The sequence below is a fragment of the Epinephelus fuscoguttatus genome, linkage group LG3, assembly GCF_011397635.1.
Source record: "Epinephelus fuscoguttatus linkage group LG3, E.fuscoguttatus.final_Chr_v1".
NCBI lineage: Eukaryota > Metazoa > Chordata > Actinopteri > Perciformes > Serranidae > Epinephelus > Epinephelus fuscoguttatus.
The window spans coordinates 48,170,324-48,242,412 of NC_064754.1; the positions used below are offsets into that span (position 1 = coordinate 48,170,324).

General features: G+C 42.0%; 3 protein-coding genes across 6 annotated transcripts; all 3 read left to right on the plus strand.

Annotated features, from left to right (window-relative positions):
- The first annotated feature begins 14,044 nt into the window (after positions 1-14,044).
- Positions 14,045-21,239, plus strand: LOC125886587 (uncharacterized). The gene is made up of 7 exons (XM_049572914.1): positions 14,045-14,140; positions 14,242-14,340; positions 17,628-17,678; positions 18,161-18,328; positions 18,772-18,979; positions 19,888-20,047; positions 21,113-21,239. The coding sequence occupies exons 1-6, from the start codon at positions 14,095-14,097 to the stop codon at positions 19,934-19,936; spliced, it is 621 nt and encodes a 206-aa protein (XP_049428871.1). The 5' UTR covers positions 14,045-14,094; the 3' UTR covers positions 19,937-20,047; positions 21,113-21,239.
- A 667-nt stretch (positions 21,240-21,906) lies between these two features.
- Positions 21,907-41,739, plus strand: LOC125886588 (uncharacterized). Of its 2 annotated transcripts, none has more exons than XM_049572915.1 (4): positions 21,907-22,224; positions 22,386-22,778; positions 24,211-24,286; positions 41,588-41,739. In XM_049572915.1, the coding sequence occupies exons 1-3, from the start codon at positions 22,058-22,060 to the stop codon at positions 24,251-24,253; spliced, it is 603 nt and encodes a 200-aa protein (XP_049428872.1). In that variant the 5' UTR covers positions 21,907-22,057; the 3' UTR covers positions 24,254-24,286; positions 41,588-41,739. The 2 variants fall into 2 exon arrangements, with proteins under 2 accessions (XP_049428872.1, XP_049428873.1); XM_049572916.1 differs by having other exon boundaries at positions 22,386-22,613.
- Positions 26,848-35,121, plus strand: LOC125886568 (uncharacterized). Of its 3 annotated transcripts, XM_049572877.1 has the most exons (8): positions 26,849-27,244; positions 28,101-28,208; positions 28,579-28,816; positions 29,217-29,277; positions 31,706-32,671; positions 32,860-33,027; positions 33,284-33,379; positions 33,686-35,121. In XM_049572877.1, exons 4-8 carry the CDS (start codon positions 29,275-29,277, stop codon positions 34,007-34,009), a joined length of 1,557 nt encoding a protein of 518 aa, XP_049428834.1. In that variant the 5' UTR covers positions 26,849-27,244; positions 28,101-28,208; positions 28,579-28,816; positions 29,217-29,274; the 3' UTR covers positions 34,010-35,121. The 3 variants fall into 3 exon arrangements, with proteins under 3 accessions (XP_049428833.1, XP_049428834.1, XP_049428835.1); XM_049572876.1 differs by lacking the exon at positions 29,217-29,277 and having other exon boundaries at positions 26,848-27,244; XM_049572878.1 differs by lacking the exons at positions 29,217-29,277; positions 33,284-33,379.
- Positions 41,740-72,089: the final 30,350 nt, after the last annotated feature.

Sequence of the window (72,089 nt, forward strand, 5' to 3'; positions counted from 1 at the left end):
TGTTGGATTTAGGTCAAAGGTGCGAGTGCGTGATTTGTAGGTCTTGATGAGACAAACACGGCTGTTTTGGTTTGATCTTCCTACGACGTTCCTACTGGCTGCAGCGGCCATTTTAGTGGTCTAGACTGATAGGTGGCGCTAGAGAGCCCATTTTGGCACTTTTCAGATTAATTTTTTCATTTTATAAAATTTTTCGCCAGTCCTGACATGCGTGCCAATTTTGCTGAGTTTTTGAGCATGTTCAGGGGGTAAAATTCCAGTTTAAAGTGGCGGCGGATGAAAGAAAGAATAATAATAAACGCACCAAAAACAATAGGGTCCTCGACCTTCAGCCGAGGTCCCTAATAATAATAATAATTAAAGCTGCAAGCAGCGTTTGGCGGGACCTCGCACTCGCGCCCGTTTCCGCCCCCAGCTTATGTCGTCACTGTGAATTATTTAGAAATATCAAACATATTGCCACAAACATCAGAAAATCCTTACAGAGCTGAACGTTATGATGTTTGAATGCTTTCTGTAGCTGTAGGTATGTACAAGTGATGTCACATTATGCAAATTAGATGAGCGAATTTCTTCCCATCAGATTCCTCTTCCTTTATTTTGAGGAAGAGACGACAAAAACAACACAAAACAAAATAAATCTACTGTGTAAATGTTGGTCCAAACTGTTGGTCCAATCATGAAAATAATGTGATGATGAGAGAGATAAAGTTATACAGAAGATCTGTTTAGTAGCAGTTGAGCTGGCATGTGTGCATCTTTAAAACTGATAAAATAAACGGTGTAGGAGGAAATGTGTTTTCTTGAGACCACGTTTGAGGCGAAATCTTACTTTGAAAGGACAAATAGCTCACTTCCTGTTGGAATCAGGTCATGGGTGTCAATGCGTGATTTGTAAGTCAAACACACCAGTTTTGGTTTGATCTTGATACGACATTCCTATGGGCTGTAGTGGCCATTTTAGTGCGTCTAGGTGGCGCTAGAGAGCCCATTTTGGCACTGTAGGGGTTAATAATGTGTATTTGCTGTTTCAAATGAAGTTTCTGCTGCTGTAATCTGTCCTTTAAAGATTGACAGACAGAGAGCCCTGTGGCTGTGTCTGTGTGTGCAGCCGTTGTCATGGCGATTAATGACTTGCCTCAGCGCCTGTGGCACACACAGACAGCTAAGGAGAGCAGCTCACCAAAGGCTGTTTATAATGGGTTTGAACTCCTCAAACAAGTCCTTCCCATACCCAAACCGTTGGTCCAATCAAGAAAATAAAGTGATTGTGAGAGACAGCCACTTCTCGTGAACGCACGTGTCGCGTTTTATATTTCTACAGTCAAAAATGTGGTCAGAGGAGCGAGTTTAATATGTGTTGCACCTAAGCTGTTTCCAGAAATTTCTCCTCTGAGTTTACATGGGAGTGAATGAGAAAAAAAATCGGTGCTCCCTTCGCTTTGGAGCCACTCAGCAAAAATGTGTACGTGTGAGAGATTCCATGTCAACATATCTGCGAGCAGGACAAATTTTCCTACGTTTTGTGGTATAAATTGTGTCTGTACAGTGAAAATTGTGGCCATGGCAGCGAGTTAAAGACAAAAGTTTTAGACGATTTGTAGAGCCCCCTCCACTCTAGCTCACAGCATTCCATGCAATACACACCCATTGTAAACTGAGAATTTCTCCACTTTTGCTCATGGTACTTTGAGAGGCACAGATCAAAATCGGTAAAAGATATGAAAAAGATGAAAACATGAGTGAATAGATGAGACCTGTGGCAACATTTGAGAGTTGGAATGGAGTCTGTAGCACAAAGTATGGAGACGCTGTAAATGCTAGAAAAAGCCCTAAGATAGGTCTCTTTCTCCCTCCTGCTGCCATTCATTTCCTATGGGACAGCTTTGGAAGATCGTCAGGACGTTTTTCTGACATCTCACCTTATGGAGGCCACAAAATCCAAACGAAGCGAGTAATGAAAAAGTTACGCACAACTTTTGATTAGAAGGAGTTGATCTGTAATCTGTGCAAGTTTGAAGTCGATAGGATAAACGCTGTATGAGAAGATGATTTTTTTTAGGAAAGGCAGTTTTAAGGCAAAATCTTACTTTGAAAGGGCAAATACGTCACTTCCTGTTGGATTTAGGTCAGGGGTGTCAGCGCGTGATTTTTAGGTCTTGATGAGACGAACACGCCACTTTTGGTTTCATGTTTCTACGACGTTCCTACAGGCCGTGGCGGCCATTTTTGTGTGCCTAGGTGGCGCTACAGAGCCCATTTTGGCATTTTAGGGGTTAATGTCACCATTTTATAAAATTTTTCACCGGTTCTGATGTGCGTGCCAATTTTGGTGAGTTTTTGACCATGTTTAGGGGGTTAAATTCCAGTTCAAAGAGGCGGCGGAAGAAAGAATAAAGAATAAAGAATAATAATAATAATAATAATGATAAACACAGCAAAAACAATAGTGTCCTCGCCTTCGGCGAGGACTGGTCAGTGAGAAAAAATGTGGCCAAAACCATGGCGAGGACTTCTTTGTGAGTAGTCCACTACTGTTGGGCCAGGTCACTTATAAACGCACGCAGCAAAAACAAGAGGGTCCTCGCCTTTGGCGAGGACTGCTCCTTGAGCAGTCCTCTGCCTCTAGGCTCGGTCCCTAATAATAATAATAAACACTACAAGAACAAGAGGGTCCTCGCCCTTTCAGGCCGAGGTCCCTAATAATAAGAATAATAAACACTACAAGAACAATAGGGTCCTCGCCCTTTCAGGGACCGAGGTCCCTAATAATAAACCTTACAAGAACAATAGGGTCCTCGCCCTTCAGCCGAGGTCCCTAATTAAAGCTGCAAGCAGCGTTGGGAGGGACCTCGGCCCCCCGCCGTCGTCCCCCAGCTCAAGTTGCAGACCTAAGCCATGTGACCTAATGAAACTTTGACATGTGCGATGATCAAACAACACACACACACAAACACACACAGGCCTGTGTCTGTCAGAGTGAAGCCATTGTTATGCTAATTGATGACCACGTACTTAGGTGACAGCACAGGCACTTCAAGTTCAGTTTGACTAATGACTAATGATAACAGAATCAGCAGGACGCATTTGACACCACAGCAGCAACACAACCACACACACCACACTATCCAGGCACCGCTGTGATAGAAGTTAACCTGCAAGACAGTGGAACACAAAGGCTCTGGAGAAGAGGCCGAGTTACTGATATGCAGTACGGCAGTTAGTGACGAGCAGAGAGAGGAGAGAAGGGAGAGAGAGGAGAGAGGGGGAGAAAGAGAGACAGAGAAAGAGAGGGGAGAGGGAGTGGAGTGTGTGTGTGTGTGTGAGTGTTATTGTGTCGCTAAAATTTGCAAATTATGAGCTGCAGGTTGCTCTAAGGTTACATTATTTTTTTTCTCCATGTCTCTCTCTCTCTCTCTCTCTCTCTGTCTCTCTCTCTCTGTCTATCTCTCTCTCCCTGTCTTTCTCTCATACATACACCCACAATGAATATTTGGTATGTATACTACTGACATGCAGGACGGCAGAGTTAGTGACATCCAGAGAGGGAGAGAAGGGAGAGAGAGGGGAGAGGGGGGAGAAAGAGAGACAGAGAGAGAGAGAGAGAGAGAGAGAGAGAGAGAGAGAGAGGGGACAGGGAGTGGAGTGTGTGTGTGTGTGTGTGTGTGTGTGTGTGAGTGTAATTGTGTCGCTAAAATTTGCAAATTATGAACTGCAGGTTGCTTTCAGGTTACATTATTTTTTTTCTCCATGTCTCTCTCTCTCTCTCTCTACATATATATATATATATATATATATATATATATATATATAGGAGTTAAAAATAAAAAAAAAATAGGAGTTAAAAATAATAAAAAAAAATTAATATTTTTATGGTTGTTTTTCAACAAAGACAAAAAAAAGTCCTGAAGGGGAACAGTGTCTATTTTTTTGAAAAATAGAAACTGCCCCTAAAAATGATAATGTATCAAAATTGGTGTTGTTATTTATCATTCACATATCACAGACTGTGATAAATAAAATAAAAGAAGTCCATCCAACATTTATTATATAGTTAATCTTAATTCATGTTTTTTTCATTAAAGTAACAGTGACTTCATGCAAATAAAATGGCAAATATATTGTGAAAATCCTCAAAAGGAATGAATATTAGATATGCATAATCTGAGAACAAGTTGCTTCAAAGATTTAAGCAAAAAAATGTAGATAAATATGTTAATATTTAATATTTTTCTGTTGTTCACACCGTTCCGAAGGGGACAGGTGTGATTTTTTATAAGGGGGCCCGCAGGGTTAAAAATGCAAGGTTCTCATGAAGGTGGTGTGAGCTTATACTTTGAAACTTGCAGACACAAGCCATGTGACCTAATGACACTTTGACATGTGTGACACATCCATATTCATTTGCAATCATGTGACCTAGTGAAAGCTTGAGTGATGTGTACCGGCTGCTTTGAGGATCTAAGTGCAGCAAACAGACACAAATATATACTAAGACCTACAAATGTTGAATTAAAATCTGATTGTATACATATGTGACACTAATCATATGTGTATAATAACACTAGAAGTATGACACACACAGACAGACAGACATAGACGGCCGAGTTCTCAACATGCAGAGAGGGAGAGACGAGAGAAAGAGGACAGAGGGGAGAGAGAGAGAGAGAGAGAGAGAGAGAGGGGGGATAGGGAGTGGAGTGTGTGTGTGTGTGTGTGTGTGTGTGTGTGTGTCCGTGTCTGTCTGTGTGTGCCATACTTCGCCTGTTATTACACACATATGATTATTGTCATATGTATACCATCAGATATTAATATATATTTCCCACATGTTGTACCACAATAGCCAGAATCATAAGTCAAACTCAATTTTAAAAACTGTAAAGGGTTCTTATGAAGGTGGTGTGAGCGTATATTTTGAAAGTTGAAGACATAAGCCATGTGACCTAATGAAACTTAGACATGTGTGATGATCAAATCACACCTCTGTTGTTTTTATATTCATTTGTTTTAATAACACTGTGCACAAGGATCAGACTGGCAATCTTTCAGAGTAGCTCCAAAATGTTTATTGCACATAATGTAGCTTACAACAACATTAATAAAGGTAATAATATGATAATTATAATTCTGGCAATTATAGTACAGTATGTTGAATTAATATCTGATTGTATACATATGTGACACTAATCATATGTGTATAATAACAGCAGAAGTATGAGAAACACAGACAGACAGACATAGACGGCCGAGTCCTCAACATGCAGAGAGGGAGAGAAGGGAGAAAGAGGACAGAGGGGGGAGAGAGAGGGGGGGGGGGGATAGGGACTGGTGTGTGTGTGTGTGTGTGTGTGTGTGTGTGTCTGTGTGTGTGTCTGTGTCTGTGTGTGTGTGTGTGTGTGTGTGTGTGTGTGTCCGTTTCTGTCTGTGTGTGCCATACTTCTCCTGTTATTACACATATATGATTATTGTCACATATGTATACTATCAGATATTAATATATACTTCCCACATGTTGTACCACAATAGCCAGAATCATAAGTCAAACTCAATTTTAAAAACTGTAAAGGGTTCTTATGAAGGTGGTGTGAGCGTATATTTTGCAATTTGTAGACACAAGCCATGTGACCTAATGAAACTTTGACAGTTTGTGATAGAAGTTAACCTGCAAGACAGTGGAGCACAAAGGCTCTGAAGAAGAGGCCGAGTTACTGACATGCAGTAACAGGACACGAGAGAGAGAGAGAGAGAGAGAGAGAGAGAGAGAGAGATGGGGGGACAGGGAGGGAGAGAGAGAGAGAGTTTGCTGACATATTGACATATCTCACATGTTCACATACTTCCTGTTTGTGGCAGACAAAGTTACAGATTGCACGAAGTATACATAATGTTGTATGCATCAAAAACACAGCATTTAATTTTTCTGTCAATTACATCAAAAGAAAGGTGTTTGATGAGACTACTGTGTTGTTGAATGTAACATTTCCTCAAAGATGTATATTCTTTCCTGATGTTTGTAACACTGTTACTGACTTGTACTTGAAATGAGGTGATTTACTGCAATCCTCCAGGTCAGTCTCTTGGGTTCAGAGACATAAAATTGATAAAATACATGGAAATACTTTTAAGGTCATTTTTAAAGTAATTTAAAACCTCATGTGTGTGTGACCACACACATACACACTTCACTCTGACACACAGACTGTCAGAGTGAAGCCTTTGTTATGCTAATTAAGGACTGCATGCAGCTCAGACACAGAGCAGAATGGCTTGAAACTTTCTCAAACAAATCCTTCCAGATGCCAAACCGTGGGTCCCATCTTCAATCTGAAAGCATCACCAGATAGATAAACTTGTTCTGAACGCAGAAATATAAAGGTTGTATATCTATGGACTAAAAAATGTCACCTTAATCACAAGTTTACAGTGTGTTGGCCCTCATCTTTTCTTCCAGAGATCATCATGAGGAGTTGTGTCCTGCACCTTCTAACGCTTCTAAAATCAAAACCGTTCAAGTTATGACAAAGTCCTTCACAAGTAATGTTCAGCAGGGGTAGAGTTGTAATTTGTGTAAGTTTGAAGCAGTTATGATAAACGGTGTAGGAGCAAATAATTTTTGATCGACAGAATTTGTGAAAAACGCCATCTTACATTCAAAGACCGACAGCGCACTTCCTGTTGGAGTTAGGTCAGGGGTTGCAGCGCGACATTTGTAGATCTTTAAGAGACGAACGAGACAGTTTTGGTTTGGTCTTTCTAAGTGGTTCCTACCCGTAGCACCGGGCATTTTAGTGTGTCTAGGGGGCACAACAAATCCTCAGGAGGTTTTGGCACACATCACCTGAAACGCGCCATAACATCCAAACCATTCTAGTAATGGAAAAGTTACGCACAATAATTGATAAGGACACGGTGAACAATAATCTGTGCGAGTTTGAAGCCGATACGATAAACGGTGTAGGAGGAGATGTTTTTTAAAGGAATTTCTTTTTTTTAGGAAAAATCTTACTTTGAAAGGAAATAGCTCACTTCCTGTTGGATTTAGGTCAAAGGTGCGAGTGCGTGATTTGTAGGTCTTGATGAGACGAACACGGCTGTTTTGGTTTGATCTTCCTACGACGTTCCTACTGGCTGCAGCGGCCATTTTAGTGGTCTGAACAGTTAGGTGGCGCTAGAGAGCCCATTTTGGCACTTTTCAGATTAATTTTTTCATTTTATAAAATTTTTCGCCAGTCCTGACATGCGTGCCAATTTTGGTGAGTTTTGGAGAATGTTTAGGGGGTCAAATTCCAGTTTAAAGTCGCGTCGGATGAAATAAACAATAATAATAATAAAAAACGCTACAAAAACAATAGGGTCCTCGCCCTTTCAGGCCGAGGTCCCTAATAATAATAATAATAATAATAATAAACACTACAAGAACAAGAGGGTCCTCGCCCTTTCAGGCCGAGGTCCCTAATAATAAACACTACAAGAACAAGAGGGTCCTCGCCCTTTCAGGCCGAGGTCCCTAATAATAAACCTTACAAGAACAAGAGGGTCCTCGCCCTTCAGCCGAGGTCCCTAATAATAATAAACACTACAAGAACAAGATGGTCCTCACCCTTCAGCCGAGGTCCCTAATGACGGTGCGTAGGCTACATGCGTTGGCTACGTAGGGAGTCCTCCTACATGGTAGCATATCGGCTATTAGCCATTAGCCAGTGGTGGCCGGCGGGCGGTGCTCTGCACAACATGGCCGATCCATGTGCACGAATCTAACACTGTCTATAATGCTAGCGGCATCAGCAACGAACAAACTAACACCTCACCTCATAGCCATATCCATGCACGTTCTTCAAAAGTGAAATAAATTCTAAAAATAGAAATACTTACCGAGGAGTGTCCACTTGTTGTAGTTGAAAAGTTTGTTTCCTGTTCTTCAGTGAGGCTGGCGGAAGTGAGGTGAGGCTAAAGGGGGCGTGATTTGTAGAGGCGGACCCTTACAAAAGGGATAAAATTGTGTTACATGTTGATGAATTTATCTCTTCAGTGAAACTATTAATACATTTTATGTTACACCTCTTAGATATACTTACATATGCTTGGAAATAGATATATTCAAGGAAAGCAAATTATATAAAAATGTGTCCAATTTAAGAAGGGCAAGACTTAGCTTTTTGAGTGTATCCTCCTATTGATAATGTTGTATAGGCTAAATGAATGGGATTTAACATGGCTATATCTGTAACATAAACAATTTCCCCTCGGGGATCAATAAAGTATTTCTGATTCTGATCCAGATTCTGATTAGCATCACAGCTATCAGTCAGTTAAATTTTCTTTATTTAGCACCTTTCAAACAAATCAAACGCAATTCAAAGTGCTTTACAGTTTGATTGAAAAACAAAAACAACATAGGAAATAAAGTAAAAATGTAACTGGCAACTAATGCACACTGAGCAATAAAATATGAGTAGATAAAATAATGCAAGATAAAGAATAAAAGATAAAAGCTCAATAAAAGTGATAAAAAGAAATAATAAAATACGGTGCCAGATGTGGTGGAAAAAATGCAACAAACTGAGATGAAACAAAGGAAATTGTTTTTTGGTGATATATTTAAAATATAGAATTAAGAATCAAAAGTTAAGAGCTTAATGCAATGAAGATGACAAAATTTCTGTAGCACCAGATATGCTTCTTGGATCTTTAATTTCTACTTAAGTCTAATTTTTATTTTTTAGAGAAAGTACAGGAGAGAAATTGCCCAAACCAATATTTTAAGTTCAGTTGGTTATGCTAATGAATTTCTACACTGTAATCTTCAGGTTTGTTTGTGTTATTCTATGATAGATCTGTCATAATTTCTAAGCATGTAAGAGATTATTTCATAGATAAGTTATAGCCATAGACTGCACATCTTTTAAATCAGAGAGGAATAAACATAGAAGCGATCTGGGTGTATGTACAAAATGCTAGGTACAACTGTAGAAAATGACACATCTCCAAAGCATGAAAATGATTTCAAGAAAAGAGTGGGAACCCTGTATATACATACAGATATACATATATATGTCTTCAGAAAATATTATTTAGCAAAACTGTGAGAATAGTTTATATATTATCTGTGTGTGTGTGTCTGCTGTCAGCTGGAGAACTAGTTAGATGTCATGATAGTAGGCAGGCTGTAGCATCACCTTGCAGGCTCCTATTATCCAGAAAACAACAACAAATACTTTCGCGGTCAGACTCACGCCAGTAAAGCAAGGCAAAAATGCGCTTGCGCTTTATGTCTTTAATCTTCCGTGGTGAACACACTGTAAGTGATATGGCACGGCGTGGATTCATCATCTTTTCTTTCATGCCCCTATAAATGCACAATTTATAGCTTGTTCGGATTGATTATGAATTAAAATGAATGAATGCTATTGAATATGACTTTTTTGTCCTTTAAAAACGAACCTTAAAATGATGGGTAAAATAGATTATGACAGGATTTTTATGAACCTGTCACTCAAATTGACAGAACGAAAAAATCTATTGCAACCCCTGGTGCAGACTAAGTAGATCATACTGTGCATGTTTTTGTTAAAGCTACAAAATGCACATTTTCAGGAATGTATTGCCATACAGTTTTGCCCGTTAATAATGTGAAGCCTGCAAAGCTAGTTAAGCTGCACCCATCCTGATCAGCTGATCAGTCACATGTTCTCCTCATCCAAATAGGGTGAGTTATTTAAACCCCCCAGCTTACCTGCTTTTCCCTGGCTATGCTGCTGCTGCTGCTATCATCACCTCTGCTCTGCTGCTGCCCTTGCTGCTGCTACTGCTTGCATCTTGTTGCTGCTGCTGCTTCTGCTGCCCATGAGGTTTTGCAAACCCACCACCTCCCCAGCATCCACCTGTGGGCTCTGTCTCTATGATCTCTTGCGGGGGTCTGCTTTCATTCCCTATAATGTCTGGCAAAGCAGATCATTATTCAAGGAATGAATAACGGAGACAGAGCCTAACTTCAAACCTGCTGCAGCTATGTTCAAGAGCACCTGTGCTGTGCTTCAGCTTGCCATGCTTACACTCTTCACACTATTTGTTCTTATCTCAGAGTTGTCTGACTGAACTGCAGTTAACTGTTTGTGTAATTGTACTGACATTTCACTTGATATGAATAATGTACTTACCTGCATCTTTTGTGTTCTCTCTTTACAGTGTAAACAGCATGGATATCACATCAGAATTGATACACTGCAAAAACTCAAAATCTTACCAAGAATATTTATCTTATTTCTAGTCAAAATGTCTCATTTCTAGTCAAAAAATCTCATTACACTTAAAATAAGACTCATCACCTAAAAAGTTACTTGTTTTTAGGCAATTTTCACTTGTTTCAAGTAAATTTTCACTTGAAATAAGTAGAAAAATCTGTCAGTGGAGCAAGTTTTTTTTGCTTGTAATAAGAAAAAAAAACTTGCTCCACTGACAGATTTTTCTACTTTTTAAGTGATGAGTCTTATTTTAAGTGTAATGAGATTTTTTTTGACTAGAAATGAGACATTTTGACTAGAAATAAGACAAATATTCTTGGTAAGATTTTGAGTTTTTGCAGTGTAGGCCTTTTTTAAATTTTTTTCTTTTTTTTCTTCTCTTTTTTTTCTGGGGTGTGTTGTGTTTAGAATATAGGAAAGTTGTGATGTCAGATAAAACATATTCAGCCAGCTGGAAAAGAGCTAAAAGATTGGAAGAAAAATGTTCACATGACCAAATAGCAGCATCAGGGCTTGTACAGAAGAACATTCCTCTTCAGTGTCATTCACTGACATATCAACACCACAAACACATAGGGGAGGGGACTTCTGCGGAGCAGAATTACGCAGATGATAGAGGTTTTGAGGATTTACTCCCTGAGAGCAGTAATAGCAGCAGTATGGAAACACACCCCCCAATCAGACATTCCATTGCACAGTGAGCAACTGAATATCAGATAAAACACAATGCAGTTGATGCTTTGTTAAAGATTTTGAGAGAGCATGGACACTCAGAGTTGCCAAAGACAGCAAAAACACTGCTGAATTTGAGTAGAAATCAGGAATGCAGTATGTTTACCTTGGCTGCAAAGACCAGCTCCAGAAACATTTGAAAATGTATCCTCAACAGGTGATCTCTGAATTAGATTTCATTGACATCTCCCTCAATATCGATGGCTTGCCACTTTTCAAAAGCAGCAAAGACACACTGTGGCCAGTACTTTGCCAACTGAATTTATCTCCCCCCACAGTTTTTCCACTGGCACTCTGTTTTGGTTTGTCAAATCCAGCTAACCTTGACTTTCCTGAGGATGTTTTTTGTGACCTTCACAGTGTTACGGAAAATGGACTCGAGGCAGACAGTTCTTTGATTTCAGTCAAGCTATGTTGTATTACATGTGATGCCCCAGTCAAGGCTCTGGTGAAGTCCATCAAGCTATGTACAGGTTATTATGGATGTGACAAATGTACACAAAAAGGACTGTGGGATGGCCGTCGTGTGATCTATCCTGAAATCACCAATCTAACATTGAGGACTGATAAATCATTCCGAGATCAGTCACAGGAGGAGCATCACCTGCAGTCTGTGGTGTCACCATTTTGCCAGCTCCCGATAAATATGACTGAGCACCTCCCCATAGATTATATGCACCAGTGTTGTCTCGGGGTCACACGCAAACTAATCCTTTTGTGGCTAAGGGGACCACAGGGAGTCAGACTGTCATCAGGGCATGTTAAGGAGGTCAGCTCTAAACTTCTGGAGCTTAGAGCGTCCATTCCTAATGTGTTTGCAAGGAAACCAAGAGGTTTGGAAGACATTGACAGATAGAAGGCCACGGAATTGAGACAGTTTGCCCTCTATACTGGAAAAATTGTGCTGAGGGGCATCATTTCCAAGCAGCTGTATGAGCACTTCCTGGTTTTTAGTGTGGCATTATCTATCCTCGTTTGTCCAAGACTGACAAAACAATACAGTCACAATGCAGAAGAGATGTTGGTGTACTTCACTGGCCAGGTAAGGAAGTTGTATGGGGATCAGTTCCTTGTCTACAATGTTCACAGTTTGGCACACCTGGCACTGATGCTAAGCTTTATGGCAGTCTTGAGTGCAGTGCTTTCTCTTTTGAGAATTACTTGCATCAGATGAAAAGACTTGTCCGTTCTGGGCGAAATCCTCTCTCACAGATTGTGAAGCGTCTTGGGGAAGCAGACAAAGTGAGAAAGATACATGTTAAACCAAAAAAGTCTGTAGAAATGAAACAACCCAACAACGTATTCACTCTTAGTGACATAGAGTGCTGTGAAGTTGTTGCACTGTCTGATGAGATGCCTGGGGAAAGGATGTTCCTCTGCCGTGTCTATTATCGACTTGAGCCTTCATGCAGCCTTGTGACTCAAGATTGATTGGTGTTTACATCGCCAAAGACACTCACACTCAAACGAAAATACTATCTGAAAGGCATTTGGGCAGGCAGGCATTTATGACTGAGGCTGATAATGGTTTGAGGATTGTGGTTACAATACTCCATTCATTCTAAGTAGTTGACAGACCTCATCTAGTTGTACATAGTAGTAACATAGTTCTTTATGTATCATTCAGCTATTTTCTTTCCCCAAGCAAAGGCTGTTTTTTTAAAATATAGATTGGCTATCATTTTTGTCCGAAACGTCATGAGTGTATGTCAAATTGGGATCACAGTGTTCTGCTGCCTTGTTAGAAAAATTAAAACTTGAATTCAAAAATTTGTCATGAGAAAGGCTTTATTACAAAACGGTGTGTCACTATCACCAACACAGACAAAACGGTGGCCAAATGAAGATGAAATTTTTGTCCAAAAGGACAAAAATGTCCTTGATGATGTGTGTTATATGTGTATTTACATTTTACTGCCTTTTTTAAAACTATTTAATCATGTGAAGCACTTGGATTTTGCTCTGTGAAAGGTGCTATATAAATAAACTTACCTTACTTACTTACTTAACCTAACTTATTTACATTCTTTTTGTTTTTATGTTTTCTGCAGGGTCTGTATTGTCACTGGCCAAAACCAGACAAGAATGTTACAGCGAAAGTCAAGAAGAGAGAAATCCCAGACCAAGCACGCTGCACAAAAGACAAAGTCAGGATTTTAAAATTCACAGGTTAGGTATTGTCTTGCGCTGTTCAATCTTCAGAAATAAGACAACAAACACATCTTTAAAAAATCCCTCATGCTCCTATAGAAATCAGATTTATGTGATGAAGCAGTGAAGCAATCAGTTTGAGTGTAAAACATTCTGCACTCTGAATCATATTTTCATGTGATTTCATGTGACACACACAGATTTTGTTATCAACCTTTTTAAAATCAAACACTGGTTTCTCACCTATTGATGACTTAACCATTACTTTGGATTGGACAGGTCAGCTAGCAGACACTTTGTCTACCAACTTAATTTTACCTCTTGAGGGAGGCTAACAATACTTGTTGCAGCCTGTGTATTACAAGTGTCTCCCTGTGGTGTTAAGACGATAATGCAAGGATTACACCCAGTGACAAGATATTCTGAAAAGCTGTAGGCTTGATAAAGTCCATTATGGAAACAGACTTTAATCTTTCAAATCAATACATTAAGATATATTTATGAATACGAATATGAATAACGAATACAAATAACTTTATTCATCCCCAAGGGGAAACTCAATAATCTTTAGCTCGAGTTTCATCAGGAAGATATCTGTTTTACATGCCTGCAGCATGGTTGCGCACAGAGGATACATACTAGCATGTAAGGACTAAGGTTACATTTTGCTATGGTACAAGTTGGGTAGTGGATGAATTTCGAACAGTCAGCATACTTGTGCCGACCTACATATGCCTTAAACGTTTTTGTTGCACAGCTCTCAGCCAATCAGAGAAGAAGATTTGTAAAGACCATGGTGTAAATGTACTTATGTATAAATGTGTATTTCTATATAAAAAGTTCATCTGGGTATCATCCTCTTTACTCTGATCTCCACCTATATTTTATAGACACATACGCAGAGGCCAGAGAAAAGGTCAAAGAGGCAATAGTCACATCTAATTTGGAGAGTGACCAGGAAGAGGAAATGTCTCGCAGGAAGGTTGTTGCTCCTGCATGGTACCAAGATTCTGGTAAGACTGCTCGATTGCACCATTCCACCCCAAAATAAAATATCTATCACTAGTTACATCATTGTATATTCACACCTGACTCATGAATATCTCTCCTTTAGATACTGAAATAGATGAGCCTGTGGTCAAAAGAAAGAAAAGGACTGCAACTAACATGAAGGACAGTACCTCAGTGCCACAGATGCCTACAATGCCCTCTTGTAAGTAAATGGTACTGGCTACCATTAGGGCTAGACTGTCAATCTTCCTCTATAATCCCGTTTGAAGTGTTTATTTTAATTATTTTCATCTTTTTTTTTTAATCTAGCCTATTACCTAAAACTATCAGGAGGTCAGGGCTGGACAACTTAACTTTTTGACCTACTTGTCCCATTGGACAAGTAAAATTTTCTTTTTCTTTCTATTGTCTGGGCACAGTAATCACCTGTTCTGACAAAAATTGTTATTTATTATATTATAAAAAAAAAAGTTTGGAAACGTTTCAGTCAATCATATCTCCACTGTAATAGTACCAACTGGTGTTGTGTTTTATATCATTTGAAAGCCTGATTAGTCACCTTTACAATGAGGTACAACATGAAAGGATTGTGCATTCGTGGAATGAGCAACACAGCTAAATGTGTGTGTAGCACCCCCAAAAAATTTGCCAAAATCCCCTGCAATATTCTCCTGCTTGTGTTTAGTCTTGTTCTGAGTTTCTTGGTGCATGATTACACTTTCCCACAGTAATATGGAAAAAAAACACATATTGGCCATTTTTTCACTTTCATTTTACACTGTCAGGAACCTCATGTGGAAGATCCATGTGCAGCCACAGTTTGGCATCTCCTCCTCATGCTGGTCACCAGCCTGGTCACATTTAGCTGTGGAATGGCATCCCATTAACCAGCCAGGAGTTGCTAAAGGTCAACCAGCATGGTTGTGTTGGTCACTTGAGCGTGTGCACATGCGCCACACACATGGTTAGCTGTGTTGCTCATTCCACAAATGCACAATCCTTACATGTGATACCTCGTAAAGGTGACTAATCAGGCTTTCCAATGACATAAAATACAACAAAAATTGGTATTATTACAGTGGAGAAATGACTGACTGAAAAAACGTCATCAAACTTTTTTTGAAGAGTTTAACATACATATTATACAAGGAGTTGCTGCAGGCAGTTAGAGGAATATCTTTAGGTAAGCCACACAAAATTGACTTTCCTTCACACTTTAAAAATCATGGATGGATGTTTAAATTGTCTTTATTGTAATGTCCAATGTTATGAATTGTCTGAGGGTTTTGTCTGCAGTGTCAAGTGTTTGTGTTGTGGTGTCTTCATTGCAATGTTTTATGTATCTTTTTCTGTTTTTTTCAGACACAAGGAAAATTTCCAAAAGGACAATAAACAATATCTATATCTATCTATCGTCTTGGAGCCATTGCACACAATCAAAGTTGCTGTAAACATGGAAACAGAGAGTGTAACTGCCGACTTGTGCCAGGGCACAGCAGAGTGGGCCGGCTAGAGTGCATAGGGCAGCATGTCCATATAGAGAAGTCCGACACAGTGTTACCGTGAAGAGAAAAATACAGTATGAAAAGTCTACCAAAACTTCCTGTAGGGATTACTTCTAGATGCACAAATCTTATTATTTATTATACACTGGCATAATTTTATGCAGTTATCCAACAGTATAACACCATTTAGAGGTCAGAAAAGATTAGGAAGACATAGGTCTTCCTACTTGAAAAAGAATAATAATTACTTTATTAATCCCCAAAGGGAAATTCAGTTGTCTGGCAGCTCATCTACTATTTGCTGAAGAATTAAAAAAGCCTGATGGCTGTAGTATGAAGGATCTACATCTCTCCATCCTCCATGACTGAAGTCTCCTGATGTATTAATAATATAATAATACTAATAATATAAAGTGCGTCAGGATGTTTAGTCTGTATTGAAGTGACAAAAATCGGGGCCTGGAATTGGGCCTGACGGCTCCCGACCCTGTCTTCCTTGCTTCTTTAAAAAATGTCTTCTGTTGTCAATTCAATATCTTAGGTTCAGCTGGCAGGTACAAAAACACTGGAGATAGGCAGAATCTGGTGCAATCGAGTTTATTGTGTTCTCAGGCAACAACACAGACAAACTCACGAGTCAGCCTCCGGAGGATGACTGAAAAACTGCTCTCAGCGCTCTGAATTATATGCTGGCGGAGGTCGAAGAGATCTCCACCCATTTCTGTAGTCCTTCCCATTTCGATCCGTTTTTACTGGTGGCAGACTTTTGCCGTTATTCCGGCTCAAGCTGGAATCTGCCACCAGTATTTCCGGAATAGCTCTCATTCTATTTTTTAAAAATCATGTGATCTGTGGGGACTCACATGCTACAGTCCCTCGTGCTCTTATTTTTAGAAAAACATGTCATTCCTGGTGACTCACATACTACAGTTCCTCGTGACACAATCATTTGAGTGTGTGTGTGACCTTTATATGAACTCTTAAGTGCATTAAACGGTACAATCAAGTGAGTGTGCTACCTTCTTCACCCAGCATGTGGTAACTTGTATGAGTGTCACTATAAGTTCACAACATCATGTGAGTGTAGGTTAGTGCATTATAACATCACACAGCACGTGATAGGTTATGTGTGTCAATAAGAGTTCGCGTGATAGATTATGTGTGTCAATAAGAGTTCACAACTAAGATGTCACTAAAAGTTCACACCGTTACATTGCATATTACACATGAATGCAGGATTAGTTTTTGCAAGAGTCTACACACTAACATGGTTATATAACTATTTGTATCTTCTCCAGTTTATATGGTCTAATATCTGACGAGGGTTTTAACATTTACACTACAGTATCCTAGCAACAACTTCATGGATGGGATGTACACAAGTGTTGTTATGATATGAAAACATGTCTACTTTCTGAGTCTTCACCAACATCTCCAGACCATCACTTTTGCTGGGCAGAGAGTTGACATTTCCCATGCAACCTGATCTCACAGACATCACGTCAACCTAGTTTGAATCAGGGAATCCGTATGTCCACCACGGGAGAGGACCCTAATTGACTTTACACTGGCATTGTTTTCGTGGTGGCAGCACGTAATTTCAACCCATTACGTGCTGCCACCACGGAATGCGGTGTTAAGAGGTCGTGGTCATTTCACGTATTTCTGTGAGATCAGGTTGTTCCCATGATGACTGGCAGCAGAAAGGACCTACAGTTATCTTCACTTCCAATCCTTCATCTTTGCACCAGCAGCATGATAAACACAAAAACACCTCTTCATCTCAGCTGGAACAGAATGGCATCCTCCAGGCCTACTCCATTCAATGAAAGAAGCTCCTCTCTTCAGCAAACTCCTCTCCCCACAGAATTATCTATCAGTAGTTGACAAAATATGACAAGATTTGGCAAGTCTATGTTCAACAGTATCTCTAGTGAAAGTAAAAATAGAAATTGACCCTCTAACTTTCTTTCTTGTTTTTTAGTCCAGCCATCAATGGAATTATTTTCGCAGACAGAAGACCAGAACACTCCAAGTAAGTTGCCTCTTTTACACACACACATATATATGTATGTATGCATATATATATGTATTATTATTATTTATTAATCCTCATATTGTGGATTAATAAAGTGAATTACTTTATTCGTATTCTGAAATTACTATAACTATCATCCTTTAACTATTGCCATCTGGATCTAAAAATACACCCACATATCCATATGATATAAATATGCTGTAGTGGCTTGGCTCCAAGGCTGCTGCAGCAGGTTGCCTCGAATTTGTACATTTATTTATAGTCTCTTTTCTGCTGGCTGCTTTGTGTTGTATTCCTCTGAGAAGTGTTGTCAGGTCAAAGCTTGACCAATTAAGGTTGTCACCTGGAACTCAGAAAGCAACCTGTCAACAACATTTTCAAAACTCAGAGAAGCTTGTATGCAGCCTACAAACAACAGAAATTGTGATCAGGCATATATTGATTATGGTCTTTGTTCTTTTTTTTTTTTTTTCCCCAAGCGCTGTTCATAAGAACCAATACACTGGATGAAGCCCCAACCAGGGATGTGTTTCAAAGCTACACAGCTTTGATTTGGTTATTTGGTTATTTTATCCATATTATTTATCCATATTCCATTTTTCCATATCCCTCCCACACCAGCACTCCAGCAACTTCAAGCTGTGAAAGTAAGTTGGATTTTTGATTGTGCTCCTTGCTCCTTTCAACTACCAATGGCATCCGGGAACATGGATTTTCTGGACCTATGAATCTTTAGGATTGATTCCTGTGCAGTATATCAATATTGTGATGAGTAGATACTGATATTGTCTTATATTTAGTGTAATATACTCTCTCTCTATATATATTTATATATTGTAATATTCTGTTGCCTTCCCTTGTTTTTAAAGGCTGCAGTAAATTGTATTACATTAAAAGAACTGTTCTAGGTGCTCCATTATATGCCTTTACCCAAAGTCCACATCACTAATGATTATTTATCAAAAATTTGAAACTTTTGGCATTCAGCTTTAATATATATATTTATTTAGAGCCCAGTCTAAGTTGTCGGAGAAAGGAGGACTGCAAAAGGTGACTTGTCATGAGTGATTTGTGTATTTGTGTATTTTAGATGATTCCTCCATACCATCCTATGTGAGGTGCCTTTTCATGAGGCTGGACAGGATTGAACGTTCTCTCTCCAACATCATGTCCATTTTGGTGAAAGATATGCAATCTCAAAACCCGGAGATTGAGGAGCTTTCAAGGCAACTACAGACTGTTGAAGAACTGGAACAAGCTTGTGAAAACCTAACTGACACCGCTTACAAAAAAAAGTGGTATGTTGCTGTGTGTAGGGATGAGTACTGAATTCAGTACTTTTATTATATGTATTTAGTATGTACTAAAAATATGTATAAAATGACTCGGGTCGGGTATGAGATGTAGTGAGTTATACTGAAAATCAGTCATTTTGTGCTGTTTTTTTTTTTTTTTTTTTTTTTTTAAACCAAAAATAAGTTACACCCTTTATTAAATTGCCATTTAAAAAAAAATAAAATGAATATTTTGCAGATTTGATAAGGACTGAGGCTGATTGAAAGAGCTGATCTACAACATATGGAACAGTTGTTTTCACTGGATGTTTTTGTCCTTAAAGGTAAAGTTTTTTTAAGGGCACCAGAGGGTAAAAGTGTTGTAGCACTTTGCTTCTCAATACCCACTTGCATTTGGCTATACTGTGCATGTGATGGGTAACAGTACTACCACTCTTACCAATACTGCTTATTGATCTGGTATGTTAACGATATTGTTATTGATACTTTTAAAGGACTGCATGCTCCACATGTTCTCAGATATCAACATAAGCACGAGGGATAGCATGCATTGCATTTATATCAAAAGTAGGGCATAGTGTATGTATGAAATATACAGAGCTGTAATGGTCTCCATGGTTTTACAATTTCTTATGCCAGCAGTCTGCTGCTCATGTGCTTGTTTGTCCAATGGTCAGAGTGTGATGCACCTACTGTAGCAGAGTCAGAGATATTTCTGTCAATCAATTTTCTCACTGTGCATGTATGTTGGGACAACAACAGTAGTCCAATTCAATGTCCTAATCGAGCTATAACTTTAGGTTGACATAACTGTGCATGTAACCATACGGATTGAGGCAATAACAGAAGATTGTTATAGGTAATATGCTTTTAAAAGCTTAATTCATCTTCTTCATTGTTTCTCTTGTTAGGTCGACTACCTGTGTCTTTATGGAGGTACCGCTCCAGGGGACACAGTGAGAAGGATCCTCCAAAAAATCGGAACAAATGCCCTTTGGTCAGCCTACGCTTAAATGGTCTGAGAGGCAAAAAAAAAATTCATGGACCTGCGAATATACCCCGTCATTGTCCGTAAGTTTGTTTTTGTAAGGTTTCTACTAACTGTTTGAGACCCAGCAAAGACCTCTTTAAGGGGCAATAAGCGGAAGTCATCATTTTTAAATTGAAGGCATTAAGACACACCCTCTCTGTGTGTTGATCTCCAGCCTCTTGTTTACATGCCGGTCTGGCTTTGATGTCTTGGTGATTGGAATTGAAGTGAGATGGAGGTTTGTGTGTTAGGAGCTGGGACTGAAATAAGCAGTTATCCTCTTATCCTTTCCTTTTAAGAGTGCACATCCACTGTACTGATGCATGCCTGTGGATATTCTCATTCATCCATGTCATAGTTATCTCAAGGCAATTGAATCAAACGCAACTGGCCAACCAAGTTCAATTGCCTTGAGATATATACTGATGCAGTAATTTTCTTGATGGTGTGTGTGTGTCAGAAAGAGAGAGAGCAAGCCACAATCTACGTAGATGATGCCAGATATGATAATGCCAGAGACTTGATGGTTCCAGTGGAGGCAGGACATAACAAAGCTTGCACTGGATTTACATTGACCATGATGAACAGTGTAGACAAAGCATTTACAAAAAAGACAGATTAAGTTTTAAGACAAGAATGAGTGACGTCTACAACTACCTACTTACAACTTTCATCACTGCTCATGCTGTTACCATGTTGGTACTACTACTTAACTTACTTACTGTGTTTTAAATTTGTTTGAGAAAGAATTGTGTTGCTCTTCAATTTAAACGGGTTAATTTTCAAATATCCTACTTTCTACATCTACTGCAGTTACTTTATTTACAGTACAGCTTGAAATACTTCAGTTATTGATCCAGTTACTTGAAGTACTCTACAATTATCATTCTTGGCGTGTTAAACAAACATAACACAGAGGGATCTATTTTCATTCCGGTTCAAGTCCAGTTTTTGTGCAAATCCTGGCATAACAGCAATTTTGTGCAGGTGCGGGTGCAGCTGCGCTGCATGCACTAGCAAGTTTGGTGAACTGGCTTATATTCTGATTTTTATTCTGAATTTTCTGCTTTTCTAAACCATTTTTCTCTGTCTCTCTTCATTTTTAGAGGCATGCCAGAGGAACCACCCCAAGACCCTTCAGAAGACCATTGATCTATGCATCTCAGATACCCTGAGATATGTTTCTCACAGAAGGAGTCTGGTCAGTGTTTTGATTTGGTGAAAAACACATTTAAAAAAAGATGCAACCCCCCACCATACAATTTGTGATAAAATGTGAGCAGATATTGCATATTTGTGAATTATGATGCACATTGAGAGACTTTTCTTTCTGTCATTAGGTCTATTTTTTGATTAGTATTGCATGCATTCTAGTTGAAATGAGGAAATACACAACAGATAAGAATGTGTGCAATGATGCAGTCTAGTTTTTTGTTTGGAGGGAAGTTGTGTGGGTTTGCTGACTTAAGGGGTGTACTACGAAGCAAGATTAGTGTGTTAGCAAGGTATGTTGAGTGTAAAGCCAGGCTTTTTCTGTATCACAAATGGTGCCTCTCTTTTAACCCTTTAAAACTGGCAGGAGCACCCGCGATCCCATTTGCATATTGATTTTTAAATGCCGGTAGAATTGCAACCAAATAAGATAGAGCAATAATTCTTTTTGCATTTAAAACCGGAGGAGTTACTCTGACTTACCATGCATTCATCATGTCCCAGAGTGCTGTTTCCTTGCACTGACAGGTTTGTAGAAAAACAGATCGCTGGTATTCACAGCACTTCCTATGTTGGACTAAACGTCATCACGTTGTGAGCATGAACTGTCACGTGATTTTCTTGTGTGTCTTTCTCATGACACTACCTGCGGTAATAAGGAGTGACGTCATTTGCCGGGAAATTCCTCTCTTTCTTCCGCGGTAAATATTTTTCTCAGCTTGCAGTCACACACTCGCTCTCACTCTCGTTTTGTATTTTACTCTTTCACAACAACACTTAGACACACACACACACACACACACACCAGACACTCACCACACACTCGCGCACATATATTTATGGAACCACAACAACCCGGACGCGAGAAACGGCTTTTCTCCTGGCGCAAAGCTTTCAAGCTAATTACAGCGTCGGATGAAGATTCACTCCACTCATCTGGTCTGGATTCTGCCAACAGTGGCGATGATGCCGACCTCATCCAAGGGAGAGATCCCTCCTATGACATGTATGTATATATTCATGAAATATTGTTTGTTTTTGTGTTAGAGTAAAGTAAAGAAAATATACATGTAACACAACTGAAAGCATTTTGCACTAAATACGCACCATTATTGTATTACTCTCATGTTGAACACATCTAACACAGTGTGTAACATCTGTGTGCAGAGTTGACGATGATGATGAGGAGGAAGTGGGGGTCTCCTCGCTCTGCACCCCGGAGGGAGGCAGAGGGGGAGGAAGGAGTCGGTCTCCAGCAAACAGAGGCTCCAGGTCAGAGACACTCCCTGGTGATGCACCCGGATGGAGAACCAAAAAGGAGCCTGACATCTTGCCACATCCCCTACCACATTTTCTGCCCAAAAGGAGGACAGGTGTGCAGCCTCCTCTATCACAGTATGTGGACAATCCCTCTCCATCTGAGCTGTTGAGGATGTACTTTCACCAGGCCGCCATCAAAACACTGTGTGCCAACACCAATAAAAATGCAGCAAAAATATTGCTCATCGTAGACAGGAACTGTCACAAGACCTATCACAGCTCCCCTGGTGCTATTGAAAAGTAATATTTGACTTTGAACTTTGGTTGTTCTATTGTAAATAGTTTATTTTGATGTACATATTGTATTTTTGCTAATTGTGCACAATATGCATTTAACTTTCGTTTTTGTCACATTTTATAAAAATGAGTATCTCAAAAATTAAGTTATGAAAACACTTAAAATAAATTTTCTGTGGTTTGAAAGGATTTTGTGCAACTTTTTTACATTTACAATTTTGAGGGATACAGCCATGATATTTCTGTATTTAGAAAAATATGTGTAAAAAAAAAAAACGATTTTCATTTTTTTTAGTGGTTTATTGCACTTTCTAGCAATTTCTTTCATTAGTATGGACATATGTCCACAGATATTATTAAAATTTGGGATTTAAGGGTTGTATTGATGTATGTGAAGTTTAAAAAAAAAAAAAAAGACAGATTTAGCTCCAGAGGCCGTTTTCGGCCAGTGATGTTTTAATGCTGATATTTTTCAATTGTTAGGACGCTAGCTGTGGTTGTAAAAGCTGTGTTTACGCTAGTGCAACTCAGTTTTACAGTTGCACTTTATTTTTTTAAATGTTAGATGATAATAATCCTATAATTTTTTTGTGAAGTCACAAATCCGAGTCCTCACTACCTCAAGTGCACACTGAAAAAAGTCTGTTAGCTTCACAGCTAACGTTAGCAGCGTGCTAACCCATAGCAGAGTTGTTGCTGGCAGTGTGTTTGGTGTTCACTGCTTTCAGTGTTTACAGCCATCAATACCTATAAACACAGGCTCGCTATCACAATTATAATATTTGGAGTCATACACGCTTTAGCTTCAACATTGGTCACTGCAAATTCAAACTGAGCAGCTAACTCTTGCTAGTTTTGATTCTTCTGTGTTTTGTTGCATGAATAGATTGAAACACAGTTAAACAGATTCACTTTGACCCCAAATTTAGTAAAAAATGATTAAGAGCAGCTGGTTTTCCAGGCATTGCAAACGAAATGAAACATTAATAAATGGAAATGTGTGTCTATTGGAAACAATAGCTCAATACAAAAATATAGGAGTAACGTTATTGAAAAACTGCATGTTGTTAGTCAGATGATGCTTAATATTATGTTCATTTAATTCAGCTGAAAAAAAGCACATACTTGCTTAAATTGAATTGTGAACTGACTGAAAAGTTACTAAGCACTATTTTTAATTCTCATTTTATGGTAGGCTGTATGTTTTTTTTAATATTGTACTGTACAGCGATGGTGTTGTCGGTTTACCTTCTACGTAGCATCTTCAAAAGTGTGCGTTAAAATGTGACATAGAATTTTATACATCACATTGTAATTTCTCCATCTATTATCAAAGTATTTATTAGTAATACAGTGAAAAATAGTAGAAATGTGAGTATTTGGTTAACATGTTAATTTACGGTGTGTGTCCCTAAATTCTCTCTCCATACATTAGGAAGATATTTCAAGCATCAGACATCTGTGGACCGACGCAATAAAGATTTCCACTCTCCTGAGAGCAGAGAAAGAGGGTAAGGAGTGTTTGCCATGATGACACATTATTGGTTAATCGTATTTCACACACATAGCTTGGGGGTTGTGCAATATAATTTTATTCACGACAAAAAATAACTATAGTGGTATAAATGTATTGGTTGATTTTATTACGTAATTGCTAATCAACTGCACTGCAAAGTAGCAGTGAAGGTAGTGGCACTGACAATTTGGTGTCCAGTCAAGCTGAAGCCGAAAACATTAATTCTTAATCAGAAGGATTTGGTCCTTCAGACGTAGATTCACCAGTAGAAGGAAACAGTAATTCTGATCAAACAGATGAACTTTGTGATCTAGATTCAGATTTTGGATACAATGCATATGTTTTAACTGACTCTGAACAAGACTCAGAATCTGCACAGGAAGATGAAGTGACCCTCCAAGAAACGCTTGCGTCCTGGGCTTCAACAAGTAAATGTGGAAGTAGTAAGCTTAATGAACTTCTTGGTATTTTGCGGGACAAAGGTGTACCACTACCAAAGGATTCCAGGACATTACTTGGAACACCACGTTCCATACCGACTGAGGAAAAGTGCGGTGGACAGTACATTTATCTCAGGATTACATCCTCTGTTGTGAATATTATCAAACAGAATACTGCGTTTTTGGACAATTCAAACTCTGTGGACTTAGTGGTGAACATTGACGGAATTAATCTTTTCAAGGCGTCTCCTTCCCAGTTGTGGCCAATTATCTGTACTTTAAGTGATTTTGAACCTTTTGTTGTGGCACTGTATTATGGCACCTCTAAACCTGACTCTGTTGATGATTATGTTGCGGACTTTTTAGCAGAATACACACAACTAAAGGAAAACAAAATAGTTGTGAATGGCAAAGAAATTAATGTTCAGATCAAAGCATTGGTTTGTGATGTCCCTGCTAGAGCATTTGTGAAATGCATCAAAGGGCACACTGGATATTACAGCTGTGAAAGATGCATTGTAAAGGGAGAGTATAAAAACAAAAGAGTCGTGTACTTGGGAGAGTACCCTTTAAGGACAGATGTAGCATTTGCCAGTGAGCTTTATAATGACCACCAGCTTGGGGTATCCCCTTTACTTAATGTGGGGATAAATTGTGTCACAGGTTTCCCACTAGACTACATGCATCTAGTGTGTTTTGGTGTTGTGAAAAGACTGCTGTGCTTCTTTAAAAAAGGACCACCTGAATGTAGACTGTCACAAGGTCAGTTGCATGAGATTTCAACTCTTCTTGTCTCTCTGTCTGGGAAACTTCCTAGTGAATTTTCTCTCCAACCAAGATCCCTAACGGAGTTAAGTTGGTGGAAAGCCACAGAGTTCAGACAATTTGTCCTATACACTGGACCTGTTGTGTTAGAAAAGGTATTGCACAAGGATGTGTTTGACCACTTTCTCTGCCTAACGGTAGCCCTATCAATACTTCTGGACTCATGTGAGAGAAGGCGTGTTGCTTACATGGACTTTGCAGAACAACTCTTAAGCTACTTTGTAGCAAAATGTGAGCATATATACACAGCAGCTGTCCTGGTCTATAATGTACATATTTTGAAACATCTGGCAGATGACTGTAGGAATTACCAGTGCTCTCTCAATGACATACGTGCATTTCCATTTGAGAATCATCTGCAAGTTCTCAAGAGATTGGTGAGAAATGCCAAGAATCCAATCAGTCAAGTGGCAAAGAGACTCACTGAACAAGAGAGGGCAGGGGGCTGCCCAAAAGAGACAGGCAAAAAGAGTTGGCATTTTGTTGCTGAAAATGAGAGAAATGGGTGTTTTCTCTTGGACAACGAAGACTTTGCCTTTGTTAAAGAAAAATGAGATGGCAGTTTGTTGTGTGACATAATATCTCAAAACAGCCTGGAAAGGTTTTATACTGTGCCTTGTGACTCCAAGCTCATTAATGTGGTGTTTGTTAGAAACTTGGACAGAGTACGGAAACACCGCAGGCTTCTTATCGTGTCTGATATTGAACGTAAAGTGGCTTGTCTGCCATATCATTCAGGATATGTGCTTATGCCTTTACTTCATCGATTTGAGTGAAAAGTATAAAACGAAAATAACTTCTAGAAGGAATTTTGACTGTTTTTTTACCCAAAGGGTAATTTTAACTGGGGTCCCCCACTCAAACACTTGGAGTTGGGGCAATACATTATTTGGTTTGATGGTGCTATTGTGAGAATATATACCACACAAACTCTCTCTGGCAGGGCTACGGTTCGCTATATATTTTGTATGCATGTTCAGATTAGTTTATAGGATGGCTTGGGTTCGTGCAGCTTGGAAAGAAAGGGACCGCGAAGAAGAAGGTGTGCTGTCAGCAAGCTGGGTTGACATCGACAAAAAGTTAGTCTTTTGGCCGAATGTTGTAAATCCAGCCAAGTTCATCAATGAGTGCCGCAAGCCAACTGATGGATGGAAACGGTTTACTCTGGTCAAAGTGAAGCTCAGATCTGGTATATACAATCAGTAAATACACTTTGACTTGAATAACATGCCATTTTTGGTTTGGCAATGTTTCATAGATGATTACCAACAATGTGAAAGCTTGGACCAAACAAGTGGTGCAGAAACAGAAGGAGGAGCACAGTGCACCAGAAGAAAAAATAAAAAAATGCGACATGAAGACTTCGATTATGAGTAAGGTACACTGTAAACCCGAACACTACTACTAACTCAAAAGTATTGTGAAACAACAATCAAAATCCGCTATCAAGTCAACCCAACTTTAAGTTACTAAGTGTTCCGAAGGAGGAATGCAGTTATAATTTTGTGCTACTTAAATTGTCTGAGTGATCATCACGATCTTACTCAAAATCTTTGAATGCACGGAGGCGTGCAACGTAATGACGTCAGTGCGTCATTACGTTGGCGGGACCGAACGAGGCAAAATCAAACCAACATGGCGGTCGTGAAGCGAGGGGAGTGTATCGACTGCTGAAGTTAAGAAAACTTGTAAGTATAAGGGTAAAGTCTTCCAAAATGACTTGTATGTTGTTTAATTGTATAAATGCCACAACGAAATAGTTTTTTTTGTTTGTCTGCGCTTTATTTTACACATTCAGCGTAACGCGGTCACAGTTACGGTCTTTGGCAAGGACGTGTTGCGAACTGAGTGCAATAATGACGATAAATATTTTCAGTCGACGCTATTTTTATTCTTTATAAATGTGTTTCTACTGGTAAAGTTAACATTTGGTTGAAAATAAGCCGGTATGACCCGGTAAAGCCGCCTCCCACTCGAAGTAAGAAGACGGTGTGTGTGTGTGTGTGTGTGTGTGTGTGTGTGTGTGTGGGGGGTGGGGGGTGGGGTGGATACAGACGAGTCCGGTGTTAGTACTAACGGTAGTAGTAGTAACGTGGCAAAGGCATGATACAGACGAGTCCGGTGTTAGTACTAACGGTAGTAGTAGTAACGTGGCAAAGGCATGATACAGACAAGTCCGGTGCTGCTCAGTGTGAACAGTTTTTGCACTTGTTTACAAATTCAGCGTAACACGCGGTCATAGTTAACATTACGTTACCGGTCTTTGGTGAGGACGTGTTGCGTGAACTGAGTGCAATAATCATAATGACAATACATATTTTCAGTCTACGGTATTGTTCTTTATAAATTTACTTCTGCTGGTAAAGTTAACATTTGTTTGGGGAGGGGGGGATTCTCGTTTGTGTATAATTGGAGCGGACGAATGTTAAGCTGTTCAGACTATTTACATCCCACAAAACACATTTTGTTTTCAGATAACGTCAGGTGAACCGAAGGAGTTGTTTACTTCAAGAAAGCAGACATACTAATTGTCTTTCCCTGTAGGCTGGTCTGTCCCTGTCCGCAAGTCTGTCCTTGTTGGCTGAAATCTGTCCCCTCCTGTCCCTATCAGCTGAAGTTGGTACCCAGCACAAGGCATTCTTAGCAAACAAGGTATTGTTTATGTTCATTTTTAATGTAAAGATGTATCCATTAAATTTAATGTTTGGGCAGGAATGTTGATGATAATTGTTTTTGCTTTTAACTGTATTTTTTGGTGAGCCAGATAATGCAGATTTCAACCAGAATTGATACATATTAATGTTATAATCACAAACCAGCTTTAAAAGTGTAAGTTATTATGTCCTAGTTATTATCTCCTATCTCTACCAGGGAGCTTCCCATCCCTTTTATTAGATAGTCAAAATATGTACTTTATTTTGAAAATAAAGCAGGTTTCCTGTTCTGTGTTTCTCGCGTGCCAGTAGCTGTGGTTGAGAGAGAGAGAACTAACTGGTGACTAATTAATTGTCTTTCCCTGTAGGCAAGTCTGTCCTGTCGGCTGAAGTCTGTCCCTATCGGCTGGTCTGTCCCTGTCGGCTGAAATCTGTGCCTGTCGGCTGAAATCTGTGCCTGTCGGCTGAAGTCTGTCCCTGTCGGCGGAAGTCTGTCCCTGTCGGCGGAAGTCTGTCCCTGTCGGCTGAAATCTGTCCCTGTCGGCTGAAGTCTGTCCCATGCCGGCTGAAGTTGGTACCCAGCACAAGACATCCTTGGCAAACAAGGTATTGTTTATGTTCATTTTTGATGTAAAGATGTATCCATTGAATTTAATGTTGCTGATAATTGTCTTTGCTTTTAATTGTATTTTTTGGTGAGCCAGATAATGCTGTTTTCTATGTTTAAAAAGGGATAAAAGAAATAACTATGCCATCCTTAGCTGTTAAGAGATTAGATTAACTATAGGCTACATTGTACAGTTGTTTAGTCATTTTTGTCAGAAAAATAATAGCTTAATAAATAGCTTAGTCCACCGCATTTAACAAAGATTGGAAAGGGTTCACAATCTGTGTTTTAAAATGTATAAATTACTTCATTTATTTCTAGCTAAAATATTCTAATTAGAAATTTGGACTGCATTGTTTGAGTGGTTTCAGAGTACTATTTTTTTATGTCATCCCACAGGATCAAACACCTGAGACCAGTGAAGAGCACTGAGAGCAGTTAATGGCACAGAACCTCTATGGTAAACATTGATCTTGAAAGACACTGAAGACGACTTTTGTTTGAGTAATGGAGTGGAAGTGCAAATTGTGTATTGTGTCTGCAGACACCGGGCACAGTTATTCCGGCACTATCGCTTGAAACACAGCCATTATTCTAGAGTTAGCCCTCTACCATGTCTCCATGACTCTTGTATTTGTACATTTCTGTCCTTTAATGCCTTGAAAATTCATCTGTCACGGTTTCACAGAGATGTGTAGACCCAGTGCAAGTGACATGGCACAAGCAGAAAGGGCAGCTTTTACCTGTTCTGTGTGTAACTTGAAACAGCCATTCTCACAAGAAACATTGTTCACTCATTTAAGGGGCCATTTAAAAAAACGTGAGACGATCACATGCCCATTTAAAAACTGTAACTACAGCACTAATGTGTATTCTTCTTTTAATACACACAAAAGTAGGATACATGCAAATAGTTCAGACTTTAGTGATGAGATAGTTTCAACAGAAAATGCTACTGTAAATGCTGCTGACCTTGATTATGAAGATAATTCCCTATCCCAACATGCAGACTCATTTGATAATCCTGAGGATGACAGTGTATGTGACTCCAGTCAGTTGAGAGACCAATTGCGCCATAATCTCTCCTCATTATTCCTCAAGATGCAAACTGTTCTCCACGTTTCTGACTTGGCAACTCAGGAAATAGTTGATCATCTCAGTCAGATATTTTCCTTGTCTCAGCCTCTCATCAGGGATACTGTAAAGGAGACACTACAGAGGCATGATATCTCTATTACTGAAGCTACCCTGAATGATTTAGTAAATGAGGTTATGAAGACAAATATTTTGTCAGTGCCACAACTAAAGGAGGAGATGTCAACTAAAAACGAAGAAAAACATTTGTTGAAAAAATTTCCCTGTTGTGAAGCCAGTGCAGTATGAGTTGGAGCCTGGATGCAGAGTAGCCTATGTCCCTATTCTCCAGGTGATCCAGGAAATGTTTAAACACACAGACATCCTGGAAAGAATAAAGGAAACAAAGGTGTCACAAAAAGGCCATTACACGAGCCACCAAGATGGTTTATATTTTCAAAAGAATAATTTGTTGTCTTCCTTAGAACTCTCACTGCCAATTTTATTGTACAGTGATGATATTGAAATTGCCAATCCTTTAGGCACTTCAAGAAAAATACACAAACTGTGCTCAGTTTAATGGGTGCTTGCAGATCTACCACTTAAATACAGATCAGCGCTGCATGTTATTCAGCTAGCAGCAATTTGTAAGGTCCCTGATGTCCAGAAGTATGGATACAAAACAGTTCTCCGTCCTTTGTTACAAGAACTTTGCACTCTTGAACAAGACGGTGTATTCATCGAGTCTCTTGGCCAGTCAGTTCAAGGTACTGTTCTTTGTGTTGTGTCTGACAACCTGGCAGCACACGCATTGGCAGGCTTCACGCAATCCTTCCGTGCAGGACACATTTGCCGTTTTTGCAATGCCACACGAGACCAGATTCAGTCTCATGAAGTTGGAGACAGTGAATTGTCGAACTAGTCCTGTCACCAACATTTGATGATGAATCTATTGAGTATTTGAAGACCAAGATTCAGGATCACAGACAAATGCTTCAGGAGGTTTTCCCTGAGTTCAGACTGCTTCCTAAGCATCACTATATAGAGCATTACCCGGATCTCATACGTTGTTTTGGACCCCTTGTCCATTTGTGGACGATGAGATTCGAAGGAAAGCATAGGTTTTTCAAGCGTGTAATACACGATACACAAAACTTTAAGAATGTGTTGAAAACCCTAGCAACACGGCATCAGCACATGGTAGCATACTACCTCAGTGCACCCTCATTCTTTAAACCACACCAGCAGGCATCAAATGTCTCTTCAGTCTTGGTCTCAGCCCTTCCAGATGTTGCTCAACAGTACATTAGACAAAAAACAGACAGCAGTGTCATATACAGCACGTCAAACATTACTTTGGATGGCACCATGTATGATGTTGGGAGGTTTGTATCTGTGGGACAAGAGGGAGGACTGCCTCAGTTTAGCAGGATTGAGCAGATCCTACTTGTTAACAGTCATGTAATGTTTCTATGCAGGGAACACAAGTCATGTTACATTGAGCACTTGAGATCGTACAAACTTTACCCTGGAAATTTAACAGTCAACAACATATTAGAGCTTAATGACAGCTTACCGCTCTCTGCGTACCATGTTGAAGGACAACTTCTGTTGACACCCAACAGAAAGTAATTCATGCCTTGTGCTCAAAATAACTACACAGCAGCTGAACAGTGAGTTTATTTCAAGATGAAAGTAAATGTCTAAATTCTTTCATTCTAAGTTTTTGATTGTGTAAAGATGATATTTTAGACTAAGTTTTGTTGTTTCATTCCCTACAAAATTTGATAACTGTTCTCTCTCTTGATTTTCAGCTGATGGCCATGCCCCCAAAGTACCTTCTTCGTGTCTACATAGCCACTGATGTGGCTGTGAAAGTGACTTTGAATGAGAGGCCAACATCAGTTGATGAGCTCATCGGCATCTTGAAAGACAAAGTTAACCCGAGGCTGGACTTTGAATTCACGTTACAGTATGAGGATCCGGACTTCGGAGGAGAGCTCTGCTGTTTGGTTGATGTAGAAGACCTGCCAGAGAAGGGCACGCTTAGAGTTGTTAGATCAGAAAGTGATCTAAGTTCATGTGCTAGTTCAGACACAGATATCCTGCCTCATGTGCCTGTAAGCCAACGGCAAAAAACATGGCCTGATGTTTTCCCTGTCCCAACTTTTTCGTATGAAGTTGAACATGTCTTGCAAGAGGGGAACAGTGTTTTTGAGAGCTCTGGAAAGAATCTAAAATTAAGCAGAGCACAAAAACACAACATTCTAGAGAACATGGCCTCCTTAATGTACTCTTTTAAACCGTACCCAAGCGACAGGGATGTAGGCATGGCAGCTGAAGCCCTGATTAATGCTCACCCATGTCTGAAAGAGCCGGGGAGTGCGAGCGGGTGGTACGGATGGAAAATTAGCCTGAAATTTAAAATGGGCAATTATCGTACTAGGCTGGCAAGATCTGGATGCAAGGAGGTGTCCGTAAATACAGGGAAAAGAAGCAGGAATAATCCTGAGAAAGCACATCCCCACTCGAACATTAAAAAAGCCAGAAGGGCTGAAGTAAACTTTCTACCAAACTTCCCAAGAGGACAAAACGAGGACAGTTTGGAGGAAATGAGAATAGAGATGAAAGCTGAAGTTGATAGAGCCGACAGAAACCTACAATCAATAGAGAAACTCATGCAGACAACATTTGCACTTCGTCGTCAGGAAATTGTTCAGGGAGACCCATTGGTGAAGGACTTTCTGGAGAGATGGCCTGCCCTTCAGGTCCAATCACAGGTAAAAATAATAATAACAAAAACAATAATACACAGACTCAAAGTGTTTTCTGCTCATCTTCAACTATCTTTATTGTACTGGCTATTCATTTTAAAAAGATAGTGCACCCATCAAATGTGATTATGATGTGTTTCCCTCTGGTATTTTACTGTCTTTCCCATACTTTGTGTGTCCATGTTGTTTTGTAGGTCTGTGCTGAGTTCCACAGGATCACCAATGTAAATTTACGGAACCAGTTTTATTCTGAACTAGATCGGCACATTCCACAGCTCATAGAACTTTACAGACAGAAGGCAGCTCGTACTGGCAGGGTGGCAGGAGCACTGCGAGACATCCTACAGTATTATGAAACTGAGGTGAGTTGAAAAAAAGCTAAAATGGACTTTGTCTAAATTTTATCCACATGGAACAGCCGGCTCCCAGGATTGTAAGCATCTACTACCACCATCATTACTATATACTACTACTATACAAGGGGCAGTCCTTCACTTTTAACTTTAAATCAATTAGTTATCCTGTAACATGTACATATTTAGTACACTGAGTCATACTGTATGTCGGCAGCAAAGGGCCCCTGTTTTTTTTTTCACGTGTCTTTGTTTATCCACCCAGGATGTGCACGATATCAACATGAAACGCACTGTGGCCCTTCGTGCTCTCTCAGTATACCTGCGGGAAGAGGACACACAGTTTTTCAAGACTTGGAACGTAAGTCTTAATATATTTGTATAAAAGATCTCATCACTAATCACCTTTTACCATTGGAGCTATTTTGAAGTGCCTTGGTATTGTAAGTAGGGCTTATTTTTCTCACCATCACATACTCACTGCTCTCTTTCTCCTCAGACAGTCACTCACTCACTCACTCACTCACACACTCACACACTCACAGGTTAAGATGGCACCCCCAGCAGAGGTCCAAGGGATTTCTCTAAATTTCTGAGAGGAAATTTTCTAGTTGAGCCACTTAACCTGAATTTGGGGTAGTGGAGGGGTTACTTTTGCATTTTCCAGACTGAGGAATCAGAGGAGCCAGACATCGGGGACACACCCATTGCCATTGTCACGATGGTCAGAGAAAGAAGTGCATCTCCTGTTCACTTCAGTCCCGTATCCACAGCCATTGTGGTGGAAGATGAATTCATCATCAGGGACATTGCCACGTTTGCCGATGCATATGTGTTACTGTTTGGCCTGGTGTATGTTCTGCATTTGGACTACCCAAAGAAGCTACTTGGCACCTTCACCTTCATACAAAAGGTTGTAATGGGGTTGGATGATGGTGCACCCCTGAAACCTGCTCTGCTCGCTTTGAAAAATGACCTGCTTACAAAGTAGACGTTATCTGTATGATGTAGCATTTTTTTGTTAGATTTATTTAAGATGTGCCTGTTGTCCTCCTGGGTCAAACTGACCCAATCTGTTTCAAATGGTCCTTCTTTCCTCCCTTCCTTCTGTCTCTCCATCCCTCCTTTCCTTGCTTTGTTCCTCCCTTCCTTCTTTCCCTCCTTTCTCCCCTCTTCTAACATCATTTCCTTTCCTTCTTCCTTCCTAGACCCAATCTGTTTTCTGTCTGTCTGTCTGTCTGTCTTTCTTTCTTTCTTTTTTCTTTCTTTCTTTCTTTCTCCCTCCCTTCTTTCCCTAAGTCTTTTTTCCTTCTTCCTCCCTAGACCCAATCTGTTCACTTTGCCCATCCTTCTTTCCTTCCTTTCTCCCTTCCTTCTTCCCACCATCCTTTTCACTTCTTACCTCCCTTCTTTCCCTACATTCTTCTTCCTGCCATGATCCAATCTGTTCCCTTCCTCCATCTTTCTTTTCTTCCTTCCTTGACCCAGGAGGACAACAAGAGGGTTATTCAACAGGTTGTTTTTTCTGCTTATGCAGATATACACTAAATTCCAAAAATGCACCACGGTGAGTGCAGGAGAAAAACAAGTCACCAAAAGGGTGTGTTTAATTCATTTACCTGGAGAAACGGTGTTTTTGTTGGCCTTTCTTTTCAAAAGGCATAGATTTTAAATCTATAAATTTCCTTTTTGGTTTGATTTATTTTTTATTCATGTGCAATGACTTGACTTTATTTTTGGATTTACTTTTTTTATCTGATATCCTGATATTTACTTTTTGGTTATTTATTTAATTTATTTTTTATTCATTTCAAATTATTTATTTCCTTGAATGGCCATAGATGTAAAATAACTTGAAGATACTGTTTTGAAAGGCCATACCTTTACACTGAGCACAAGTTCCCAATGCTTTTATACAAACATTTGAACATTTGCAGTGATTTACACATAACCATACAAATCTGTTTTTATATAATGTATGTGTGGATGTATATATGTTGACAGTTCATGATATGCAAACGGGGTGTGTTTACATTTTCAGATGTTGTTGGCCAGTCTTTACAAGTTGCCCATGGATACAGATGTGTGTTTATTCAAAGTGGTTTGGAGAAAAAGAATAAAATCTGAATAAAAAACATTGAAATATTCTACATTTGTGTGAAGAAGTTTATTTGAGTATTCTGAACTTAAAAAAAATATTAGTTTATGAGCTTTGTAAAACTATCTTTTTGGTTATTAACCAGTATATTTTTTGAGTTTAAAGATGTTGATCAATTAAGTACTATGTCATAATAACAAGTAATTACAAAGAAATTAAAACATATATACAAATTAAAACAAATGTTTTAAGTACAGGACACTCACAATTTTTTTTTAAATAACAAGTACTATTTGAGTGTAAATGATGTAAAATATGTAAGTACACCAAACTTAAATATTCTAACTTACTTACTCAAAAACTTTCAAAAAGTTTTGAGTATTCTGAACTTATTCGGGTTTACAGTGTAACCGTGCTGTGTCTATTTAAGTAAATATTGCATATGCTAAACATTTGATTATATGTCTACTTCTTTAACACCATCTGTTCTCTTTAAATTACACAATAAGTATCAGGGCCTGAAATTTGCTGAGTTGCAGAGTCGTCCTTTTTTGTTATATTTTTTTTTTTAGCGGCGCCGTCTTTACAGGTGAAGAACACGCACGTGTCTGCCCGACTTTAACACAGGGTTTTCCTGCCTATCTAAGGTGATTTTGGCCGCCACCTAAATGGTTACAGCGCCCATAGGGTGATGCAGCGTCTTGCACCAACTCACCGTTTAAAAGGAGAAGGAAGCCCGTATGTGGAAAGACGTCGCCTCCGAGATGTAGAATGAGTTTTATAGAAGAGAAACACACAGGTCACGACCGCTGACTTACATAATCAGAACAGACATGTCCTGTGATTATCAGCCTTGTTTCATATTTAATAAAGGAGGGTTTACGGAGGGAGCCTTGAACACAAACAGAGGAGAACAGGAAATAAAGAGCTCTTTTGGGAAGAAGCCCTTACTCTATTAGGAAAAAATATGGCTGTTTTCTCTCGCTTAAAATACTCCAATAAACAGCTCTCACGGCCACATCTTTGCGTATTGTTGAACAATATATATATATATATATATATATATATATATATATATATATATATTTACACACAACCAGTCAAAAGGTTTAGAATACCCCAATTTTTCAAGTTCTCTTTTTACTTTCTATTTATACTTATCAGTAGTCACTTTTGACCAGTGTGCAATAAGATTGATCAATACAGAACTACAATATGATTTTTTTGTCAAAAAGGAGAAAAATATGTACCATGATACAAATGACTATGAACAACAGTTGACACAGAGTCATGAACCCATGCAAATAGAATCATGACCTGGCTCAGTTAATTTTTTTGGCAAGTGTTAAGTTGCTAAGGTAAGGTGTTGATGATTCTAGTTATGATCGTCTTTCTTTCAATGCTTTTAGGATTTCATAGAAAGGTTATGGAGCTGCTTGTAGAGATCCGTGATGGGTTAAAGGACTTAAAGATTGCAGCAAAATAAAATCTTCTGACTGAATTTTTTTCCAGGCCAGGGCAATGTGTCTATTCTAAATATAAAAAGAAAATCAAACCACTTTTAATTTCTGCTCATTCCTTTTTCGTTTTGACCAGGAAATAGAAAAGTTATTTAAATTAATTTCAATTCAATTATTATTTCAATTCAAATAACACGTTTTTTGTGGATTAAATTTAAGCATTCTTCTTAGTTTTTTACTCTGGTAGATTTTATTGCACTTACAGTAACATAATGAGTGTAGCTCACCTCCAGTTTTCACCTGGATCACTGTCTCTGTGTGACATACAGCTCTTTAAAACAGATCATAATGTTGCTGCTGTATTCTAAACATCAGAGTGTTTCAGATTGAGAGGTTTGAGGTGGAGCTGCAGGGTTGGGTGGAGGTGTGTGAAAGTTTATTTGTGCTGTTGAACGTAACCGCTGTGAAACAATCATTAAGTAACGTGATATTGATCTTATTCACCAGCTTCTTACTGTCACCGCTCCCTCTCTTCATCAGCTCTACCTCACTCCACCACAGCTAACATTGCTGCTCTCTGACGGAGCGGCTCTGTCTTCCATTCAGTGTTTTGAACTTTTATAAACAACAGCAAGGAGGAGTAAAGTAGTAGTCTTCCCGCATTGAATGTACTGTCTGAGAGCAAAAGAGAGCGTCACCGTCTCTCTCACACACTGAATCTGTTAGCTGCTCCTCTCCTCCGTATCAGCGGGGCACCTGAGTGCTGTGTGACAGACAGCGATGTTGTCTGACTCTTTAGTTTAGATGCAGTCATGACCTGCTTGTTTCCAGCACCGTTTTCACCATATAGGGCTGTCAAAATTAACGCATTAACCTGGGATGATTAATTTCTGGAACAATTTTTATTAACGCAAATGTGCATAACGACCCGCCTCGTATCCCACAACTCATTGATGACTATAGTGTATTTCAGTAGCCTGCCTCTTCCCCCAAACAAACACAGTCTGTGTGTGTGTGTGTGTGTGTGTGTGTGTGTGTGTGTGTGTGTGTGTGTGTGTGTGTGGAGGCTCTGCTCCGGGGAAGGAGCAGCTAATGTTAGCTTCCGCTGTTATATAGTATGAAGTGATGAAGAATAGTTATTCTTCATCACTGTTGTGTATAAAAGGTCCGGACATATGGGGGACAGAGCTGTCAGTAAGCGGTTACAGGACACCGTTGTGTTAGCTGTGGTGACACATTCAACAGCACAAATAAACAGCAGCAGCATTATTCTGCTTTGGTTGGTTTAGTTTTAAAACGTCTTAATGAGAGATCTTCTTTATTTCATCTGTGCAAAAAATCAACTCTGATCCTGATCCACTGCTAGGTCGTCTGGAAGTCTTTATTGATAAGCAAAGACAGTTTAGTTATTTGAAAAAAAAACACAGTTTAGTTATTTGAAAAAAAACACAATGTTAGAAAAAGATAATTACTGAAAAATGTCAAGATCTAACAGTTTTGTTTTCCTCAGTAATTAACTGGTTGAATTTAAAAAGACTGCTTTGTGGCTGTGTCGTCATCACTCAACCAACCATCAACCAACTACAGTACAATCATTATTATTATTATTTTTATTTATTTATTTATTTTTATATATAAATATAATCTCTTAATTTTGCTCTGAGTGCACCAGAATGATGCATTTGACTTTAACATGTACAATATTATCTTCCAGGGGAGCATGCCATCCAATGACCTTATTCTGTCCAGATTCTGTGGGAAACACTGGATCACTTGATTTATTATATCAAATTATAAGTGTGTTGTTCTACTGTTGGTCTATTGGTGCTATTGGCAACATGTTATGAATCATAATAATTAAAATAACTGCCCTAATACAAGTTTGCATACCCCCCTTGCATGTCATGTTCACCTTTTTCATGTCCACCTTTAAAGTTTATTATTTTGAATCCTTACCTGTTTGCATCCCTGTATTTAGGAATGTTGATTAATTCTGATTAATCCACAGCTACCCTGTGATTGATTAGATTAAAAATTTTAATCGTTTGACAGCCCCACTATTTGACAGCCCTACTATTTATTTAATGTTTTTCTATCAACCTTTTTATCGACCTGTTTTTTTTTCTTATTGAACCACGCGTCTATCGATCGATACATATTAAATCAATACATAAAAAAAATAAAAGCAGCTAGCAGCAGGCATGGCGCACGCAGCAATGCGAGTGCCAGCAGGTAATAAAGTTTGCTCTCGTTTAAAGCCACAGATTTTCAAAACTATCGATGGAAAACTGATAGTGGAAGAAGAATTTCTGAACTTTCTTGTGATCAAAATGAGGACATTGAGTCAGGATGAGATTGTTATGCTGGCCTCAAACAATTTCCCGTCTGAGTGGATAGAGGAGTCCAAACGACTTCTCTTTGAAGTGTGTCCGAGAACAACACAACGCTGTGTGACACACAAAGGTCCTCAGAAGGATGTAAACAATATAAAGGCGTGCCTGAAAGTTCTCAACGAGAGCGGGGAAGACATCCCAAGATTTGTGTCTCTTTACTTGGATGATCTCCCGCCTGTTACAAGTGGCAGCATCGACGTATCGGCTCTGCTTGGCAGGACTGAGCAGCTCAACAGAGATATCTCCAGTTTGAAGGGGGCTCTTGATGCTCAAGTGAATGTGTGCGAGGATCTGCAAGCGGTTACTGTGGATGTTGTGCAGCGCGTTACAACGCTGGAGAAGACCCACGAACCTGCGGGCCCTGAACGCACCACTGGAGCAGCTGTGGTGGAATAGATGAGTGTGGCTGAAGCACCACGAACAACTCGAGACACAACGGCAATGAGTGCTCCGCCACAAAATCAATCTCAGTGGAGCGCTGTTGTAAGAGGAGGCCGGCGTTTAAAGACAGCTCTTGGGTTTCCCAAGCCACAACCAAAACCCAGCACTGTGCATGACCCGCAGAAACGCGAGAGGAAGAATATGGCAGTAGTTGGCACTGGGAATGTAAGTAATATCCAAGTGGTTAAAACCATGTTGGTTAGTGTGCTTCCAACAAGATTCTGCCCTAACCTTGACTCTGACACTCTACGTGACTATTTGATTGTGAAATTGGGCAGGTCAGTTCAGGTCGACTCGACGCGTAACAGATTCAGCTCGTTTCATATCACCGCTGAATGTAATGAGGTGGCTGAGATGTATGACCCTCAACTCTGGCCAGCAGGAACGTATGTCCGACGCTACTACGAGGCCCGTTGGCCTCGTCTTACACCTGCCGAAGGAGAATCTGGAGCTGAGGGAGCAGTTATGCAGCAGCATCGGGAGAGCCGCAGCCCAGAGCCCCATACATGACAATGGTCATTGAACGCAACACAGACAATAACACAGCTGACTTGAAAATTCAGGTTGTATCGTACAATGCGCGGGGCCTTCGTGTTGGTCATAGCACTGAGGATAAATCACGCCAACTCATCACTGACAGGCTCCTAGAGAACTGTGATGTACTGTGTGTGTAAGAGACATTTTTAGCAGTACAGGACTTGGAAGGCCTAAATTCATTACATTGTGATTTCTATGGAGCTGAGGTATCCACCACTGACCTCAGCTTAAAATTAAATCATGTAAGGATACCTGGGGGAGTGGCTATCTTCTGGAAAAAGAAATATGATTCTGTGATCAAAGTAGTCAGAGTGGATGTAGATTGGGCTATTGGAATAGAGATGAATTGCAACGACACTAAGTTTATTATCTTGAATATCTACACGCCTCATGAGTGTTATCAAAATGAGGGTGAATTCCTCAATAGATTAGCCTTTGTTAACTCCTTCATCCAAGATAATTCCTCCAACAGCATCTTTGTTTTGGGAGACATGAATGCAGATATTTCTGATGAGAACTCTTTGTTTGCAAGACATTTAAGACAATTCTGTACTGATAGAGGCATAACCCTCTCTAGCAAAGTGCTTTTGCCTGAAAACAGCTTTAGTTACATCAGTGCTGGCAGCTTGGCATACCACCTCATGGTTGGACCATTGTGTTTGTACATCGGATGCACATGCTTCCTTGGAAGCCATGGAAATCTATTATGATTATGCCATAGCCGATCATATACCCTTTTCTATATCTTTGAATGTAGAAAAATTACCAATGGTGTCTACTGTGGGAAATAACCCAATATCAGGAAAACTGGAGTGGTGTAAATTAACTAAGAATGCCATGAATAAATATACCATCATGACAGACAACTTACTGGGCAATATTGAGCTACCCAAAGATGCAATAAGATGCTGTAATGTGAACTGTGAGAACCCACAACATGGGAAAGATCTTTGTGTCTTTTATGATTCTATTGTGGAGTCACTTCTTACCTCCAGTAAACCATTGTATAAAATTCAGTCTAAGGTATATAATGTCAAACCATTTGAGTCCGTTGGAGATGGCGTCACCTTTCCATTGAAAGTCCAGTGGAGTTGGGAGTGAGAATCATTTGAGCATCACTACGGAGGGAGAAGGTTTTTTGGAGATCGCACTTTTGGCTGTGATCACTTTTTTTGAATTCTTCATAGCTCTCCATTTAAACAACCTTCTCCTTTTGCCTGAGATAAGCAGCCTACATTTGCTGCATTTTGCGCAGAAGTAGAATCACATGACACCAAACGCCCCCTTTTATGTGAACGTGCACAGAGCACAAAGCTAAGACTCGGACTTAACAAATCAGGTTGATAACCACCGTCGTTATGTGAATAAAGTGAGCCTACACAGAGAAAACATGTCATTATTTGACTCTGCCATGTTTACTTGAATATTATATAGTAGTAATAGTATAGTAATTATTAGTCATTGTATTATTATCACTGGATATTACCTTACTTTTCTTTGTATCTACTTTACTTGGATATTAATGGTTATTTCCAGTAATTACTTCATAATTTATGGCATGTAATTTATAGGATTACCAAAAAACATCTCATGAATCAGAGACAATTATGATTTTAAGTACTCTTTTTGTTATAATGCAGGTGAATAAGGCAAGTGGACCCAGGCCAGAGGATGACTCCTGTCTTGCAGAGTGTGAGGGGAGCCCCACACTGCTGTTGGAAACATCTAACATATGAACACACAGTACATACAGTGCACACACGCACGCACGCACGCACACACACACACACACACACACACACATTTTTGTACTTTTGGGTTTTTTTTTTCTTGTATTGTGTTATTCAAAGTGGTTTATTGTTACATATAGTAAATAACCTTTTTTTGTTTTGTGCTTGTATGGCTTTATTTTTAAATTGTTCTAAAAGGTCTAAAAGTTTTTGAATTAAAAGGTTGTTAAACATTTACATGGGTTCGCTGTCCAATTCCATTATGAAGTAAATTGTCAGTGATTCTATGACCAGTGGTCGGTCAGGAAAGTTTAATCTTGAAATTGAATGGTGATGTCATAATATTTCAACGTTTAAATATTTCAATTTAATGTTATAACACAACATTTGTAGATTTTTTTTTCAAAGCATGTTATGCAGCCCTTAAGTAATATCATTCTGGAAACATTAAAAACTGTCAGCTGGAAACCTTTTAAAGAACATTAGGGCATAATGTTATAACAATGTTTTCATTTGTAACATTTTAAGAGGGTTATCACAAAACATTTTTACAATGTTTTTTGAGAACATCCTCTCAGAACGTTCGGGCAACTTAAAGAAAACTTACTACTAAAAACATCACTAAAACATTAGGGTATAATGTTATAGCAATATTCTCATTCAACATTTTAAGGTTATCACAAAACATTTTTAGAATGTTTTTAGAGAACATCCTCTCAGAACATTCTGGGAACTTAAAGAAAACTTCCCACTAAAAACATTACTAAAACATTAGGCTATAATGTTATAGCAGTATTCTCATTCAACATTTTAAGAAGGTTATCACAAAACATTTTTACAATGTTTTTAGAGAACATTCTCTCTTCTCTTCCCGCTAAAAACATTACAAGAACATTCTAGGTAACATGGTCAGAACGTTTTCAGAACAAGAAATTGCTAGCTGGGGCTCCGCCTTCACTTCACTTCACTTTATTAATTTGTCCCTTGAAGGGCGATTTGGTTTGCAGCAGACAAATTCAACACTTACATTCAACAGTCACAATTAGACATAAAACCTACAAGATGTGAGCAGTGCATTACATCAAATGCAACAAGTGCACAGTTTACAGTGCAAAGAAAGAAAGAATATAGACCATTGGTCAGCTTATATACAGTAGCCTACACAGTAAAGCGCGCAGCAGATAAATAAATAAATAAATAAATAAATAAATAAACAAACAGGTACAGAATTGTAGCAATGGAAGTTTTAAACCACAGTGCAGTTACCTCCTCCTCTCCGCAGCGTTTAGAGCCCAGATGGAGCGAGGCACAAAGGAAAATTTGTATCTGTTTTTAGTAGCTGGGGGAACATTTAGGCGGAGGCCAGAAGGAAGAAGCTTATATTCCTGGTTAAGAGGATGAGTATCATCCCTACGAATGGATGTTGCTTTCTTGAGCACCTGGATGTTAAAAATTTCGTCCAGACTGCTGAATTTCATCCCAGCTACTTTAGAAGCAACACGCACAATTCTCCCTAGGGAGTTCCTGTCCTTGATGGCTAGGTTTCCATACCAACAAATGATAGAAAAAGAAATGAATGATTCGATGAAAGCACTGTAAAACATTTTCATCAGGCTCCTATCTACCTGGAATTTGGTGAGCTTCCTCAGACAAAAGAGACGTTGCTGACCTTTTTTGCAAAGCATATCACAGTTCACACCAAATTTGTTATCAATTATAGTGCCAGGATATTTGTAGTTAGTCACCAGCTCAACTGGCTGTTTGTGAATGACACTACATTGAGGAACTGGGGATGGTCGTCTAAAATCAATACAAACCTCCTTTGTTTTAGAGACATTGATTTGGAGGAAGGATTCTTCACACCAAGATATAAAATCAACAAGAACCTGGCCGTGAGCAACTTCATCATCCCAAAGCAGGCTGACGATAACAGAATCATCTGCGTACTTTATGATGAATCTGTCAATATGATGGGTAAAACAAAGGGCAGACAAAACACAGCCTTGAGGTGAACCGGTGGAGGATGTTAGAAGGCTGGACAATGTTCCATTCACTCTTACTTGTTGTGATCTGTTTGTGAGGAAATCAAAAATCCAACCCACAAGACACGCATCCAGACCAAAGGAGTTCACAAGTTTATCAACTAAAACATGAGGCTGGATCGTGTTAAAAGCTGACAAGAAATCAACAGAAAGCAGTCTAACATGGTTCTTACTACCTTCAAGATGCTTACATACAAGATTAAGTAAGGTAGCTGTGGCATCTTGTACACCTCTATTATCTCTATTAGCAAATTGAAGAGGGTCCAGTAGATGCTCAGTTTTTGCTAATATTTCTGTTTTGACCAACTTTTCAAACTGTTTAATCACCATAGAGGTTAAAGCCACTGGCTGAAAATTATTCAGTGTGGTGGGTTTTTTTGTTTTGGCAACGGGCACCACAACAGACTGTTTCCATGAAGATGGCACCTTCTGCTGGGAAAGAGACATGTTAAAAATAAAGTTAAAAATAGGACCAAGCTGCTCAGCACAAGTTTTTAACAGGCGACCACCAATATGATCAGGGCCAGGGCTTTTCCTCACTTTACACTTCTTAAAACACTTAATTACATCACCCTCATCAAAGAAGGAGTTCTGAGGAGGAGCGGACAGGCAGTTTTTTATCTCAGCATGTTTGTTACTGAAATCACAGGTGTCAAATCTTACACAGAAATCATTAAGGCTCTGAGTCAGCTCTAAGTCTGAACTGTAGCCGTTGAGCTGAATTTTTTCTGGTATGATACTGTTTTCACAATATGAAACCCAGCTGCTCACGACATCAGTTAACTCATCTATGTCAGCAGAGGACCCCTTGAACATGTCCCAGTCTGTAGCTTCAAGGCAACCCTGCAGAGTGAGGTAGGCGTCGTCATCCCAGACCTTCACTCTGAGATTCTGCACTTTGCCTCGCTTCAGTACAGTGTGGTAGACAGGGATGAGATGGATACAGTTGTGGTCAGAGGAACCCAGAGGTGGAAGGGTGATGGATTTGTATGCACCTTTAATGCTGCCATAACAGAGATCAAGGATTTTATTGTGTCTGGTGGGGCATGTGATGTACTGGTGGAAGTCTCTCAGGCGTTTCTTTCATTAGCCCTCGGGTGTATGCACACAAGAGTCACAAATATCTGGGGAAATTCCTGAGGTAGATATGGAGGGCGTAATGAAAGACAGAACAGTTCTAAGTCAGCAGTACAGAGTTTCTCCCAGACAGTGACAGATTTACACCAGCGCTGATTAATAAACGGGCACTTACAGTGCGTGGTTGTGGGTATCCCACCGTAGAAGCAGCTCCCTTCCATACTGGAGTCGAGAGGAGCAGTCAGGAGGCAGGAGTGTGTGCCTGAGAGTCCAGGCTAGGTGGAACACCAACCACGTCAGAATCATAGTGTAGAAATCCATAATCATACATCAAAGAGGGTACCTGGTTCCGTTGAACCCTGCAAGGGAGTACCAGGGACTCGAGGTGCCGAAAAAAGTCAGGAGAGTCTTACAGAAGGACGGCTGGACGCCGGCTAGTTGACGCTAGGATTTAGTCAGTAAAAGTTTGTAGCCTCCGTGCTGGCGGGGTCGCTAACACAGATCAGCACAGCTTCAGTCACAAAGGACGGCTTTCTGCTCGCAGTTCACTTACGCACCTGCACACATTAACTGCTCACATCAAAACACACTAAAACAGTATAAAAAACATGACAAAAGCTCGAAACATGGGAGCGCCATTCACATCTGCTGCTGGTCGCTGCACGAGCATGTGCCCTGTTTTCAGAATCAGAATCAGAATCAGAAATACTTTATTGATCCCAGAGGGGAAATTGTTTATGTTACAGGTGCTCCTTGCAAGAGAGGAAAGATACGTGAAAATATAAGAAATTTAAACAATAGTATTAACAAATATAGAGTTAAATAAACAGGAATTATTAACAAACATAAACTTAAATATATATATATATATATATAATAATCTTGTTCAGTTTACAATATATATATATATACAGTACAGGCCAAAAGTTTGGACACACCTTCTCATTCAATGCGTTTTCTTTATTTTCATGACTATTTACATTGTAGATTCTCACTGAAGGCATCAAAACTATGAATGAACACATGTGGAGTTATGTACTTAACAAAAAAAGGTGAAATAACTGAAAACATGTTTTATATTCTAGTTTCTTCAGAATAGCCACCCTTTGCTCTGATTACTGCTTTGCACACTCTTGGCATTCTCTCCATGAGCTTCAAGAGGTAGTCACCTGAAATGGTTTTCCAACAGTCTTGAAGGAGTTCCCAGAGGTGTTTAGCACTTGTTGGCCCCTTTGCCTTCACTCTGCGGTCCAGCTCACCCCAAACCATCTCGATTGGGTTCAGGTCCGGTGACTGTGGAGGCCAGGTCATCTGCCGCAGCACTCCATCGCTCTCCTTCTTGGTCAAATAGCCCCTACACAGCCTGGAGGTGTGTTTGGGGTCATTGTCCTGTTGAAAAATAAATGATCGTCCAACTAAACGCAAAGCGGATGGGATGGCATGTCGCTGCAGGATGCTGTGGTAGCCATGCTGGTTCAGTGTGCCTTCAATTTTGAATAAATCCCCAACAGTGTCACCAGCAAAACACCCCCACACCATCACACCTCCTCCTCCATGCTTCACAGTGGGAACCAGGCATGTGGAATCCATCCGTTCACCTTTTCTGCGTCTCACAAAGACACGGCGGTTGGAACCAAAGATCTCAAATTTGGACTCATCAGACCAAAGCACAGATTTCCACTGGTCTAATGTCCATTCCTTGTGTTTCTTGGCCCAAACAAATCTCTTCTGCTTGTTGCCTCTCCTTAGCAGTGGTTTCCTAGCAGCTATTTGACCATGAAGGCCTGATTCGCGCAGTCTCCTCTTAACAGTTGTTCTAGAGATGGGTCTGCTGCTAGAACTCTGTGTGGCATTCATCTGGTCTCTGATCTGAGCTGCTGTTAACTTGGGATTTCTGAGGCTGGTGACTCGGATGAACTTATCCTCAGAAGCAGAGGTGACTCTTGGTCTTCCTTTCCTGGGTCGGTCCTCATGTGTGCCAGTTTGGTTGTAGCGCTTGATGGTTTTTGCGACTCCACTTGGGGACACATTTAAAGTTTTTGCAATTTTCCGGACTGACTGACCTTCATTTCTTAAAGTAATGATGGCCACTCGTTTTTCTTTAGTTAGCTGATTGGTTCTTGCCATAATATGAATTTTAACAGTTGTCCAATAGGGCTGTCGGCTGTGTATTAACCTGACTTCTGCACAACACAACTGATGGTCCCAACCCCATTGATAAAGCAAGAAATTCCACTAATTAACCCTGATAAGGCACACCTGTGAAGTGGAAACCATTTCAGGTGACTACCTCTTGAAGCTCATCGAGAGAATGCCAAGAGTGTACAAAGCAGTAATCAGAGCAAAGGGTGGCTATTTTGAAGAAACTAGAATATAAAACATGTTTTCAGTTATTTCACCTTTTTTTGTTAAGTACATAACTCCACATGTGTTCATTCATAGTTTTGATGCCTTCAGTGAGAATCTACAATGTAAATAGTCATGAAAATAAAGAAAACGCATTGAATGAGAAGGTGTGTCCAAACTTTTGGCCTGTACTGTATATATATATATATATATATATTGTAAACTGAACAAGATTATTTACACAAACAAAATATATACAGTCAGGGTGAATGGGGTTATTGCACAAGTTAGATTAAATTATTGCAGTGTGTGAAATAGTCTCAGGGCCACTCAGAGGAGTTGTACAGTTTGATGGCCACAGGCAGGAATGATTTCCTGTGGCGCTCAGTGGTACATCTTGGTGGTATGAGTCTCCCACTGAAAGTACTCCTGTGCCTGACCAGCACATGGTGGAGTGGGTGTGAGACATTGTCCAAGATAGTTCGTAGCTTAGACAGCATCCTCCTCTCTGACACCACCATCAGAGAGTCACATTCCATTCCCACGACGTCACTGGCCTTCTGGATCAGTTTGTTGAGTCTGTTGGCATCCGCCACCCTCAGCCTGCTGCCCCAGCACACAACAGCATAGAGGATAGCACTGGCCACCACAGACTCATAGAAAATCCTGAGCATAGTCCGGCAGATGTTGAAGGACCTCAGTCGCCTCAGAAAATAGAGACGTTAGTGTTCTTAACCCAGTCCAGTTTATTGTTAATGTGTACCCCCAGGTACTTATAGCTCTCCACAATGTCCACACTGACCCCCTGGATGGAAACAGGGGTCACCGGTGTCTTGGTCCTCCTCAGATCCACAGCCAGTTCCTTTGTCTTTGCCACGTTGAGCTGCAGATGGTTCTGCTCACACCATGTGACAAAGTTATCCACAACAGCCCTGTACTCATCCTCATCACCCTTGGTGATACATCCAACTATAGCAGAGTCATCAGAAAACTTCTGAAGATGGCAGGTCTCAGTGCGATAGCTGAAGTCCGTGGTGTAGAGGGTGAAGAGGAAGGGAGAGAGGACAGTCCCCTGTGGGGCCCCGGTATTGCTGACCACTCTGTCTGACACACAGCGTTGCAAGCGCACATACTGTGGACTGCCAGTCAAGTAGTCTACAATCCAGGACACCAGGGGGGCATCCACCTGCATTGTTGTCAGCTTGTCACCCAGTAGAGCTGGACGTATGGTGTTGAACGCACTAGAGAAGTCAAAAAACATGACCCTCACAGTACTCGCCGGCTTATCCAGATGGGTGTAGACATGGTTGAGCAGGTAGATGATGGCGTCCTCAACTCCAAGTCGGGGCTGATAGGCGAACTGGAGGGGGTCCAAAAGTGGCTTGACCATGGGCCGGAGTCTCTCCAGGGTCTTCATGATGTGGGAGGTCAATGCCACGGGTCTGTAGTCTTTGGAGCCACTGGGACGCGACATCTTAGGCACAGGAACGAGGCAGGATGTCTTCCACAGCAAGGGGACCCTCTGGAGACTCACGCTCATGTTGAAGACATGCTGAAGTACTCCACATAGCTGGGGGGCACAGGCTTTGAACACCCTGGGGCTGACACCATCAGGGCCTGCAGCCTTATTTGAGTGGAGTCTCATCAGCTGTCTTCTCACATGGTCAGCAGTGAAGCACACTGTGGAGGTGACGACACGTGGGGGAGGGGTGTAGTCCTCATGATGGAGAGAGCAGTCAGTGTGACCACGGGGGGAGGAGGTGTGAGGGTTAAGCAGGAGGGTGTTGAGGTGTGAGAGGGAGGAGTGGGGGAGGAGGGTGGAGTGGGAGATGGTTGACCAAGACAGACAGCAGAAGAGTCGGGGGGGGGGCCCTGTCCACGCTGCCTTCAACTCCTCTGTGGTTGTTGGTTCTGAAGCCAGTGATGGTCCTCATTTGAAGTGACAAAAATCGGTGCCTGAAGTTGGGCCGGATGGCTCCCGACCTTGTCCTTCTTATTTCTTCTCAAAAGTCTTCTGTTGTCTACTCTGTGTCTTAGGTTCGGCTGGCAGGAATATAGGAAATCACTGGAGATAGGCTGGATCTGGTGCAATCAAGTTTATTGTGTTCACAGGCAATAACACAGACAAACTCATGAGTCAGGCTCTGGAGGATGACTGAAAAATTGCTTTCACTATTCTGGCTTATATGCTGGTGGAGGTCGAAGAGATCTCCGCCTATTTCTATTGTCCTTCCCCTTTCAAACCATATCTACTGGTGGCAGGTTTCCTCTCTTTGTTCCGGCTCAACTGTAATCTGCCACCAGTATCTCCGGAGCTGCTCTCACTTTATTTTTTAAAAACATGTGATCCTGAGGGACTCTCATGCTACAGTCCCTCGAACTTCCGTACAAGGTGATTTATTACACATATACTGGGTAATACAATCATTTGAGTGTGTGTGTGTGCTCCGTACGATATGATTCATTACACATATACTGGGTAACACAATTATTTGAGTGTGTGTGTGCTCCTTCCCATGTCACATGAACCCTTTTGGTGCAGCAGGCAATACAATCAAGTGGGTGTGCTCCCTTCATCATACAGTACATAGTATTGTGCTCAAGCTTACACACGAGCTATTCTTAGTTCTAAACATCATGAGAGTGCATTGTATCTTAACACAATATATGGAGTGTCTAAAAGTTCACTGTAAGTTCACAACAGCATATGAGGAAGTCTGCTATGCGTTCACAATAATTCTGAGGAGGTTCATTGCTAGTTCACAGCTGAGATGTCACTGAGAGTTCTCGTCTATTTCTATCTATTACCCTTAAATGCAGTATCTACTTTTTATAACAGTCTAAGTATCTACTTTTTATAACAGTCTACACACAAACATGATTATACAACTGATTGTTTTAGACCGGATAAAATATAAGCTGGATAAAATTACACTACATTCCCCCCTTTGGGGCTTAACAGTCCCACACAGCACTTCTTAAGACACAGAAAGGCATAGACATAGGGGTGAAGAAAAAATATATATATCCCCCCTTTGGGACTTTATAGTCCCATAACATTAGTTTTAAAATTGCTAGCACCATTTTATGTTCCAGTGGTTACATCAGTAGGTCATTAGTAGGTACTACACAGATATCACATATAAGTCGAAGAGGATACATTACAGCCTAGTAATGTCATCCTGTGACATGAGGATATAGAATGACATTGGCATACAGTAATATAAACACAGTTATAGAGAGAGTAGCTGATAACTTCACATATAAAGGTTACAGTAGACAGGAGTTATAACTATTGTGGACTGTCCTCTTACTGTCCCTCGAGCCCATAGGCCGGCATCTGCAGGCGTCGATATGTTGCCAGTTGACCCTTTAGGGCGTCAACCTCTTCTTGCGTGGCCTCATACGCATTGAGCTGTTGCTGCAAGGTATCTCTAGCCTGAGTCAGTTCATGGACTTGGCTGCGCAGATCCACCACCTGCTGCTCGAGCCGACGCAGGTGAGCCCTGTGCAATCTTTTACTGTCCCCTTTCCTTATCGCGTAGGTACCATGACGGACTCTGCAAAGCCTTTTTCGTAAGGCGAGGGGAAAACTGCGTACCAGCCGGCGAAAGAGCAACACAGGAACATAATGAAGCTGGTTACGTAGCTCGGCTGTCAGTTGCACCTGTTGTACGGTTGCAGGTGCTCCATCTGGCAAACATCGGAGTTTAATTTCTATCGCGTCTGGATCCACATTGTATTCATCCAGTAGGAGAGTGCGAGTCGTCTGGGTCAGTGCAAACACACTCAGGTGTCCTGCATTCCGAGGTGGTGTGCTAACCTGGCATGGCTTAACAGGAGGTGGAGTGGTTGGTGAATAACCAGGCGAGTGTGGTACGGGGGGGGGGTAATGTGGGCCTGGAGTAGTAATAGTCCATTCTGGAGCACGAGCTGGCCATTCGGCTCCCTGCCCGGTTCCCAACTGGATCTGACTTTCCTGGCTGGAGGTATGTGCAGTTCGCTTGAATGGTTCTGGACCGACTCCCCCGCTACAGGAGCTCACGACCGGTTCTGGGTTTGGGCGGGACATCAGATAGCGGATCAGGTTGGTTGATGGAGGGTGGTTCAGTGTCTGGATCGTCGGCGATGGGGTGTGGAGTTGATTGTAGAGCTCATTCAGGGACACCTCAGGGGGATGGGTTGGTAGTGGATGGCTGGTTCCGGGGTAGGGTGGAGGACGAGGGGGCCCCATCACGCCTGGTCCCTGTTGCTGCTGCCAGAACACAGGTTGGTCTCTCTGGTTCTGCTGGCATGGATATGATGCTCTCCACGACCCAGCCATATCCTGCTAGTATCTCAAAGATGTAGAGGACATTTTAGTGCACTTTCCCTATACTAGTTTTCCTTTCCCTATTTACTCTTAGGTTTATACTGTGCACAAGCCATGCAAGAAGGGTTAGTATGTTAGTATCTGTACAACTTAAATGCTGGTGAGTAGTGATTATAGTTTTGGTGACAGCAAGGTCATCAGGGTCCTCTTAAGCAATCTCCTCATACACTGCTTCAGCTCGTTTGGCTTTCTGGTCATTTTGGACAGTTCCTAATGCCCTGCTTTGTAGCATTATCTCATACTGGTTTCTATCCCGCTTACTTGTGCCTTGTTTTTGTCGCTTGAGACGCTGCCTTTGGGAGCCAGTCATGTCTTCGTATGATTCAACGCTGGTGGGTCGTGGCCCTTGGTCTATTACAACAAACTGTCCTGTGACGCTTGTCAGTGCCCTTTTGATTACAAGCCGTATTAGGGGAAGAACACAGCAGGCTATTGTGAGAAGGGCCAACACAACAATGCCTAGTAGCATTCCCAGCATTTTTAAGACCCTCTCAGGGGATAGTGTTGACAACCAGTCCCACATTGAGGGGATTCTGGTGTTCCAGTTCGAGTGTTGCACATGCTCATCACGTAAGGCCCGCATGCCTTCCAATGCTTTGGTCAAATTTCCGCCCTCCCCTGTGTGCATTGGAATGACAGTACAGCAGTGCTCCCCTATTATATCGCAGACCCCTTGATCATGAGCTAGTAAGGTCTCAATAACAAGTCTGTTCTGTATCGTCATCAGGGATGTAGCATGTAGTTGTTCATTCACTCCTTTGAGGGCTCTTATCGTCCAATTCACAAATCTTTGTTGATTATACCACAGATAATTTATCCATCGGCTGTTACGGGCTATATATTGAGCATTCACTGTGGATCCCCAAACTGGCCAAGATCCCAATGCCCTACCTGTCTCTATCCATCCATCTGCTATAGCCTGCTGGTCCTTAGGGACTCCTTGCAGCACCTGATCCCAAGTAATGTACACACTAGCATCTTCCTCCCAGGAATGCCTCTGAGCTCCAGATGACCTACGGCTCCTTACTGGGGTGCTGTTGGTTAGACTGAGTATCGTAATTGGTCCTGTTAACATTACTGGGGCGCAAAGTCCCACCCAATTGGCTGGTAGCACTGCTTTCACCTGAAGTTCATTTTCACACATCCAAAATATGTCTGCTAGTGGGGTGGTACCATTGGTCAAGTTCAGTGTCCAAATCCATGTAGTCCCATTATAATTTTGGCCCAAAACTATGGAGTCATCCCCTCCATTGACTACCTGGTGGCATTGGATTTTGGCTTCTTGGGTTGTATTACATACCTTTCACACCTCTGACAGCTGCACTATACCTCCTGGCGTGGACACCCTCCCTGTAACCTTTTCATATCTACAGCAGATCCGCCTCTCTGCCTCCTGGGCTGCGTCAGTATGGGTGGCATTATCTAACCAATGTTCTACCTTGTTCCCTCGTGCTATGCAAAATGGGAATATGAGGTCTGGCGTCAGGAGCACTACTGGAGGTACTTGGAATTCTTGTTGAACCTGATCAGAGGTATTCTTAAGATTGTCTGGACAGATTGCAGTTGTGTTGGTCCATCTCTTTCTACCCGCTGCCATCCACATGACACATGCAGCAAAACACTTATCCTGCTCCCAGCATCTCTCTATATCGGAGAGTGGTCTAACCTTGGGTAGGCCCCTTCTCCGGTGGCATGCTACACAAGTAGTATTGGTTACCTGCTTAGCAGAATATTCTAACCATTGATAGAAGGCATTGGACTTCCAAGTGGTGGTTCTTATTAACTCCATCTTCTGCTCTAACACCTCTCTTGGCTTTCTTGGGGATCTAAAGTTTAATTGGAACCATTGTCGTGCCACTTTTAGGGATATAGTGAGCCCTACTTCTACATTTGTGCACCCTCTCATATCACACCGGACTCTTGCTGTCACCATTCCCTCCATGCTACAGCGTGATCCTGTGGATTGTCCATGCAATCTAATGTCTCCTGAACCTTCCACTAATACATTATCGTAAGCGTGCGACTTATAGTAGGTTAATTGCATTATCTCCCTGTAAGGTATCTTTCCCTGTTTTGCAGCCAAAGCTCCTAGCGCTAGCAAACACTCGTTTTTCTCATTCTGGCCTTCCTTACTCTGTGCTGCCCCCTCACTCTGGTGTATTCTCGTTGCAATGAGCAATAGGGTTAGTATTAGTACAGCCACCGCCCCTACTTTAATTTCTAGTTGCATGCTGACTGAACCCTTAGGATCGGCCGGGGGGCTGTTCCCTCTCCGGGGTCTGAGGTTCTCGTGTCTGTGTCTCTTGGACTTGAGCTTGAATCTGACTCTGAGCCTGAGTCTGAGTCTGACTCCTCTGGGTCTCTAGCTTCGCCTGTTCTCGAACTAAAGCTTTCCTCTCTTTCTTCCCCTTCTGTCTCTGTTCCCTCTCTCTCCTGTCTTTCTGCCTCTGCTGCCACCTCTCTCTCTGTGCTTGTCCCCTCATGATCTGTCCTATCACTAGCAGGTGATGACTCATGCGACTGATGTTGGCTGTCAGTCCCGGGGGAGGAGGAGCCTCCCTCTGAGGAGCTCTCTGCTCCTGCTGATACCCTCTCTGGTAACGACCCACTGCTCTCACTCTGGGCTGAACCGCTGCTGTCACTCTGGGTTCTCTGTGCCCTGCGCCTCTGTGCCACACGTGCAGATCTCCTTGTCCCCTGTTCCTGTGGGGAGGCGTCGCCATCCCCTTCTGGATGATCTCCTACTGGCCTTGGGGCGGCTTCGCCGTCCCCTTGTGGCTCTGGGGTTACTGCTCTTTGTCTGGCTCTAGGTCGGGGAGCAGGTGGTCCCTCTGAGGTGTTAGCTCTGCAGCAGTGGTTAAGATGGAACCAAACGTCCTTACCTTCGACTTTCAAGGCAGTTGGTGTAGCTAATATGACCTTGTGTGGACCTTCCCTTCGCGGCTGGTCCCACTTCCTTTTGAACACCTTGACGTACACCTGTTCTCCAGGCCGTATCCTCTGGAGGTCTGCAGGGATGTCGACCCCTCTATCTTCTGTGGCACCTTTCACCTGCTGGAACACTGCCCTGTGGATGCGAGTTAGACTTTGTAAATACTCAAACATTTCACCTTGCAGTTGTTCCAGGGACGGTCCTTCATGGGGACCTCTTAAGTATGGTAGCGGCATGGGCCGGCCCATAAGCATTTCATGCGGTGTTAGGTGCGTGACTCGACTAGCTTGTGAGCGCATAGACATTAGTGCAAGTGGTAAAGCATCCACCCAGTTAAGCTTATTTCTGCTATCTGCCACTATTTTAGCTATTTTGGCTTTCAAAATGCCATTTGCCCTTTCTACCGCTCCCTGTGATTGGGGATGGTAAACGCAGCCAAATTTTTGCTTGATTCCTAGTTGCTTTAATGTCTCTTGTATGACATTGGAGACAAAGTGGCTGCCGTTGTCTGATGATATGGTATCTGGCATTCCAAACCTTGGTAAGACTTCCTGACACAAAAATTTCGCGACTGTTTTGTGGTCTGATTTTGCAGTAGCTTTTGCCTCCACCCATCTACTGTATCTACATATGACCACTAAGACATATCTCAGTCCCCTTGCTCTTGACTGCGGCCCCATGTCAATGTAGTCCAATATGAGATGTCTAAAAGGTCCGTCTGGAGTTGGTATGTGTGCCAGTGGGGCTGAAAAAACTTTCCTGATGTTATATTCTGCGCAAACGTCACATTCATTTAGCACTCTATCCACTGTGGCTGCCATAAATGGCGACCACCATACTGCTTGCAGTTTCCTTAGGATCTCCCCCCTTGCGCAATGGTCACTACCATGCGTCCAAATTATTGCATGTCTTAATAGTAAGGTTGGTAGTACAAAGCGGCCATGGGCATCTAGCCAGACTCCATACAATGGGCCCCGTACCGGGCCTGTTTGTGTATTCTTAATGGCACCAAGTTTGAGCCATAAGCGTTTCTCAGCCTCATCTACTCTATCTTGAGCGGCTATAAGTGAGGGCAAGGATGTGAGGGGTTCACAATCTTGTATGGTCAATATGGGTGCCATTACTGTTCCTATTGCTGCTTGTTTGGCTGCTTCATCTGCAAGATTATTACCTGTAGCTATCAAGGTGTTGGTTTTTTGGTGGGCTGGACATTTAATGACAGCTAGAGCCTTCGGAAGCATCATGGCCTCTAACAGACCGAGGATGGCCACTCTGTGGGTTACAGGGGTGCCATCAGCTCTGCGGAACCCTCTTTGTTTCCAAATGTTAGCATGAACATGGCACATGCCATAAGCATATGCTGAGTCTGTGTAGATGTTTAGTGATTTTCCTGCAGCTAATTTGCATGCTTCCATCAATGCTTTTATCTCTGCGAGTTGGGCTGAGCAGGGCTGAGTGAGCTTACGTGCTTGTATTGTGTCAAAGGTGTGGTCGTCACTATGTAGCTGAACAATCCCGCAGCCTGCATGACTACCAGTGGCGTCACGAAAACATGAGCCGTCCACGAAAAATGTGAGGTCGGCAGCAATTGGCTGGTTATGCAGGTCTTCTCTGGCCCGCATAAACTTCTCTGTGTCATGAATGCAGTCATGTGGGGTACCGTCTGTCGGTAGAATCAGTTTCGTGGCGGGGTTAATGACGGTGCAACGCTGAATGTTGAGTTCGGGGGCTGATAGGATTACCTCATAGCCCGTGCGTCTGGCCTGTGTTAAGACGAATCGCAGAATAGTCAGCAACGCATGAATTTGGTGGGAAGTGTACAGCGTCACAGGGTGTCCCATGGTCAGCGATGAGGCTTTCTGAAAGGCAAAAACAGCGGCAGCCAGTCCCTGATAGCAGGGTGGTAGGCCAACCTCGATGTTGTCCAGTTTAGTGCTATAATACGCCAAGGGTTGCTTACCTGTGGGTGTGTCTTGCATGAGGACTGCACATGCAAAGCCGGACTTTTCTGCAACATACAGATGAAAAGGTTTAGCATAGTTTGGTGTCCCGAAAGCAGGGGCGGACTGCATGTCTATTTTCAGGGCTTGGAACGCACCTTCCGCTTCCTCTGTCCATGTTAACTGTGCCGTTATTTGTTTGTCCTGCGGCTCTAATCAGAGCCCTGAGGGGAGCAGTTTTTATAGCATAATCACAGATCCAAGGTCTGCTGTAGCCTGTCATGCCCAGAAAAGATAGCATTTGGCCCACCATTTGCGGTTGAGGGGCCTTAATTACTGCCTCCAACTGAGAGGGTGCAATACACCTTTTGTCTCCACAGAGCCTTCTCCCCAAGTATTCTACTGACTGTTGGCAAAACTGCAATTTGGTTTTACTGACTTTGTGGCCCCCTTCAGCCAAGGCCGTGAGCACTGCGATAGAGTCTTTTTCACACTGTTCCTTTGTAGGACTACAGATGAACAAATCATCCACATATTGCAACACTGTACTTTGCACGTTCAGGCTAGCAAGATCTTGTGTTAACACACGGTTAAAGATTGAAGGGGAGTCTAAATACCCTTGAGCCAACCTGGTGTAGGTGTATTGTTGATTCTCATAGGTGAAGGCGAACAGACACTGAGAGTCTGGATGCAGTGGCACACTGAAAAAGGCTGAACACAAATCAATGACTGTGTACCACTGGGTTTCTGGTGGTATGTTTGAGAGTAGCGTGTGCGGGTCTGGAATGAGTGGCACTCCTCCTTCCACTACCGCATTAACAGCCCTTAGGTCGTGGACCAGACGGTAGTCTGTGGAATTTGGTTTCTTAATGGGAAAAATAGGTGTGTTACAGGGGCTCTTAGTTTTAACCAATACTCCTGCTTCAACCAAGCCTTGAATCGTTGGTCAGATACTGTCAATCGCATGCTGCTTGAGAGGGTATTGTTTTGATATGGTAAGTTAACATGTGGTTTTAGCTTAATATGTACTGGTTGCGCCGATTTTATCAACCTTACATCAGTCTTGTGGGCTGTCCATAACTGAGATGGAACTTGGCTTAGCATCTCCTCATGTTCTGCTGTGACTGCCATTTGTGTGGGTGTGCCTCCGTCTACTACCACCTTATCTGCTAAAACCTCATCACCTACCTTGACTGAGATCCTGATGAACTGTTTATCTTTAGATATGTGAATATACCTGTTGTCTGTGGGCACTCACTCTTGCACCTGCAGGGCACGCCTGACCATAGGACCGAGATGATGAGACTCATAATCTTTGGCCACTAAAAGCGTGATGTGCGGCGTAGACTTTGGTACTTGAAACCATCCTGATAATTCTTCCGGTAGGCGTGCAGCCACTGCCACGCCCTCCGGCCCCAAAAATATGTCTTCACTGGTGATGAGATATGGTTTTTTATTGATCCCTGCATCCCAACATTCCTGGTAATCTACATGATTCTGATCTCTGTCATACATGAGCGTGCAGTGCAGTGGCAGGGTGGGGGTGTGTGCGGTGTCATAGTGCATGCAAATCCACCTCTCCCACTCAGTCCATTTCTGCTTGAGGTGTGAGTCTTCTGGTGTCAGTCGGAGCCAGTAGGCCAGGGCTTGTTGTCTGTCTGTAGTGGCTTGGGGTAGTTGTGACATCATGCTTTGTGGGGGTTCATCTGGGAAGTCCAGGTACAGTCCATCTTGGGTACACATGATCTTTGCCTTCAATGGACATAGAATGTCTCTTCCTAGCAAATTTACTGGGGTATGGACTGAGTATAGCAAAGGTGCACATATGACTTTGCCTGCAATGAGCATTGGAATGGGCTCTGTCAATGGTATGACTTGTGATTTCCCAGAGAAGCCTACTGTTTTTATTGATGATGTGGAGAGGGGGAACTCGGAGCCTTCTTTTCCAATGCACGAGTATGTGGCGCCTGTGTCTACCATAAATGAATACTCTCGGTCCTGGATGACAACAGGTACGATTGGTTCATCATGTGCTTGTAGCGATATAGCTGGTGTCATTAGTTCCCCCTCAGGCTCCTCTGGGCACCCCTACCAAAGGGGCTGTTGTTGCATGTCGGGCCAGTTTTGTGCTGGGCCTTCCCAAGGGTTACTAGGGCACTGAGCCCCTATATGGCCTGGCTGGCCACACCCCCAGCATTTATTGTCAGGTGGATCGGGGCTAGCTTCCGGGTAGCCTGCTCCTGCATGCGGATGGCCTGGCTGCGGGTTGGGTGTGTTCTGGAAGACCTGTTGGTTTCCTGGTGCGTAGTTTCTGCCTCCCTTCCATCCTCCCCTAAAAGTTGTAGTATTTCCTCCCGGTCCCCCACGGCCCCGCCCTCTGGGGGTTCGCTGATTGCCACCACCTCTTGGAATCTGCTGGTAATAATAATGGTGGTGTGTGGCGTTGGCAGAGGTGTTATTTTCTGTTGCGTTGGGGTCCGTGGGAGGTGGCTGCAGCGATGTTTGGGGTTGGATGGTTGGAGGAACTGCTTGAGTCACTGCTACCACGGGCGCTTGAACTTTAGATTTCTCCTTTTCCTTTTTTACCAACTTGCTCAGTTCCCCCAGCTGTAGTTGGGTCAACTTATTGACTAGTTGTTTGTCTTCTTCCTCCTTTTTCTTTCTGTCTTTCCTATACAGCTCAACATGGTGAACGATGTGTTCTGAGAACAGCGGCCAGTCCATTTTCATCAGCCCTACCACATCTTCTAAACGTCGCTGTACACTCTCCGGCATGGCCTTCTTAACCATCATTTTGAACAGGCTCTGTGTGGTTTTATTGGCATTCCATGCTTCTCCTGTTTCTTCTTTCCACTTCTTCTGGAAGGCGTGTAGGAACTTAGAGGGACATTCGTCTTCTCCCAAAGTCTCTCCCTCCAACTTTGATGGATCTCTCTTGGCCGGATAGTGTTTTCTCAGTTGGCGCCATATCTTAGAGCGGTATTGCCCAAAGTCCATGTCATCGCTGTAGTTGTTTCCAATAGCCACTCCCACATTGGCTTCTGTGAATATCTCCTGAGTGGTTTGTTTACCGGCCACATAGGTGAGCAGAGCTTTGACGTCCCCTAAGGCTAGCTGTATTCCAGCTGTTGTTTCTTCTAGAGCCAATATCCATTTATCTGCGCCATCAGTGAGTGTTGGTAGGCGCTCAGCCAGGCCTATCATGTCCATGAAAGGCCAAGGTTCGTACTGCCTTTGTCCATTAGCTTGTGTTACAAGGGGACACATGGTGGTTCTGTTACCTTCCTCATCCAACAGATGCAGGAGATCTTCAGTTTCTCTGAGGATTTTCCCTCCTCTCAACTTCATGCCACCTTGACTCTGGACTCTGTTGTGCATGGCTGGTCGTCTGCTGGCGCTGCGCTCCTCTGTGGGCTGGGTTCTGCTCGACTCCATTGTGCCTTGGAGTGTCAAGGTGATATGTTCTGTGGTGGGGCTGGCTGGAGACTCTTCCGACTCCTGCTGGAGACTTCCTTCGCTCAACTGCTGTTCTTATATTGTTTCCAGTAGCTGACTCATGTGCTGCAATCTGTCTTCGGTTCTCCGGCTAATCTCTTCCAGTTCTCTCCGTAGCTCTTGCTCTCGGTTGTCAATCAGTGATGCGCCTCTGGGGGTGTGTCCTTGGAGACGGCGATCACTTTCATTATGTGGTTCACTTTCCATTGGCAGATCTGGATATGGTGGTGGGTCAATGGTAGTTGACCTCCGGCATTCTTCCTCCTTGCACATTTGGCGGTTCTTTTTCTCCCATTCCCACACCTGCCTCCAGTGCTCGTAGCCAAAGGCACCCAAAGGTCTGGATTCTGATTCTTCATTTTTTCCTTTTCTCCTGCGCAATCCTATTATAGGGGAGCCAGGTCTATCCGTGGAGAGGCTCGAGTTACTTTTGTGGTGAGCACTGCTTCTGTTTTTCACCTGCTTCCGCCTCCCTTTTTCCTTCCATTCTGCGGGTGGTGTTTGTTCTTCAGTGGAATGAGAGCCTTCGTTACTAGCGCTATAAGCTGGGTCTCTAGCTGTAATCCCGGTGCAGTCACTACTCTTTCTGTTACGATGTCTGTATATCATTGGAGACTGCCCAGTTTCACTCTCCGTATGCTCTCCATCCCCCTCGTCACTTGTTGACCCCCAAATGCTCTCTGCTTCTGAGAGGGATTCTGCTTCCAGCTTTAATTTCCTTCTTGGCCCCTGCAGTCCCCTTCTAGCGGGTCTCTGCTTATTGTTCTTTGTCAGGGTCACTGTAAATTTCCCTTCCAATTGGCCCTCCATTTTTGTAGCTTCTGAGTTTCTCAGTGGGTATTGTCCTATTGTTGGCTGTTTTGGATCTTGTAGGTATGGGGGTGGTGGTGGTGTGGGCAGGGGCGGTGCTGTGGGCGTCACTTCTTCCTGTGCCTGATGTTCTTTGTCTTTTTCCTCTAGCTGCACCATTATTCTTGTCCCAGTCTGTCTGAACCATCCTAGTACTTCTCTTTCTTTGGCTCTCTTATTTTTTAATTTGTAACCTGCCTTATTGTCTCGAGCTTCAATGTGTCTTAATTCTCTCTCTACTTCATCACAGCATGCCTGATTGAAGGTACCCTGCACAGGCCAACGATTCTTTCCCGATGTTCTTTTGTGCCATTTGGCCACACAGCGTCGAATGCGCTTTGCACGACTGGGGTGCTGTTTTATCACCATCTCTATCGGGGTCAAAGCCCCTCCTTTAATTCTGTCCTGATTGTTCCCCATGAATCCTTGTTTTGCTGTATTAGTTCTAGGGATTTCTGGTTGTTTGTCTGTTTCTTTTGTGCGTATCAACACCACTATTTTCCCTACGGTTATGGCAGTTTTATATTTCTTTTCTCTGTAAGGGTTGTACTTCAAATCACAAGACCCGTCCTCTTGGATCTTCCGTTTACCTAAACACCCAAATTTATCTGTTTCCCACTCAACTTTTCTGGGCACAATGACAATTTGCAGCCGCGGGTTGTATGTCTCCCCTCCTGCGGGTCCTTGTATGCGTATTTGGTACAGAGGAAGTGTAGCTACTGGTGCGTTCAGATAATTGTCACACCGATTCTGTAGTAGCGGGTTTAATGAGTAGGGAACCCACAGCCTTCTCAAAATCGTTTCCCACGGGGCCCCTGGGTACTCTTCTTTTACTCTCTTTAAATTAACAAATTTGGTGATCTGCCAGAGTTTTTGTTTGATCTCTTGCTCGTCTTGCCAATGCTCAGCCCCCTCGCTATCTATGTAGCTTCGTTCTAGCCAAAAATGTGTGCGTACCCCCCTATACTCTACAGGGCCTTCTGTTAAACAGTGCTCTTCTCCCCAAATTTCGTCCTCAATGATTTCCCCTTCTTCCATCTACTTTAGGTGCAGCTATGAATTACGTTTGCCCTCGCTTCTTAGCTGCTAGTGATGACTTTATGTGCTTAACCTATTGATTTCCCCTTTTTTTAACACAACGCTGCAACCATGCAGCCTGTCTATTTGATTTATTTGACAATTCACTTAAGTCTCCGTTATTCACTTGCTCCCCGTCCCATTTAATTCTATTTTAGCCTATTCACCACATGGTTTACCAATTTTCTTCATACACAGTCTTATTCAACACTTTCCTACCTCTATTGATTTACACTTTCCTTACTAGATAGCTATATTTACAGCACTATATAAGTGGCATGCACGATAACTTCGAAGATTATGTTTAACTATTTTTACAGGTTACCTTTAGGCATATTACAATGTATGTTACAATATTCACACTTGGAGATCGATCAGTTGACTTTTTTTTTTTTTTTTTGTTTTTCCTCTTTTCCTTTTCTTATTTTAGCTACCTGCCCGTTCAGACCCGTTTCCTGGGGTGGTTCCTCTGCTCTCTTGGCCACGAGGTCTCCCCTCAAACGGCGGTATCCACAGGAGCTTCTTTAACTTCTCTTTTAGCTATCTGCCCGTTCAGACCTGTTCTGTCTACGGTGACCTCCCCTCCTTCTTGGCTGAAAGGTCACTTTCCTCACAACAGTGGTATCCACAGAAGCTTTTAGGCCTTTTATCTTTTTTTGGTAAATCGCCTATGCAGACCTGGTGTCTCCCCTAGACACACCCACTCAGGGTGCACTAGACAAGCCAACAGCGGTATCCGCGAATCTACCCAGCATTCCGCCCGCGCAAACCTGCCGGCTTGCATCAACGCCCCCGCCCCTACAGGCTAAAGGGAGTGTTGGCAAGTTTCGGCAGTGGTAACCACGTATATGCTTTTGACTACTCTTTTCTTCTCTTATTGTGCACTTTTGTCTCTTTAATACTTTAAATACTTTACTTGTTGGCCACACGCACACACATTCACTCTTTCCGCTCCACGATCACACTGTATTGCAGCAGAGTTACCCGTCTCCAGTGATGTTAGTTGCATTCTCAATGGTGTTTCTCTAATCAGTATCAGTACATTATACAACTAGGTTCTTTAGGAGAGGAATTTGTCAAATACCTTTGACCTGGGCGGCCCCCAGCACTGCACCCCAGACACACCCGGTTTTTAAACAGAAAAGCTCTGCTTACCTTATTTGGTGGCGCCACCTGTGTGTCTGTCGCACAGCCCGGTGCTCCTGATCTCTGGCTTCGACCTTCCTTGCCTCCTGGCTGGCAAATCACCACTTGAAGTGACAAAAATTGGTGCCTGAAGTTGGGCCGGATGGCTCCCGACCTTGTCCTTCTTATTTCTTCTCAAAAGTCTTCTGTTGTCTACTCTGTGTCTTAGGTTCGGCTGGCAGGAATATAGGAAATCACTGGAGATAGGCTGGATCTGGTGCAATCGAGTTTATTGTGTTCACAGGCAATAACACAGACAAACTCATGAGTCAGGCTCCGGAGGATGACTGAAAAATTGCTTTCACTATTCTGGCTTATATGCTGGTGGAGGTCGAAGAGATCTCCGCCTATTTCTATTGTCCTTCCCCTTTCAAACCATATCTACTGGTGGCAGGTTTCCTCTCTTTGTTCCGGCTCAACTGTAATCTGCCACCAGTATCTCCGGAGCTGCTCTCACTTTATTTTTTAAAAACATGTGATCCTGAGGGACTCTCATGCTACAGTCCCTCGTGCTTCCGTACAAGGTGATTTATTACACATATACTGGGTAATACAATCATTTGAGTGTGTGTGTGTGCTCCGTACGATATGATTCATTACACATATACTGGGTAACACAATTATTTGAGTGTGTGTGTGCTCCTTCCCATGTCACATGAACCCTTTTGGTGCAGCAGGCAATACAATCAAGTGGGTGTGCTCCCTTCATCATACAGTACATAGTATTGTGCTCAAGCTTACACACGAGCTATTCTTAGTTCTAAACATCATGAGAGTGCATTGTATCTTAACACAATATATGGAGTGTCTAAAAGTTCACTGTAAGTTCACAACAGCATATGAGGAAGTCTGCTATGCGTTCACAATAATTCTGAGGAGGTTCATTGCTAGTTCACAGCTGAGATGTCACTGAGAGTTCTCGTCTATTTCTATCTATTACCCTTAAATGCAGTATCTACTTTTTATAACAGTCTAAGTATCTACTTTTTATAACAGTCTACACACAAACATGATTATACAACTGATTGTTTTAGACCGGATAAAATATAAGCTGGATAAAATTACACTACACATTCCACTCCAGACCTCTCTCATGTTGTTCTGCTGGAGTTTCCTCTCCAGCTTCCTCCTGTACCTCTCCTTAGCTTCCCTTATCTTCATCTTCAGCTCCCCCTGTATTGTTCTCACCTTGTCCCTGTTACCAGCTCCGAAGGCCCTCTTCTTTGCATTTAGGATGGCTTTGATGTCCTTTGTTACCCACGGTTTGTTATTTGGGTAACAATGGACAGTCCTGGCTGGGACAGTGGAGTCCACACAGAAGCTGATGTAATCCGTGATGCATTCTGCGAGCCTGTCGATGTCCTCCCCATGTGGCTCACAGAGTGCCTGGCAGTCTGTCACACCAAAACAGCCCTGCAGTGTCTCATAAGCCTCCTCGGACCATCTCCTCACTGTCCTCATGGTCGCAGGCTGGCTCTTGACTAGTGGTACATAGCAAGGGTTGAGGTGCACCAGGTTGTGGTCTGACCTATCCAGAGGGGGGAGGGGAGAGCAGCTGTATGCATCTTTGGCGTTTGCATACAGCAAGTCCAGTGTTCTCTCCTCTCTGGTAGGGCAGCTCACATACTGTGTAAATGTGGGTAATGTTGTTGCCATGGTGACATGGTTGAAGTCACCCGAGATAGCTATGAAGGCACTCGGGTGTTTAGTCTGCAGGCGGGCTATGGCGGAGTGAATGACGTCACATGCCGACGTCGGGTTGGCGGGGGGGGGGTGGGGGGTGTAAACAGTCACAATAATGGCATGTGAAAACTCCCTGGGCAAATAATACGGCCTGAGTCCAACAGCAAACAGTTCAATGTCCGGGCAACAGATTCGTTCTTTAATAGAAATATGGTCAGGACTGCACCAGCGGTTATTTATAAGAACAGCAAGCCCCCCTCCTTTGCGCTCACCGCTCTCGGTGCAGTCCCGGTCGGCCCGAACAGTCTGAAAGCCACTGATGGAGACGTTGTTGTCAGGAATGTCCTGGTGAAGCCATGTCTCAGTGAAGCACATCAGACTACATTCCCGGTACTCCTTCTGACTTTTGGCGACCGCTGTCAGCTCATCCATCTTATTTGCCAGTGACCTCACATTGCCCATGATGAGAGAGGGGAGACATGGCTTATATCTTCTCTTCTCCGTAAGCCTCCGTTGTCTCAACCCTGCTTTTTTCCATCGCTGTTTACTTCCTCCCCTGCATCCTCTGTGTGTTTTCCTCCACAGTTCAGCTGGTATCTCCAATGTTCCAGCCACCAAGCCGGCCGGCCTCAGCGCGATCAGCTGTTCTCTGGAGTAAACAATGCGGCCATGAAGTTGTTGCGCAATGGTGCCGGGTCCGAATGACATAAGTAATTCCAGGGTGAGGAAAACGAGTACAACTCTCTCAGTCAGCATGTTTTGAGAGGGCACAGTTTCAAAATTACAATCACAAAAAGCAAGCACAAATACCAAACTTAATAAAGCAAAAAAGTAAGAAAACTGAGAAAAACGAGCAGGAGCGACTGCAACAGGCTGCACGCGCGGGCGTGTGCGCACTATGGAAAAAATTGGATGTTTTCATGGAAAAAACACTGTAGAATGGTCATACTTAGAGCAATATTCTTCAAATTTGAAACAAATGTTCATTGATAGTGTGTCTACAGCCTGACAGTGTCATTTACCTGCTCAGATGAAGCCACAGACAGTTATTCATCCAGAAAATCATTTTTTATCTTCAACTTTTTACTGACTTCAGAGAGGCCCATTACTCTGAAGTTTCTTGTGAAAGTGTCAGAAACACTCTAGGTGATACAGAAACAGAGACTTTTCTTTCTCGCAAGACCTCAAGCATGTAGTCAGAGCGGTTCAGATGCTACAGTCATTTTAATTTGGGTATGTCATTTTAGGTTTTCGCTACAAAATGGGGGTGGAGTGCAAAATTAACATGAACAAAACATGAATTATAAAGGAGAGTAAATCATAAAAGAAAACAATTTTTACAAAGACTAAAGTGGTGATTAAACAAAGGAGCTTGTAATTTTGGAGTGTAATATTTCCTCAAAGATGTGTATACTTTCCTGATGTGAAAAACATCATCTTACATTGAAAGGGCAATAGCGCACTTACTGTTGGATTTAGGTCAGTGGTGTCAGTGTGTGATTTGTAGGACTTGATGAGACAAACAAGCTAGTTTTGGTTTGGTCTTTCTACGGGATTCCTACTGGTTGCAGCGGGCATTTTAGTGTGTGTAGGTGGCACAAAAATTGTCATGAGGTTTTGTAACATGTCACCTTTGAGAGGCCATAAAATCCAAACCATTCGAGTAATGAAAAAGTTGTACAGACGATTTGTTCCCCAGGGGTTGATCTGTCAGGGTTGCGAGTTTGAAGCCAATACGATAAACAGTGTAGGAAGATTTGTTTTTTTAAGGATTTTGAAGAAAGAGGCGAAATCTTACTTTGAAAGGGCAAATAACTCACAGTGTAAAAGATGGCATTTCCTGTATCCACAAGGGGGCGCCATGAGCAAGAATGCCTGCGAGCATATGGAGGTGTTGAGGGCGGGGCTCTTATCATGTACAGAAATTTTGAAGCAATTTGGATGAATTATGTGGGAGAGAGAGCTGCTTGAATATGCATGGCGATGGATCAAAAATGGCAGCGCCATAGCAGCCATGCCCTTTGACCTACAGACATGCAGAGCACAACTTTTGATTAGCATGGTTTCTGGATGATCTGTAAAAAATTTGAAGTCGATTGGATGAAATCCCTAGGACTAGTTCATGAAAATACAACATGTGGAAATCATGCCAAAATGATAAGTCAAAATCAAAATGTCCGACTTCTTGTTTGGAGTAGACCATTGGTGCCAGAGACTTTTATATGCATCTGGACAACATACATGTGTGTACCAATTTTCATGTTCCAACTCCAAAAAAAACCCTATGGGGAGGGGTTTTTGAAAATTTCAAGGGGGCGCTATAGAGGCATTTTGTCCCCCCCCATGGGCAACGCCCCTATCAGATGCAACTTTTGACCTGTGTGTCAATTTTCATGAAGATATGAGGTCATTGAAGCCATCAAAATGCCAAACGTATTTAGTGGTGAGGGATCAATAGTCGCCACACCGCCACATGGACACCATTAGATGTAGCTTCACAGCATTCATAAAGTAGCTTCACCAACTTGTTCTGCATGCATTAGAAGTGGAATGAAGTTGATGTGGTCAAGTTTGTGGCATCAGTACATGTTAAAGTAAAACTGGTCACTTCCTGTTACCACTGGGGGGAGCTATGAGTAAGGTGGGATATTAACATATCGGGGCGTTTGGATCGGAGCCATCATCATGTCCAGCAAGTTTGAAGCTGCTGAGATCAAGTATGTGGGCGTGAGATCCGTGGCAGCGATGAACGAGCCCTCACAGTCCACGCGCTTCGGGGCATGCTTCCGTTGGGGGGCGTGCACCTAGATGTCTTGTCAGCTGTAATAAATTAAAAAATAAACATTATCTCTTACTTACATTTCCAGTATACAGGTAGGCACCCAACCCACGTATGTATTTTTCCAAAAAGTAGAAGCTGAATACATGCCCAATAGTTCAAGGTCTTCTGACTCTTTGAAAGTTGACATGGTGTCTCTAGCTCAAAGTATGAGGGACAAGAAGATGTTGAAAGTCGATGAGTTTTTAAGAGGATCTGAAGATTTTCCAATTTATTTCCATTCACACATATTAGACTGCCACCAGATCGCCACCTGTTGGCCAATTTGCACCGAATTTTGCACAAACCCTTATCGGGCCATGGAACACAATTAGCAAAAGTGTTGTGGTAATCCAACTGTATTTGGTCAAGATATGAATGACTGTCTGTTTTGAAAATAATGTGCAGGAATTTGTTGTTTTATATTTTGGCCGTTTTTTGGACGATCAAAATTCAGCCAGTCTTTACCGCCCCACCATGAGTGTTATGGTGTTGGCACAGTGCCAAATATTAAATTAGACGGCCACCAGAGCGCCACCTAGTGGCGGATTGGTTAGTCCTTCATCAAATATTCTCAGGATGACATTGGCAATAATTATTCTAAGTTTCGTGTTCATCCGCCCAACCGATTTTGAGATATAAAATACTCACCCCACAAAATACCCCACCTTGTGGTCATCACCAGAAATTTTGCACAGAGCCACAGGGGCTCATGGAGAAGTGGTGATCTGAGTTTCATGTCATTCGGATACACCAATGTGGAGATATGCAGCACTTCCTGTTTACAACGAAATCTGCAGGAAGTTGCTATTTAATAACTTGAGTATTGTTTGGAATATCGAAATTCTTTTAATAACTTTTTGTCGGGAGGGACCACAGATGCTGTGTGCAAAGTTTCATGCCAATCAGTCAAATTGCCTGGGAGGAGTTCAAAAAAGTAGGTTTGCGACATTTTGCGAATTTGCGGACAACGACGGTAGGCAGAATGGGCTTCGCCAGCACCACAAGATTCAGCACAATTCACTGAACGCGTGGATATAAGGTTTTTGAATGTGTGACAAAGCATATGGGAGTTATGAGCCAAAACGCACTTTCCTTAATAATAGCGCCTCCCAGTGGTGGAAATTCAGGATGAATGTATTATAAAATTTTTCACGAGGTGTGACTTATATTCCAAGGTTGGTGAGTTTTGGGGTATGTTCAGGCAATGAAAAATTCGATCATAGGGGCGGAAGAAAAAAACCCCCAAATATATCTACATATATCTACATATATATATATATATATATATATACATATATACATATATAGGAGTTGGAGAGCGCAGTAATTATACATCGTGTTTTTATACATCAAATATACACAACAGCATTTAACGTTCAGATAAATCAAAAGATAAGTATTTGAGACCTACATCCTGTCACCACTAGGTAGCACTATGAGTATCAGGAAATATGGTCATATAATTGTTTTCAGGGCAGGACTAATATGAATCATCGGAAGTTTGATGGAGATCAGAACATTCATTCATTCATTCATTCATTCATCTTCTAACTGCTTCATCCTCTTGAGGGTCGCGGGGGGGCTGGAGCCTATCCCAGCTGACATTGGGCGAAAGGCAGGGTACACCCTGGACAGGTCACCAGACTATCGCAGGGCTGACACATAGAGACAGACAACCATTCACGCTCACATTCACACCTACAGACAATTTAGAGCTACCAATTAACCTAGTCCCCAATCTGCATGTCTTTGGACTGTGGGAGGAAGCCGGAGTGCCCGGAGAGAACCCACGCTGACACGGGGAGAACATGCAAACTCCGCATGGAAGGGCTCCCACGCCCGGGATCGAACTGGCAACCCTCTTGCTGTGAGGCGACAGTGCTAACCACCACACCACCGTGCCGCCCGAGATCAGAACATTTACGGCAAATTTATAACAATTTCCTGTTTCATGGCGAGACATCAAAATTAAACCCTCTGCAGCACACGTAGACACTAATAATATGTCATGTTTGTGAACATCAAATATAGACCACAGCATTGAAATTTCAGGTTAATCCAAAGATAAGTGTCTGATAAGAAGTACTTCCTTTCGACACTAGGTGGTGCTATGACTATCACGGAATATTGTCATATAAATGTGCTCAGGGTGGGACTAATATGAATCATGTGAAGTTTGGTGGAGATTGGACCATTTATGCCAGAGCTACAGCAATTTTGTTTTTCATGGCGAGACCTCAAGGTTCAACGCTCAGCAGCGGGCACGCCATTCAACATTGGGCAAATCCTGTGATAACTTTTGGTCACAACATAGTCACGCTTCCACACACCAAGTTTAGAGCCAGTCTGATTAAATCTGTAGGACAAGTTTGTTAATTTACAAGCCCTGGAAATGGGCAAAACACAAAAGTGCCACAAGTAAAGTCAAAATGGCAGACTTCCTGTTGGGTTTGGAGCATGGCTCCAAGAGACTTTTTTGTACGTAATAGAGTGTTACAGGTGCCTACCAAGTTTCATACATGCAGGTCAAACCAGCTTTGGGGGCTGCTTAATTGAAATATTCTAGGGGGCGCTGTTGAGCCATCTTGGTGCATCAAAGCACAAAAATCACATCAGACAACAGGACTTGTGACCTGTGATGTGTATGCCACGTTTGGTGAGTTTTCAAGCATCCCTTGTCCCTTCAAAACAACATCGTGTTTGATGGCGAACAAGGTGGCACCACGGTGACAGTGTTCGATGAAAACTAAAAAGCTTCATTTTTAAGTATTATCAAGGTCTAAGGACTTAGACCAGCAAGTTTGAGGTGGGTCTGATTAACCTGCTAGAAGCGAGACATCAAAGAATGTATAAAGTAGCTTTCTGTTGCCAGAAGGTGGCGCTATGGCGGTGATTCAAATTTCCTCTGTAGATGTGTTCAGGGCTGGACTGTCATCATATGTGTGAAGTTTTGGCAAGATATTCCCACGTGGAGTCAAGTTACAGCAACGTTTATCATCACGGCAAAACATCAAAGTTCGCCACCAGGCCGTGGCCACGCCCTTCAACGAAAACTCATAGTTTCCACAATAAAGCATCATCAACATCTTATGACTTTTTTCACCAAGTTTGAGATGGATCTGGCCAAGTCCGTAGGAGATGTACATTAAAGTCTAAAACATGACATTTTCCTTTGCCAGTAGGGGGCGCTATGTTTATCTCTAATTATTGACATGTAGATGTGTTCAGGGCGGGACCGTCATCAATCCTGTGAAGTTTGGCCAAAATTGGACCATGTATGCTGGAGTTATAAACGACTTCCTGTTTAGTGGCGAGACCCCTAACTTTGACGCTATCCCATGGTCACACGAGATAAGCAGGAACCTGCTGTAGCTCTGGGATGTCTGCAATGGATTTAACCATGCACATGTCAGCCTCAACACCAGCTTTGTTTGCAAACACAACTGAACGGGAAGTCTCAATGTCACAATTTAGTTTCTTTCTGTACACCCCCATTTCCTCATTAAAATCAATATGAGGATCAGTTGTAGATTTCCAGCATGGAGAGGTGTTCAGCTCCCGCACCCACGAACCCATGTCTGTGTGGTTAGGATTTACCAGTGAGATGTGTGGATCAGAGCTTTGTAACAAAATCAACTCATGAAATCGATCAGGAAGTTTCACCGAGACAGCACAATTAACGCCATTCCAATACAACCAATCTAGCTGTAACCTATCCATGTCTTGTCCTGTATTACACCAGATATCCTCATACCCATGGTCAGTGTGTGAAATGGGAAACATATCGGCTGTACAGTGCGGGCATGTGACGTCAGCATGTGTGTGTGTCTGTGGGAGCTGCTGTGAAACAGAAGGGGGGAGATTTACAGTACAGGCCAAAAGTTTGGACACACCTTCTCATTCAATGCGTTTTCTTTATTTCCATGACTATTTACATTTTAGATTCTCACTGAAGGCATCAAAACTATGAATGAACACATGTGGAGTTATGTACTTAACAAAAAAAGGTGAAATAACTGAAAACATGTTTTATATTCTAGTTTCTTTAGAATAGCCACCCTTTGCTCTGATTACTGCTTTGCACACTCTTGGCATTCTCTCGATGAGCTTCAAGAGGTAGTCACCTGAAATGGTTTTCCAACAGTCTTGAAGGAGTTCCCAGAGGTGTTTAGCACTTGTTGGCCCCTTTGCCTTCACTCTGCGGTCCAGCTCACCCCAAACCATCTCGATTGGGTTCAGGTCCGGTGACTGTGGAGGCCAGGTCATCTGCCGCAGCACTCCATCACTCTCCTTCTTGGTCAAATAGCCCTTACACAGCCTGGAGGTGTGTTTGGGGTCATTGTCCTGTTGAAAAATAAATGATCGTCCAACTAAACGCAAACCGGATGGGATGGCATGTCGCTGCAGGATGCTGTGGTAGCCATGCTGGTTCAGTGTGCCTTCAATTTTGAATAAATCCCCAACAGTGTCACCAGCAAAACACCCCCACACCATCACACCTCCTCCTCCATGCTTCACAGTGGGAACCAGGCATATGGAATCCATCCGTTCACCTTTTCTGCGTCTCACAAAGACACGGCGGTTGGAACCAAA

Coding starts and splice junctions, on each gene's coding strand:
- LOC125886587 (XM_049572914.1), top strand. CDS start 14,095: ATGTCTCGCAGGAAGGTTGTTGCTCCTGCATGGTACCAAGATTCTG. Junction 14,141..14,241: donor TGCATGGTACCAAGATTCTG/GTAAGACTGCTC, acceptor TCTCTCCTTTAG/ATACTGAAATAGATGAGCCT. Junction 14,341..17,627: donor GATGCCTACAATGCCCTCTT/GTAAGTAAATGG, acceptor CTTGTTTTTTAG/TCCAGCCATCAATGGAATTA.
- LOC125886588 (XM_049572915.1), top strand. CDS start 22,058: ATGGAACCACAACAACCCGGACGCGAGAAACGGCTTTTCTCCTGGCGC. Junction 22,225..22,385: donor AGAGATCCCTCCTATGACAT/GTATGTATATAT, acceptor ATCTGTGTGCAG/AGTTGACGATGATGATGAGG. Junction 22,779..24,210: donor TCCCCTGGTGCTATTGAAAA/GTAATATTTGAC, acceptor TCCATACATTAG/GAAGATATTTCAAGCATCAG.
- LOC125886568 (XM_049572876.1), top strand. CDS start 28,769: ATGCCGGCTGAAGTTGGTACCCAGCACAAGACATCCTTGGCAAACAAG. Junction 32,672..32,859: donor CCCTTCAGGTCCAATCACAG/GTAAAAATAATA, acceptor GTTGTTTTGTAG/GTCTGTGCTGAGTTCCACAG. Junction 33,028..33,283: donor TACAGTATTATGAAACTGAG/GTGAGTTGAAAA, acceptor TTATCCACCCAG/GATGTGCACGATATCAACAT.